General features: G+C 41.9%; 1 protein-coding gene across 1 annotated transcript; it reads left to right on the top strand.

The window, feature by feature from the left end:
* Positions 1-27,712: 27,712 nt before the first annotated feature.
* On the top strand, positions 27,713-41,296 carry LOC106566958 (protein RER1). The gene is made up of 7 exons (XM_014135656.3): positions 27,713-27,817; positions 30,711-30,796; positions 31,055-31,159; positions 31,877-31,973; positions 40,011-40,089; positions 40,833-40,968; positions 41,165-41,296. The coding sequence occupies exons 2-7, from the start codon at positions 30,716-30,718 to the stop codon at positions 41,252-41,254; spliced, it is 588 nt and encodes a 195-aa protein (XP_013991131.1). The 5' UTR covers positions 27,713-27,817; positions 30,711-30,715; the 3' UTR covers positions 41,255-41,296.
* The last annotated feature ends 30,793 nt before the right edge of the window (positions 41,297-72,089 follow it).

Genomic DNA, 72,089 nt, shown 5'->3' with positions numbered 1-72,089 from the left:
TTCACCTGTCATACAGCATCAGAACGCAAAAGGCTTTTTTTACTCCATTGTTCCTAAACAATAACTGTAAATCTACACTGTATAGCGAAGTGTCGTTCGAATGTCACGTGTTGAAAAATGCTGAACATAATGTTTGATTTGATTTAGATGTTTTAGGATCCCCATTAGCTGACACTAATGGCAACAACTAGTCTTACTGGGGTCCGACACATGACAAAACGTATAATATGGACAAAATACTTTACAATTGACATACATTTAAAAACATTAACATGAAGTGTGCGTGTGTGTTCATCTATCAGTTACAAATACTGTACATACACACAAGTAGGTCACATGGGGGACAGGGGTTGTGCCTTTGCTTTATTCGTTTTTTGTAAACAGGTTTGCAGTTCACTTGCGCCATGTGAGATGGAAGGGAGTTACATGCACTCATGGCTCTGTATAATACTGTACATTTCCTTGAATTTGTTCTGGACCTGGGGACTGTGAAAAGACCCCTGGTGGCATGTTTGGTGGGGTAAGTGTATGTCAGCGCTGTGTGTAAGTTGACTGTGAAAAGACCCCAGGTGGCATGTTTGGTGGGGTCAGTGTATGTCAGCGCTGTGTGTAAGTTGACTATGAAAAGACCCCAGGTGGCATGTTTGGTGGGGTAAGTGTATGTCAACGCTGTGTGTAAGTTGACTATGAAAAAGTTAGGAATTTCCAACACATTAAAGGAGCATTATGTAGATTTTTTTGCATTATAATGTAATAAAATGTCTATAATATATCTGCACTAATAGTGGAATGATAGTGTTTCACAAAACAAATATACAAAAACAATGCTATGGGCCCTTAAAAAATTCCATTCAGAATTTCAGTTTTCCTATTGGTCAACAAAAGGCGGCGCATCTCTTGTTTTCGAATTGGAGGACTGCACCCTTCCTCTTTGAGCAGCGTCACTCGGAGGCGTGGTCATCTTCTTCTGAGCGCAATCAACAATGGCGGAGTTCTTAGCCAAGTGTCCAGTCCCACTGGTTGCGGATACAGGGCCAAAAAAAGGAGAAGTTTAGCCAAGCGACTAAATGATAAGGCTCGGGGAAAAACCAGAGTAAATGTAGGTAACATTTTTTATCGTTGAAGAGAAGTTATGGCCCTAAAAGGGCTGAAGTCTGATGCAGAGATTACCTGTTTTCTGCTTGACAAGTAATGTTACCAAGACCTTGCGCCAGCTAAACAGTAGCTAGCTAGCTAGCTAGCTAGCTAATGTTAGCTGTGATGGCTGTAAATGGAGAATCTGGGTTAGCTTTATGCTATCTAAATTATATGGCTGTCTTGATAAATAACTAAGGTGTACATGGTATTTATGATCTAAAACCAGTCAAGATATTGACATAAACATGTGTATTTTTGAGAGTCATGATCATTTAGAATCTACTTACATTTACATTGCTGAATTTTTGTTGTTGTGTGTTGATGGCTAGCTAACGTTTCTTGTGCATTTCTCTGTTTGAGAGGGATAGAACTGTAATGGCGGTCGCCTGTAACGTAAGCAGCTGTAATGGTCCTCGGTAGTATAGTTGCCTCACATTTGTGAGACTTCCAAGTACCGTAATTTCCGGACTATTAAGCGCACCTGAATATAAGCCGCACCCACTGAATTTTTGTAATTTTTTTATTTTGAACATAAATAAGCCGCACATGTCTGTAAGCCGCAGGTGCCTACCGGTACATTGAAACAAATGAACTTTACACAGGCTTTAACGAAACACGGCTTGTAACAAAAATAAATAGGCTTTAACGAAACACGGCTTGTAACAAAAATAAATAGGCTTTAACGAAACACGGCTTGTAACAAAAAATAAAAAATTAGCAGTAAACAGTAGCCTACCAAGAAAGTCATTGCTCCAGACCAAGCTCCCGTGCAGCAGTTCTATTTCCTTTTCCAACAGCCAGATCAATCGCCTTCAACTTGAAAGCTGCATCATATGCATTTCTCCGTGTCTTTGCCATGATGAGGGTGACAAAATGACTACCATAATCAGAATGATGGGAAGTTTGAGCGCGCACGATTTAATCTAAACAGTAAACAAAAAAGTTGTTTGACCTTAACCCGTTCGGCAATTTCATTGGTCTAATGAAAGCTTCATGCCGCCAAAAAACTGAGCACGTCACAGAATGTGTTTTTTTTTTGTTTTTTTTGAAAGCGGGAAAAATCCATATATTAGCCACGTCATTGTTTAAGCCGCGAGGTTCAAAGTGTGGGAAAAAAGTAGTGGCTTATAGTCCGGAAATTACGGTAACTAACGTCATTACAGAACATTACTGAAACAATATTAGTTAAAAACATTATGTAGCTTGGTAGAGAGTTGACAAGAAACCTCACTAGCTAGGTTTTGTGACATACATTAGCAAGCTAGATATGTGATATAATAATGGGACATGGGTGAAATAAAAATGTAATTTCTCATCTTCTAGTTATGAAAAGGCCCCACCACAATCCACTCCAAGGGAAGTGTTACCTCTGCCTGCTTTATCAAGCATTGGAGTGGCATCCAGCACCACACTGTCAGATAGCTAAGAACACATGTTTAATTTCAATAGGAGAATAGCTAGATACCTTTTTCCTATTCCTTTCAATGATGGCTATTGGGTAGTGTGAACTTTGTGGGCATCATTTATGGTTGGTTTCTGTGTACCTCTCTTTGAGCCTGCCTTCTTTGTGTTTATCTCTCTGGTACTGTCATGTCTCCCTCTCTAGTATTCAACATGTTTGCCAGTAATGAAGATACTATATGCTTGGAGTATAACCGACTGTCTTTTCTAAAGGGGGGATGAGTTTCTGAAGGAGCCTGGAGTGGTTGAGCTAGATGGGAGCACCATGAGGCAACAGAAGGTGAAAACAAGCTACACTAAAGTTATTTTTCGTTAACTTTCCCAGACATTATCACCCTATTTGTGTATTGCAATGTACAGATCTTATTCAGTGACTTTTCTTTTTTTGTTATGTTCTATCACTTCTATTTAGCCTGATGAATATGAGCATCTCTGAAGAGACCATAGAAGTAAATGCAGATGAGGTCAATGACCTAATGAATAGTGTGTACACTGGTTCTTCCTGTAAAAGTTGAGTCATACGGCAGCACACCTTGCGGGCTGCCGCAGAATTCTATGGCATTATTTCAGTGTCAGCCATTGTTGCCATTAATGCTAGTTAGTGCTAGTTTGACCACCAGAGGGAATCTTTGAGAAGCATTTGACAGCCTTTAATATTGGCTGTACTAGAGAATTTAAAACCTTTTTTGTAAGAACATAGTATATGGGATTAATTTTAAGAAATGTAGCTTAATTAAGTTGATTAATATTATGGTGTTTCTATTCCAAGAAAAAGGAAAAACTAAACTCTCAGAAAATATGGCGCTGTACAATGTGACCGGTCGGGAGTAGGCTACAGTACCAACAGCAAAATAATCCTAACATTTCCACACTCTAATTGTAGTCTAACCAATACTCAAACGGAGATTCAGTGAAAATAACAATCTCATTGATTTATCAAGACCAGTCTCCATGTCTGTCTCAGAGCAGCGCGAAACGGTGGTGAAATAGTTGACCACACATGGGTAGGCTATTGCTTCATATCCTATTGCTTCTATCTTCAATATGCTTTAAATGCCACAATGTCACAAATAATTGAACACACTTCTTAAAACTCTGAGTAGGGTAATAGGAGGTGATCTGCACTGCATATTAAACTGACAATCTTATTGCTATATTCCATGCGTTACTGTATGTGTTTCAATCTTCTCTCTCTCTCTCTCTCTCTCTCTCTCTCTCTCTCTCACTCACTCACTCACTCACTCACTCACTCACTCACTCACTCACTCACTCTCACACACACACTTGCTGTCTTGACCGCTGAATGTTCGGCTTTGAATATCCAACTGACATTTATTCCTACACTCTTAAAAAGAAAGGTTCCTGGAATATCCTTTAGGTGATCTTCAAATTGAATCTGTAGGGGAACCCTTATAAGTTCTTCGAAGAACCCCTCATAATGATTCCTCAAAGAACCTTTTGGGGTTCATTTTTTTAACTGTCCACCTTCCCTCCATTATAAAAAAATATATTTTAATAGTAACAATATTGATTTAAATAATTCGTTTTTTTAGTGGCACCACAAATGTGAATTAATATTTACAAAACAATCTACCAAACAAAACACATTACAAAATTACAACATTTCTGCAGACATGTCAGACCATAATAAATAATACATTTACTTTGTATAGTGCTTTTCATTACAATTTCCAGCGAGACTATTCAAGCCACCGACTGATGGTTGAAGATGATGAGCGATCAGCAAATGCAGTCTGGAATCTGCTGGCATCACAGCACAACATCAACATCACTCTAATCACAGTCAGAAGACAGTTGAAGAAACTTGAGTGGATTTATGGAAAGGCTCTGTAAGACATGTTATATATATAATAATTTTTGTACCTTTATTTAACTAGGCAAGTCAGTTAAGAACAAATTCTTATTTACAATGACGGCCTACCCCGGCAAAACCCAGATGACGCTGGGCCAATTGTGCGCCGCCCTATGGGACTCCCAATCACAGCCGGATGTGATACAGCCTGGATTCAAACCAGGGACTGTAGTGATGCATCTTGCACTGAGATGCAGCACCTTAGACCGCTGTGCCACTTGGGAGCCATGACCAGTATATGTATATATGTTTTTCAGAACATTAACCATCTTGTTTTGTACTGTTGTGTAGTTTCGACCCAATGATTAATCTGACACACAAAGACCTTTGCATCCTGCAGGCCCAGGTATGGATCAAAGCTGGCGAGAGTATTTGTATCATTATTATGTTAATGAAAGCATAAAGATGTTGAAGAAGAAGCCACATTTGCCTCGGAATCCATCCCAGTTGGTATTCTGTGAAACCATGCGTTTTTTCGGTGCGGCCCATTGTCCAGCCTTTGATCACTGATCTCCACGGATGGTTGTCGGCATGGGTGTATGCTCTGCAAAAACACATTCACGTTTTTAGTACACAATTATCGATTTTATTACACTGTATGTCTACACATTGATAGGCTATATACACTATACTTTTTTGAAAGTAAAACGCACTGAAACCAAATACCTTTAGTTTTGGTGATCCTCTCAGCTCCGGCTCATTTTCAAGTCCTCTGGTGGTTACAGTCCTAACCCTCCAATGTACTGAATGAATGTCTTAATTACAGTCATTTACCATTCTCATTCTCGGACTGGAAATGTTGTTTCCAGAGTTCACAATCTCATTTTCTAGTCCTTGTTTAAAAAATAACAATATTTTGTTGATGATTTTGTTTTCAAATAACCGAACGTGAGTGGTTGTAATCTGAATAAAGGGAAAAAGGCCATTCTTGAACATGGGATGAGACAATAGGCCCTTCCTATTTTGTCTGGCTTGCCATTCCAAATAAAATTGAATATTTCTGCTCATATAATTTAAACAAGTCGCTCTCCGCCTGACTCTCCACCAATGCCGCCTGGCATTCAACCAAAAACACAGCATCTACCATGGTATTCCATTTCCAGCTAGACTATTCAAGCCATCAACTCACTGATGGTTGAAGATGATGAGCAATCGGCAAAGGCAATCTGGAATCTGCGTGCTGCAAAACCAGTTCCGATTTAAGTATAACTTTTGTGTGACTGACACCTTTAGTGAGAGGTCTAATATTTAATAATTTCTGCCCTCCGAATTCATATACATTATATAAATAGGCCCATCTGCACCTTCATCAGCTAAAGTGATTTAATTAATGAATGCATAAAATCAACCGATGTCAGCCTTTAATTGCTTTATTATCCAAATGTTTAAAGTGCGTGTGGGCGACGGAGAGAATGCATTTCACTGTTAGTGCTTTAAGGAAGAACGGAAAATTGCATGTAAATTCATAAACCATGTGCCAATCGAAAATCTCTTCCCAACTATTTTGCAATGAATATGGCTTTACGCCAGTAATTATATTTAGAGGATTGGAGGATTCTAAATTCATATCAAAGGGGCATTTTTAGTTTGGGAAAATCTGTAAAATGATATGAGCAAGAGACGGTGGTAATATCTTTCCTTTTAGAGACTGTAATACATGGCATCCAGGTCAGGATAAGCAAAACATTTCTTTATTAAAGACCATCAGAAAGAATGTTGGTACTTATTTATGTTGATCCAAAGCCATGAATGAGTGAGTCACTCAGCTTTATGTAGGTGCTGAGGCTATATGACTGAGTCACTCAGCTTTATGTAGATGCTGAGGCTATATGACTGAGTCACTCAGCTTTATGTAGATGCTGAGGCTATATGACTGAGTCCCTCAGCTTTATGTAGATGCTGAGGCTATATGACTGAGTCACTCAGCTTTATGTAGATGCTGAGGCTATATGACTGAGTCACTCAGCTTTATGTAGATGCTGAGGCTATATGACTGAGTCCCTCAGCTTTATGTAGATGCTGAGGCTATATGACTGAGTCCCTCAGCTTTATGTAGATGCTGAGGCTATATGACCGAGTCCCTCAGCTTTATGTAGATGCTGAGGCTATATGACTGAGTCCCTCAGCTTTATGTAGATGCTGAGGCTATATGACTGAGTCACTCAGCTTTATGTAGATGCTGAGGCTATATGACTGAGTCCCTCAGCTTTATGTAGATGCTGAGGCTATATGACTGAGTCCCTCAGCTTTATGTAGATGCTGAGGCTATATGACTGAGTCACTCAGCTTTATGTAGATGCTGAGGCTATATGACTGAGTCACTCAGCTTTATGTAGATGCTGAGGCTATATGACTACGCCATCAACTTGATTATATAGCAGACATCACTTGCATCAATTCAGTCAACACATATATCTGAAGAATATCATGGAATATAATTGAACATTTTAGTTTGTCTTAGAATAGTAACCTTAGTATCACAACAGTAGACCAAGTAGAAACAAAAAAAGAAATGTATTTTTCCGGGTGTGTGTGCAGGACAGAGGAATAGCAATTCTTACACTATTGTTCTAAATTCAATCCCTTTCTTCATCCTCATCATTCAGTTAATTGAAATTCAATTTTGAACTTGTGCATAATTATCGGTTTCTATTTGGTTTAAATCGGCCATTCATTGTCAGGTAGAGACACATTAGGCCTTGGGACCCAAAAGCATAATCAGTGTCCCATGTGGCTCAGTTGGTAGAGCATGGTGTTTGCAACGCCGGGGTTGTGGGTTCGATTCTGCTCCGGTGTCTGAGGCGTCCACCTCCACCGTGAAGGGACAAGTTGGATCAGGATGAACGAGGATGGGTCCAGAAGTAAAACGTCCCTTGAGCTCCGTAAATACCCTGTCAGCCTCGGGGATCCAGCAAAAACGGGTCTGGGACTTGCGGGTTAGGACTGTGAGAGGCGCTGCCACTGCACCAAAGTTGCGTATAAAACGCCTGTAAAAATTGGCACACCCGAGGAACCGCTGGACCTGCTTGAGTGAGGTGGGCCAAGGCCAGTCGGCGACCACCTCAATCTTCATGGGTCCATTTGGATGCCTGCGGTAGAGATAATGTGACCCAGGAAGAAAACCTGGCATAAGTGGAACTCACACTTCTCTATCTTGACATATATTTGACTCTGCAGGAGGCGTCTCAGGACTTGGCTGATGTATAATATGTGTTCCAGAAGGGTCTTGGAGAAGATCAGGATGTCGTCGAGGTAAACAAAGACGAACCGGTTCAACATATTCCTAAGAGTGTCATTGACCAATGCTTGAAAAACTGCCGGTGAGTTTGATATTCCGAAGGTCATGACTAAATACTCATAATGGCCACTAGGGGGTGTTAAAGGCAGTCTTCCACTCATCTCCTTCCCTGATTCTCACCAGATTGTAAAAGTTGCAGAGGTCCAGTTTGGTGAAGATTTGGGCCCCTTGGTCCAACTCCAATGCAGAGGACATCAGGGATATAGGGGTAACGATCCTTGATCGTAATCTGGTTCAGCCCTCTGTAGACGATGCAGGGACGCAGGCCTCCATCCTTCTTACCCATGAAGAAGAAGCCTGCACCAGCAGGGGATGTAGAGGGGCGAATGAAACCTGCCTCCAGCGACTCAAGGATGTAATTGTCCATGACTGCTGCTTCAGGGGTCGAGCCCTTACAAAGTTATGTCAAGAATGTGACCAGTTTTTTTGGGATACAATGTTCAGACATTCACAGAAGTAGCTACCGCATAACCCAATCATCCAAACCAGAAAATACTTTCTAACTCCCGACTGACAAAAACGACAATATTTGACTGACTCAAACATTACAACAAAATCTATGGACAAAGAAACCTGTGCTAGTTGATTTGGACATTTCTGACAAGTTATAAATAGCTCTATAAGGTATGCAATGACTGACATGATGCACTACCCAATATTGAAGTTGCACCTTGCGCATTGTACTTTTACAACTTTCAAGAGTAAGAGTTCCTAGATTTTCTTTACCTTGATTTTGACAGAAAATCCATGCTGAGACCAAGGTCTCTTTTCCAGATGCGACCTGTATAGCGCCACAATACATCAAAATACAATAAACACATTAAACTACACATTTATATACACAAAAAAATACACAAAAATACACAAAAAGCAAAACACAGTAATAAAAAAAACAGACACAGTAAAAAGGTCCCATAAAAACTGTCTGAAATCACCTAGTGGCTTCCTGCAGATTAGAGAGAGACATGATCTGTTTCTGTAAAAAGAAAAGCCCACTTTGAATCTTAGTTTCTTAACAAACTCAGTCGTATGTTTTGTTAACAATAAATCATTGCTTACCCAAATATCAAGGTATTTGTATGCAGGGTGTCATGACTTTACTTTCATTAATCTGATGACTGTTATTTATCTAATCAACTAACTATGTTCATTGTTACCTGTTCTGTGAAGGGAGTAGTACACAGAGTTATACAAGATCTTCAGTTTCTTGGCAATTTCTCACATGGAATAGCCTTAATTTTTCAGAACAAGAATAGACTGATGAGTTTCAGAAGAAAGTTCTTTGTTTCTGGTCGTTTTGAGCCTGTAATCGAACCCACAAATGCTGATGCTCCAGATACTCAACTAGTCTAAAGAAGGCCATTTTTTGTTGCTTCTTTAATCAGTACAACAGTTTTAAGCTGTGCTAACATAATTACCAAAGGGTTTTCTAATGATCAATTAGCCTTTTAAAATTATCAACTTGGATTAGTTAACACAACGTGCCATTGGAACACACGAGTGATGGTTGCTGATAATGGGCCTCTGTACGCCTTTGTAGATATTCCATAAAAAATCTGAAGTTTCCAGCTACAATAGTCATTTACAACAATATCTACACAGTATTTCTGATTAATGTTATTTTAATGGACAGAAATGTGCTTTAATTTCAAAAACAAGGTAATTTCGAAGGCGCCCCAAACTTTTGAACAGTAATGTATATGACTCCGGAAAAAAATAGAAAGTGTTTTGCTAAGTGGGATGCTTGGGAAACCCCAACTCTGACATCATCCCATAGAAGTTCGGGGGTCGCCCGCCAGCCGGGCGCAGCCAGGGTCGCCCTCCAGTCCTGTCTGGGCAACAGGAGATCGCGCTCTAGGGGCGCCACCTAAGTGGGCCCAGCCGAAGGTGGAGCGGGGTCCACGTCCCGCACCAGAGCCACTGCCGTAGGGAAGGCCCACCCGGACCCTCCCCTTTAGAGTCCGGTTTTGCGGCCGGAGTCCGCACCTTTGGGGGGGGTACTGTAATGCCCTGGCCATAGAAAGGGGTTTTTGTTCTCTATTTTTGGTTAGGCCAGGGTGTGACATGGGTGGGCGTTCTAGGTTTCTTTTTCTATGTTGGTGGTTTACTTTGTTTCGGCCGTGTATGGCTCTCAATCAGGAACAGCTGTAGTTCGTTGTTGCTGATTGGGAGTCATACATAGGCAGCCTGTTTTTCCTTTGGGGTTTGTGGGTGAATGTTTTCCGTTTAGAGTTTGTATCCTGACAGAACTGTTGCTGGTCGTTCTTTTTGGTTTCTTTTTGTATAGTGTTCTTTCAGTCATTAAAAACCTTACAAGATGAACACATCCTCCGCTGCACCTTGGTCTCATTTCAACGACGGCCGTTATAGAATCGGAAGGCATGATTGTTACCAGTACTTGAAAACTTGAGAATAAAATAGTAAATAAATAAATAATTACCACACAAAACATTTTCTGATAGTGATTTATTGATACAAGTGGCGTGTGCTGGCAGTCAATCACATAACCTCTCACTCCCACTCTGAGCTATTCAGTGTTGTTGTTTATGTATGTAGCTAGTGAGCTAAGCTGTAGCATTAGCAATGTCTTTCAAAAAGAGACAACTCACAAATGTGGAAATTCTGGAGATTTTTCTCAATTCTGCCATTAAGTCTGAGCATGAAAGTCAGGAATCAGATTCTGACAGTAACAGTGACAGTGAGGAGCTGCCCCCCAACCTTGTAGCCATTGAGAACCCTGAATCTGAGGACCCCTTGTCCACTGATGAAGTCCCAGGTCCCTTTGAAGATGCTGGTGGTGATGGAGGCAGACCGACAGTGGATGTAGTACAGGAGTTCTGTGGTAGCTGGAAGCCCCCAGCCATTTCACCCCTCCTGGCCCTGCTGTTTGCTTTGATGAGTCCCAGTCTGGAGGGAAAAGCCCCTTGCCATTTCCCTCTGAGGCAGAGTGCTTCAAGCTGTTTCTGACAGAGGAGCTGGTGGGAGACATATTAGAGGAGACCAATCGCTATGCCTTGGAGCTACAGGAGTTTAGAGGGCCAGGAGTGAGGGGTAAACTCGCTAAATGGGTGACAATCACAATTAGTGAAATGTATAGATTCCTGGTGACAGTCCTTCACATGGGAATAGTAAAAAAAGAACTCCCTAAAAGAGTACTGGAGCACAGATGCTATGTTTGCAATTGCCTTCTTTGCCACCCTCTTTTCCCAAGACCGCTTCCTAGTTCTGCTGCGATGGCAGCATTTCGTCAACAATGCTACTGCCAACCTTAATGACCCTTTACACAAAATAAAAAATGTTCTGATCAGCCTGACATCAGCATTTGGTAGGGTCTTTGTGCCATACAAGGCCCTATGCATTGATGAGTCCCTGATGTTATGGAAGGGTAGGCTGGCATTCTGTCAATATATTCCTTCCAAAAGGCACAGGTTCGGGGTCAAGTGTTTTGTCATGTGTGACGTGAAGACAGGATTTGTCCAGGATATTATTTTTTACACAGGGTCCACCACTGACATCCAACATTATGAGGGGCTTGGGGTGTCCGGGTCCACGGTGATGACCATGTTGGCTCCTCATCTCGGGCAAGGGACAGCCTGAATTCAAAATGAATCAAAAAGAAAATATTTTAACCCATCTTCACACAATACCTCATAATGACAACGTGAAAACATGTTTTCTGAATTTTTTGCTAATTCATTGAAAATGAAATACAGAAGTATCTCATTTATATAAGTATTCACACCCATGAGTCAATACATTGTAGAAGCACCTTTGGCACCGATTACAGGTGTGACTCTTTCTGGGTAATTCTCTAAGAGCTTTCCACACCTGGATTGGGCAACATTTGCCCATTATTATTTTCAAAATTCTTCAAACTTTGTCAAATTGGTTGTTGATCATTGTTAGACAACCAATTTTAGGTCTTGCCATAGATTTTCAACTAGATTTAAGTAAAAACTGTAACTCGGCCATTCACTGGCAACTCCAGTGTAGATTTGGCCTTGTGTTTTAGGTTATTGTCCTGCTGAAAAGTGTATTCATTTCTCAGTGTCTGGTGGGAAGCAGACTGATGCAGATTTACCTCTAGAATTTTGCCTGTGCCTAGCTCCATTCCATTTATTTTTTATCCTGAAAAACTCACCAGTCCTTAATGATTACAAGCATACCCATAACATGATGCAGCCACCTGTATGCTAGAAAATATGGATAGTGGTACTCAGTAATGTGTTGTATTGGATTTGCCCCAAACATAACACTTTGTATTCAGGACACATTTATTGCAGTACTACTTTAGTGCCTTGTTGCAAACAGGTTGCATGTTTTATTTTGTACAGGCTTCCTTCTTTTCACTCTGTCAATTAAATTTGTATTGTGGAGTAACTACAATGTTGTTGATCAATCCTCAGTTTTCTCCTATCACAGCCATTCAACTCTGTGACTGTTTTAAAGTCACCATTGGCCTAATGGTAAAATCCCTGAGCAGTTACATTCCTCTCCGGCAACTGAGTTAGGAAGAACACCTGTATCTTTGTAGTGACTGGGTGTATTGATAAACAGTACCATCCAAAGTGTAATTAATAACTTCACCATGCTCAAAGGGATATTCAATGTTGTTGTTTTTTACCCATCTACCAATAGTAGGCCTTCTTTGTGAGGCATCAGAAAACCTCTCTAGTCTTTGTGGTTGAATCAGTGTTTGAAATTCACTGCTCAACTGAGGGACCTCACAGATAATTGTATGTGTGTGGTACAGAGATGAGGTAGTCATTCAAAACTCACGTTAAACACTATTATTGCACACAGAGTGAGTCCATGCAAGTTATTACATGACTTGCTAAGCAAATCTTTACTCCTGAACTTATTAAGCCTTTCCATTAAAAAGGGGTTGAATACTTATTGACCCAAGACATTTCAGATTTTCGTTTTTAATTCATAAGTAAAAATATCGAAAATCATGATTCCACTGTGACGATCGTCGTAAGGAATAGACCAAGGTGCAGCGTGTTGAGTGCTCATGATAAATATTTATTATTATACTCAGAACACTATACAAAACAATAAACAAAGAAACACGAACGTCACGTTCTGCAGGCTTCACCGAGCAATACAAAAACAAGATCCCACAACCCAGGAGGAAAAAACCCCTACTTAAGTATGATCTCCAATTAGAGACACCGAGGACCAGCTGCCTCAATTGGAGATCATCCCAAACAAACCCAACATAGAAATACAAAACTAGAACCTGAACATAGCAATACAAAACATAGAAAAACACCCCCTGTCACACCCTGACCTACTCTACCATAGAAAATAACATCTTACTATGGTAAGGACGTGACATCCACATTTACATTATGGAGTGTTGTGTGTAGGCCAGTGACACAAAATCAAAATGTAATACATTTTAAATGCAGTTTGTAACACAACAAATTGTGCATAAAGTCAAGGGGTGTGAAAACCTTCTGAAGGCACTCTATGTACATGTATTTGATTTCATTTACAGTTGAAGTCGGAAGTTTACATACACCTTAGCCAAATACATTTAAACTCAGTTTTTCACAATTCCTGACATTTAATTAGAGTAAAAATTCCCTGTCTTAGGTCAGTTAGGATCACCACTTTATTTTAAGAATGTGAAATGTCAGAATAATAGCAGAGAGAACGATTTCAGCTTTTATTTCATCACATTCCCAGTGGGTCAGAAGCTTACATACACTCAATTAGTATTTGGTAGCATTGCCTTTAAATTGTTTAACTTGGGTCAAACGTTTCGGGTAGCCTTACACAAGCTTCCCACAATAAGTTGGGTGAATGTTGGCCATTCCTCCTGACAGAGCTGGTGTAACTGAGTCAGGTTTGTAGGCCTCCTTGCTCGCACACGCTTTTTCAGTTCTGCCCACACATTTTCAATAGGATTGATGTCAGGGCTTTGTAATGGCCACTCCAATACCTTGACTGTGTTGTCATTAAGCCATTTTACCACAACTTTGGAAGTATACTTTGCGACTAAGCTTTAACTTCCTGACTGATGTCTTGAGATGTTGTTTCAATATATACACATAATTTTCCTACCTCATGATGCCATCTATTTTGTGAAGTGCACCAGTCCCTCCTGCAGCAAAGCACCCCCACAACATGATGCTGCCACCCCATGCTTCACGGTTGGGATGGTGTTCTTTGGCTTGCAAGCCTCCCCTTTTTCCTCCAAACATAACGATGGTCATTATGGCCAAACAGTTCTATTTTTGTTTCATCAGACCAGAGGACATTTCTCCAAAAAGTACGATCTTTGTCCCCATGTGCAGTTGCAAACCGGTTTTGGAACAGTGGCTTCTATCTTGCTGCACGGCCTTTCAGGATATAGATACTTTGTAACTGTTTCCTCAAGCATCTTCACAAGGTCCTTTGCTGTTGTTCTGGGATTGATTTGCACTTTTTGCACCAAAGTAAGTTCATGTCTAGGAGACAGAACTCGTCTCCTTCCTGAGCGGTATGACGGCTGTGTGGTCCCATGGTGTTTATACTTGCGTACTATTGTTTGTACAGATGAACGTGGTACCTTCAGGCATTTGGAAAATGCTCCCAGGATGAACCAGACTTCTGGAGGTCTACAATTTTTTTCTCTGAGGTCTTGGCTGATTTCTTTAGATTTTTCCATGATGTCAATCAAAGAGGCACTCGGTTTGAAGGTAGGCCTTGAAATACATCCACAGGTACACCTCCAATTGACTCAAATGATGTCAATTAGCCTATCAGAAGCTTCTAAAGCCATGACATCCTTTTCTGGAATTTTCCAAGCTGTTTAAAGGCACACTCAACTTAGTGTACTTAGTGTACTTCTGACCCACTGGAATTGTGGTACAGTGAATTGTATGTGAAATAATATGTCTGTTAACAATTGTTGGAAAAATTACTTGTGTCATGCACAAAGTAGAGGTCCTAACCGACTTGCCAAAATTATAGTTTGATAGTGCAATCTCTATTGCACTCCACACTGCCCTTTCCCACCTGGACAATAGGAACACTTATGTGAGAATACTATTAATTGACTACAGCTCAGCGTTCAACACCATAGTACCCTCAAAGCTCATCACTAAGCTAAGGATCCTGGGACTAAACACCTCCCTCTGCAACTGGATCCTGGACTTCCTGATGGGCCGCCCCCAGGTGGTGAGGGTAGGTAGCAACATATCTGCCACGCTGATCCTCAACACTGGAGCTCCCCAGGGATGCGTGCTCAGTCCCCTCCTGTACTCCCTCTTCACCCACGACTGCATGGACAGGCATGACTCCAACACGATCATGAAGTTTGCAGACGACACAACAGTGGTAGGCCAGATCACCGACAACGGCGAGACAGTCTATAGGGAGGAAGTCAGAGACCTGGCCTGGTGGTGCCAAAATAACAACCTATCCCTCAACGTAACCAAGACTAAGGAGATTATTGTGGACTACAGGAAAAGGAGGACCGAGCACGACTCCATTCTCATCGACGGGGCTGTAGTGGAGCAGGTTGAGAGCTTCAAATTCCTTGGTGTCCACATCAACAACAAACTAGAATGGTCCAAACACACCAAGACAGTCGTGAAGAGGGCACGACAAAGCCTATTCCCCCTCAGGAAACTAAAAAGATTTGGCATGGGTCCTGAGATCCTCAAAAGGTTCTACAGCTGCAACATCGAGAACATCCTGACTGGTTGCATCACTGTCTGGTACGGCAATTGCTTGGCCTCTGACCGCAAGGCACTACAAAGGGTAATGCGTACGGCCCAGTACATCACTGGGGCTAAGCTGCCTGCCACCCAGGACCTCTACACCAGGCGGTGTCAGAGGAAGGCCCTAAAAATTGTCAAAGACCCCAGCCACCCCAGTCATAGACTGTTCTCTCTACTTCCGCATGGCAAGCGGTACCGGAATGCCAAGTCTAGGACAAAAAGGCTTCTCAAAGTTTTTACCCCCAAGCCATAAGACTCCTGAACAGGTAATCAAATGGTTACCCGGACTATTTGCATTGTGTGTGTGTCCCGTCCCCCCCCCCCCCCCCCCCCCAAACCCTCTTTTACCCTGCTGCTACTCTCTGTTTATCATATATGCATAGTCACTTTAACTATACATTCATGTACATACTACCTTAATTGGGCCGACCAACCAGTGCTCCCGTACATTGGCTCACCGGGCTATCTGCATTGTGTCCCATCCACCAACCCCTCTTTTACGCTACTGCTACTCTCTGTTCATCATATATGCATAGTCACTTTAACCATATCGACATGTACACACTACCTCAATCAGCCTGACTATCCGGTGTCTGTATGTAGCCTCGCTACTTTTATAGCCTCGCTACTGTATATAGCTTGTCTTTTTACTGTTGTTTTATTTCTTTACCTACCTATTGTTCACCTAATACCTTTTTTGCACTATTGGTTAGAGCCTGTAAGTAAGCATTTCACTGTAAGGTCTACACCTGTTGTATTCAGCGCACGTGACAAATAAACTTTGATTTGATTGATAACAAGAAATTTGTGGAGTGGTTGAAAAACGAGTTTTAATGACTCCAACCTAATGACTCCAACCTAAGTGTATGTAAACATCCAACTTCAATTGTATTAGGATCTCCATTAGCCGACTCCATTGGCAACAGCTAGTCTTACTGGGGTCCGACATATAACGAAAATGACATTACAGACAAAATACTTTACATATATTTGAAAACATTAACATATAGTGTGTGTGTGCGTTTATCAGTTACACATTTACATTATAGTAATTTAGCAGACACTCCTATCCAGAGCAACTTAGTAGTGAGTGCATACATTTTCATACTTTTTTTTCATATCAGTATTTGTATTTATTAGGGATCCCCATTAGCTGCTGTCAAGGGGTCCAAACACATTAAGGCACTTACATCACACATAAAATAAAAAATAAAACAGTACATCATATAACATTATTACACCACTACATATCTACAATACAAAATGTATAATACCACCATACAACAATATGACATCTCTACATATCTATAATACTAAATATATAATACCACCATACCACAATATTACACCACTACATATCTATAATACTAAATATATAATACCACCATACCACAATATTACAATGTACGTGTGTGTAGAGTGTGTGTTCTAGCGTGTGTGTGTATGTATGTATGTGTCTGTACCTGTGTGTGTGTTTGTGTGTCTCGTCACAGTCCCCGCTGTTCCATAAGGTGTATTTGTAACTGTTGTACAAGGTACAGCTAAACTACTGGTGGGGTAAGTGTATGTGTCAGTGCTGTGTGTAATTTGACTATGCAAACAATTTGGAAATTCCAACACATTAAGGTTTCTTATAAAAACAAGAATTGACACAGTCAGTCTTTCCACAACTCTCAGTCAAGAGAGACTGGTATGCAAATAAAATCACATTTTATTAGTCATGTGCCAAATACAACAGTAGACCTTACAGTGAAATGCTTACTTAGGAGCCCCTAACCGACAGTGCAGTTTAAAAAAATACAAATAAGAGATAAAAGTAACAAGTAATTAAAGAGCAGCAGTAAAAAAATAACAATATATACAGGGGGGTGAAGGTACAGAGTCAATGTGCTGCGGCACCGGTTAGTTGAGGTAGTTTGTACATGTAGGTAGAGTTAATTAAAGTGACTATGAATAGATGACAACAGAGAGTAGCAGTGGTGTGGAGAGGGGGGGAGGGGCAATACGAATAGTCTGGGTAGCCATTTGACTAGATGTTCAGGAGTCTTATGGCTTGGGGGTAGAAGCTGTTTAGAAGCCTCTTGGACCTAGACTTGGCGCTTCGGTACTGCTTGCCGTGTGGTAACAAGGAGAACAGTCTATGACTAGGGTGGCTGGAGTCCTTGACTATTTTTAGGGCCTTCCTCTGACACCGCCTGGTACAGAGGTCCTGGATGGCAGGAAGCTTGGCCCCAGTGATGTACTGATCAGTTCGCACTACCCTCTGAAGTGCCTTGCGGTCGAAGGCCGAACAGTTGCTATACCAGGCAGTGATGCAACCAGTCAGGATGCTGTCGATGGTGCAGCTGTAGAAACTTGAGGATCTGAGGACCAATGCCAAATCTTTTCAGTCTCCTGAGGGGTATAGGTTTTGTCGTGCCCGCCTCACAACTGTCATAGTGTGCTTGGACCATGTTAGTTTGTTGGTGATGTGGACACCAAGGAACTTGAAGCACTCAACCTGCTCCATTGCAGCCCCAGACAATGAGAATGGGGGCGTGCTCGGTCCTCTTTTTCCTGTAGTCCACAATCATCTCCTTTGTCTTGATCACGTTAAGGGAGAGGTTGTTGTCCTGGCACCACACGGCCAGGTCTCTGACCTCTTGGCTATAGGCTGTCTCGTTGATCTCTGTGATCAGGATCAGGATCAGACTGTTGTGTCGTTGGCAAATTTAATGATGGTGTTGGAGTCGTGCCTGGCCATGCAGTCGTGAGTGAATAGGGAGTACAGGAGGGGACTGAGCACGCACCCCTGAGGGGCCCCTGTGTTGAGGATCAGTGTGGCAGATGTGTTGTTACCTACTCTCACCACCTGGGGGCAGCCCATCAGGAAGTCCAGGATCCAGTGGCAGAGGGAGGTGTTTAGTCCCAGGGTCCTTAGCTTATTGATGAGCTTTGACGGCACTATGGTGTTGAATGCTGAGCTGTAGTCAATGAATAGCATTCTCAAATAGGTGTTCCTTTTGTCCAGGTGTGAAAGGGCAGTGTGGAGTGCAATAAAGACTGCATCATCCGTGGATCTGTTGGGGTGGTGTGCAAATTGGAGTGTGTCTAGGGTTTCTGGGATGATGGTGTTGATGTGAGCCATGACCAGCCTTTCAAAGCACTTCATGGCTACAGATGTGAGTGCTATGGGTCGGTAGTCATTTAGGCAGGTTACCTTAGTGTTCTTGGGCACAAGCACTATGGTGGTCTGCTTAAAACATGTTGGTATTACAGACTCAGAAAGGGAGAGGTTGAAAATGTCAGTGAAGACACTTGCTAGTTGGTTAGCGCATGCTCGCAGTACATGTCCTGGTAATCAGTTTGGCCCTGCGGCCTTGTGAATGTTGACCTGTCTAAAGGTCTTACTCACATCGGCTGCGGAGAGCGTGATCACACAGTCTTCCAGTACAGCTGGTGCTCTCATGCCTGTTTCAGTGTTATTTGCCTCGAAGCAAGCATAGAAGTAGTTTAGCTCGTCCGGTAGGCTCGTGTCACTGGGCAGCTCTCGGCTGTGCTTCTCTTTGTAGTCTGTAATGGTTTGCAGGCCCTGCCACATTCAACGAGCGTCAGAGCCAGTGTAGTACGACTCGATCTTAATCCTGTATTGACGCTTTGCCTGTTTGATGGTTTGTCGGAGGGCATAGCGGGATTTCTTATAAGCTTCCGGGTTAGAATCCCACTCCTTGAAAGTGGCAGCTCTAGCCTTTAGCTCAGTGCGGATGCTGTCTGAAATCCATGGCTTCTGGTTGGGGTATGTACCTACGGTCACTGTGGGGACGACGTCATCGATGCACTTATTGATGAAGCCAATGACAGATGTGGTGTACTCCTCAATGCCATTGGAGGAATCCCGGAACATATTCCAGTCTGTGCTAGCAAAACAGTCCTGTAGCTTAGCATCTGCTGCATCTGACCACTTTTTTATTGTTCTAGTCACTGGTGCTTCCTGCTTTCATTTTTGCTTGTAAGCAGGATTCAGGAGGATGGAATTATGGTCAGATTTGCCAAATGGAGGGTGAGGGAGAGCTTTGTATGCATCTCTGTGTGTGGAGTATAGGTGGTCCAGAGTTCTTTTCCCTCTGGTTGTGTAACCGATGTGAAATGGCTAGTTAGTTAGCGGTGGTGTGCGCTAATAGCGTTTCAATCAGTGACGTCACTCGCTCTGAGACCTGAAGTGGTTGTTCCCCTTGCGTTGCAAGGGCCGCGGCTTTTGTGGCGCGATGGGTAATGATGCTTCGTGGGGTGTCAGTTGTTGATGTGCGCAAGGGTCCCTGGTTTGAGCCCGGGTTGGGGCGAAGAGAGGGACGGAACCTACACTGTTACATTGATGCTGTTAACCCGGATCATTGGTTGCTGCGGAAAAGGAGGAGGTCAAAAGGGGGGTCAGTGTAACCGATGTGAAATGGCTAGTTAGTTAGCGGTGGTGCGCGCTAATAGCGTTTCAATCAGTGACGTCACTCGCTCTGAGACCTGAAGTGGTTGTTCCCCTTGCGTTTCAAGGGCCGCGGCTTTTGTGGCGCGATGGGTAACGATGCTTCGTGGGTGTCAGTTGTTGATGTGTGCAAGGGTCCCTGGTTCGAGCCCAGGTTGGGGTGAAGAGAGGGACGGAACCTACACTGTTACAGTTGCACATTTAACATGCTGATAGAAATTTGGTAAAACTGATTTAAGTTTCCCTGATTAAAGTCCCTGGCTACTAGGAGCACCACCTCTGGGTGAGTGTTTTCTTTTTTGCTTATGGCGGAATACAGCTCATTCAATGATATCTTAGTGCCAGCCTCTGACTGTGGTGGTATGTAAACATCTACAAATAATATAGATGAAAACTCTTTCGGTAGGTAATGTGGTCTGCAGCTTATCATGAGAAACTCTACCTCGGGCGAGCAAATAGCTCGGGACTTCCTTAGATATCGTGCACCAGCTGTTGTTTACAAAATTACATAGACCGCCGCTCATTGTCTTACCAGACGGCGCTGTTCTATCTGCCGCTACATGGTTTAATAACAAGCCAGCTGTATGTTGATATTGTCGTCGTTCAGCTACGACTCCGTGAAGCATAAGATGTTACAGTTTTTAATGTCCCGTTGGTAGTTTAATCTTCCCAATAGCTCGTCCATTTTATTGTCCAAAGATTGCATGTTTGCTAACAGAATTGAGGGGAGTGGGAGTTTATTCGTTCGCCTCCGACTCCTCAGAAGGCAGCCCGCCCTCCGGCCTCTCTTTCTCCACCTCCTCTTCACGCAGATCACTGGGGTCGGGGCCTGTTCCCGAGGGAGCCGTATATCCTCCGCCCCGGGCTCGTCAGAGTTGTGAAAGAAGAAAAAGGATTCTCCTAGTCCGTGGTGAGTAATCGCAGTCCTGATGTCTAGAAGTTATTTTCGGTCATAAGAGATGGTAGCGGCAACATTATGTACAAAAATAGTAAAAAAAGAAGTTACAAACAACGCAGATAAACGAACAAAAAAACAAAATCGGTTGGGGGCACGTAAAATGCCTGCCTTCTGCTCTGGCGCCATCTTACAGGTATTGTATTAATATTAGCCCTCTGATTACAAAGAAGAGCAAGACGTGTTGCTCTGTTCTGGGCAAGCTGCAGCTTAATTAGGTCTTTATTTGCAGCACTTGACTATATGACTGGACAATAATAAAGAGAAGATAAAACTAGAGCATGCAAGACTTGCTTTGTGGAGTGTGGTGTCAAAAAATCTGATCATCTCTTTATTACAGACAGACCTCTTCCCATCTTTACAACCATTGAATCTATATGTTTTGACCATGACAGTTTACAATCTAAGGTAACAATAACTAATTAAGTGTCGTCAACTTGTTCAACAGCCACACCATTCATTACCAGATTCAGCTGAGGTCTAGAACATAGAGAATGATTTGTACCAAATACAATGCTCTTAGTTTTAAAGATGTTCAGGACCAGTTTATTAATGGACTCCCATTCCAAAACAGACTGCAACTATTTGTTAAGGGTTTCAGTGACTTCATTAGCTGTGGTTGCTAATGAGTATATGGTTGAATCATCAGCATACATGGACACACATGCTTTGTTTAATGCCAGTGGCAGGTCATTGGTATAAATCGAAATGAGTAGAGGGTCTAGAGAGCTGCCCTGCAGTACACCACACTTTACATGTATTTATGCAACAACAACAAAATTGGGAGAACAATGGAAATAAATCCCCAACTTTATTGTGCAATCCCGGTCACTTTTAAAAACATTTGTACCCACTGACCACACACTGGTTGAATCTGGGGTTCCCAAACTTTTTCCCAAACCCTTCCACCATTTCACTCAGCCCCGCATGCACGTGACCACGCCTATTTCTATGGGCACAAGCATTGTTGCTGGAGACACATTTTGTTATTTTTATATTTAACTAGGCAAGTCAGTTAAGAACAAATTCTTATTTACAATGACGGCCTACTCCGGCCAAACCTGGACAACGCTGGGCCAATTGTGCTCCGCCCTATGGGACTCCGAATCACAGCTGGTTGTGATACAGCCTGGATTCAAACTGGGGTGTCTGTAGTGACGTCTCTAGCACTGAGATGCAGTGCCTTAGACCGCTGAACCAAGGTCAGTAGTGTCGTCTCTAGCACTGAGATGCAGTGCCTTAGACCACTGCTCCACTATAAAATATTTTGCTGTGTCTAATTTGTATTCATGTGATATTTGACTGACTCAAACATTACAACAAAATCTATGGACAAAGAAACCTGGGCTAGTTGATTTGGACATTTCTGACAAGTTATAAATAGCTCTATAAGGTATGCAATGACTGACATGATGCACTACCCAATATTGAAGTTGCACCTTGCGCATTGTACTTTTACAACTTTCAAGAGTAAGAGTTCCTAGATTTTCTTTACCTTGATTTTGACAGAAAATCCATGCTGAGACCAAGGTCTCTTTTCCAGATGCGACCTGTATAGCGCCACAATACATCAAAATACAATAAACACATTAAACTACACATTTATATACACAAAAAAATACACAAAAATACACAAAAAGCAAAACACAGTAATAAAAAAAACAGACACAGTAAAAAGGTCCCATAAAAACTGTCTGAAATCACCTAGTGGCTTCCTGCAGATTAGAGAGAGACATGATCTGTTTCTGTAAAAAGAAAAGCCCACTTTGAATCTTAGTTTCTTAACAAACTCAGTCGTATGTTTTGTTAACAATAAATCATTGCTTACCCAAATATCAAGGTATTTGTATGCAGGGTGTCATGACTTTACTTTCATTAATCTGATGACTGTTATTTATCTAATCAACTAACTATGTTCATTGTTACCTGTTCTGTGAAGGGAGTAGTACACAGAGTTATACAAGATCTTCAGTTTCTTGGCAATTTCTCACATGGAATAGCCTTAATTTTTCAGAACAAGAATAGACTGATGAGTTTCAGAAGAAAGTTCTTTGTTTCTGGTCGTTTTGAGCCTGTAATCGAACCCACAAATGCTGATGCTCCAGATACTCAACTAGTCTAAAGAAGGCCATTTTTTGTTGCTTCTTTAATCAATACAACAGTTTTAAGCTGTGCTAACATAATTGCCAAAGGGTTTTCTAATGATCAATTAGCCTTTTAAAATTATCAACTTGGATTAGTTAACACAACGTGCCATTGGAACACACGAGTGATGGTTGCTGATAATGGGCCTCTGTACGCCTTTGTAGATATTCCATAAAAAATCTGAAGTTTCCAGCTACAATAGTCATTTACAACAATGTCTACACAGTATTTCTGATTAATGTTATTTTAATGGACAGAAATGTGCTTTAATTTCAAAAACAAGGTAATTTCGAAGGCGCCCCAAACTTTTGAACAGTAATGTATATGACTCTGGAAAAAAATAGAAAGTGTTTTGCTAAGTGGGATGCTTGGGAAACCCCAACTCTGACATCATCCCATAGAAGTTGAAATGTAAAGCAACTAAGGTAAGGGTTAAGGCTAGGCTTAGGTAAGGACTTATGCTTAAAGTCAGGTTTAGGCTAAGGGTTAGGGTTTAGTTTAGGGTCGTCCCAAGTAACCCACTTAGCATCTGCCATATACAGTGCATTCGGAAAGTATTCAGACCCCTTGACTTTTTCCACATTTTGTTACGTTACAGCCTTATTCTGAAATGGATTAAGTTGTTTTTTCCCCACATCAATCTACACACAATACCCCATAATGAGTCCAAATTTGAGATTTTTGGTTCTAACCGCTGTGAATTTGTGAGATGCAGAGTAGGTGAATGGATGATCTCCGCAAGGAGCAAGGAGGAGGGGACGAAGGTGTGAGGTGCTTTGCTGGTGACACTATTGTGATTTATTTAGAATTCAAGGCACACTTAACCAGCATGGCTACCACAGCATTCTGCAGCGATATGCCATCCGATCTGGTTTGCGCTTAGTGGGACTACCATTTATTTTTCAACAGGACAATGACCCAAAACACACCTCCAGGCTGTGTAAGGGCTATTTAACCAAGAAGGAGAGTGATGTAGAGCTGCATCAGATGACCTAGACTCAATAACCCAACCTCAACCCAATTGAGATGGTTTGGGATGAGTCGGACCGCAGAGTGAAGGAAAAGCAGCCAACAAGTGTTCAGCATATGTGGGAACTCCTTCAAGACTGTTAGAAAAGCATTCTAGGGGAAGCTGGTTGAGAGAATGCCAAGAGTGAGCAAAGCTGTCATCAAGGCAAAGGGTGGCTACTTTGAAGAATCTAAAATATATTTGGATTTGTTTAACACTTTTTTGGTTACTACAGGATTCCATGTGTTATTTCAGAGTTTTGATGTCTTCAGTATTATTCTACAATATAGAAAATAGTCCAAATAAAGAAAAAAAACATTGAATGAGTAAGTGTGTCCAAACGTTTGGCTGGTACTGTAAGTATTCAGACCCTTTACTTAGTACTTTGTTGAAGCACCTTTGGCAGCCTTGAGTGTTCTTGGGAATGACACTACAAGATATACACATCTGTATTTAGGGAGTTTCTCCCATTCTTCTCTGTAGATCATCTCAAGCTCTGTCAGGTGGGATGGGGAGCGTCACTGCACAGCTATTTTCAGGTCTCTCCAGAGATGTTCGATCGGGTTCAAGTCTGGACTCTGGCTGGGCCATTCAAGTGCATTCAGAGACTTGTCAGGAAGCCACAACTGCGTTGTCTTAGAAGTGTGGTTAGGATCGCTGTCCTGTTGGAAGGTGACCCTTCACCTCAGCCTGAGGTCGAGAGCGCCCTGAAGCAGGTTTTCATCAAGGATCTCTCTGTACTTTGCTCCGTTCATCTTTTCGTAGATCCTGACTAGTCTGCCGCTGAAAAACATTTACATTTACATTTAAGTCATTTAGCAGACGCTCTTATCCAGAGCGACTTACAAATTGGTGCATTCACCTTATGATATCCAGTGGAACAACCACTTTACAATAGTGCATCTAAATATTTTAAGGGGGGGGGGGTAGAAGGATTATTTTATCCTATCCTAGGTATTCCTTAAAGAGGTGGGGTTTCAGGTGTCTCCGGAAGGTGGTGATTGACTCCGCTGTCCTGGCGTCGTGAGGGAGCTTGTTCCACCATTGGGGTGCCAGAGCAGCGAACAGTTTTGACTGGGCTGAGCGGGAACTGTGCTTCCTCAGAGGTAGGGGGGCCAGCAGGCCAGAGGTGGATGAACGCAGTGCCCTTGTTTGGGTGTAGGGCCTGATCAGAGCCTGAAGGTATGGAGGTGCCGTTCCCTTCACAGCTCCGTAGGCAATCACCATGGTCTTGTAGCGGATGCGAGCTTCAACTGGAAGCCAGTGGAGAGAGCGGAGGAGCGGGGTGACATGAGAGTACTTGGGAAGGTTGAACACCAGACGGGCTGCGGCGTTCTGGATGAGTTGTAGGGGTTTAATGGCACAGGCAGGGAGCCCAGCCAACAGTGAGTTGCAGTAATCCAGACGGGAGATGACAAGTGCCTGGATTAGGACCTGCGCCGCTTCCTGTGGGAGGCAGGGTCGTACTCTGCGAATGTTGTAGAGCATGAACCTACAGGATCGGGTCACCGCCTTGATGTTAGTGGAGAACGACAGGGTGTTGTCCAGGATCACGCCAAGGTTCTTAGCACTCTGGGAGGAGGACACAAGGGAGTTGTCAACCGTGATGGCGAGATCATGGAACGGGCAGTCCTTCCCCGGGAGGAAGAGCAGCTCCGTCTTGCCGAGGTTCAGCTTGAGGTGGTGATCCATCATCCACACTGATATGTCTGACAGACATGCAGAGATGCGATTCGCCGCCTGGTTATCAGAAGGGGGAAAGGAGAAGATTAATTGTGTGTCGTCTGCATAGCAATGATAGGAGAGACCATGTGAGGATATGACAGAGCCAAGTGACTTGGTGTATAGCGAGAATAGGAGAGGGCCTAGAACAGAGCCCTGGGGGACACCAGTGGTGAGAGCGCGTGGTGCGGAGACAGATTCTCGCCACGCCACCTGGTAGGAGCGACCTGTCAGGTAGGACGCAATCCAAGCGTGGGCCGCGCCGGAGATGCCCAACTCGGAGAGGGTGGAGAGGAGGATCTGATGGTTCACAGTATCAAAGGCAGCAGATAGGTCTATAAGGATGAGAGCAGAGGAGAGAGAGTTAGCTTTAGCAGTGCGGAGAGCCTCCGTGACACAGAGAAGAGCAGTCTCAGTTGAATGCCCAGTCTTGAAACCTGACTGATTAGGATCAAGAAGGTCATTCTGAGAGAGATAGCAGGAGAGCTGGCCAAGGACGGCACGTTCAAGAGTTTTGGAGAGAAAAGAAAGAAGGGATACTGGTCTGTAGTTGTTGACATCGGAGGGATCGAGTGTAGGTTTTTTCAGAAGGGGTGCAACTCTCGCTCTCTTGAAGACGGAAGGGACGTAGCCAGCGGTCAAGGATGAGTTGATGAGCGAGGTGACATCTCCACAGTGTGATGCTGCCACCACCATGCTTTATCATGGGGATGATGCCATATTTCCTTCAGACTTGATGCTTGGCATTCAGGCAAAAGAGTTAAATCTTGGTTACATCAGACCAGAGTATCTTGTTTCTCATGTTCTGAGAGTCTTTGGTTGCCTTTTGGCAAACTCCAAACTGGCTGTCATGTGCCTTTTATTGAGGAGTTGCTTCTGTCTGGCCACTCTACCATAAAGGCCTGATTGATGGAGTGCTGCAGAGATGGTTGTCCTTCTGGAAGGTTCTCCCATTTCCACAGGGAACTCCTGAGCTCTGTCAGAGTGACCATCGGGTTCTTGGTCACCTCCCTGATCAAGGACCTTCTCCCCCTATAGCTCAGTTTTGCCGGGTGGCCAGCTCTAGGAAGAGTCTTGGTGGTTCCAATCTTCTTCCATTTAAGAATGATGGAGGCCACTGTGTTCTTGGGGACCTTCAATGCTGCATAAATGATCTGTGCCTCGACACAATCTTGTCTCGGCCGCTCTACAGACAGATTCCTTCAACCTCATGGCTTGGTTTTTGCCCTGACATACACTGTTAACTGTGGGACCTTATATAGACAGGTGTGTGCCTTTCCAAATCATGTCCAATCAATTGAATTTACCACAGTTGGACTCCAATCAAGTTGCAGATGATCAATGGAAAGAGGATCCCCCTGAGCTCAATTTCGAGTCTTATAGCAAATGGTCTGAATACCTATGTAAATAAGATATTTCCGTTTTTTTTATATACATTTGAAAACATTTTAACTTTTTCATTATGGGTTATTGTGTGAAGATTAATGAGGATTTTTATTTATTTAATCAATTTTACAATAAGGCTGTAACGCAACAAAATGTGGAAAAAGTCAGGGGGTCTGAATACTTTCCGAATGCATTGTAAGTTCCTTCAAATAGTTAATGACCCTCGTCCTAATGAGTAAACATACAACTTGTCAAAAGGTGTGTGTACTCTGTCATATGCTGTATTATATTATTTTTAGAGAGAAAGAATAAGTAGGCTATTTAATTAGGAGCATTATTTTAGGCTATGTGAAAAGCAATTCAAAGTACAGGTTTGGCTGGATTATTTGTTGTTGTTGCAATAGTGTCATATATAATTGTAGTTCATATTTTCCCCTTGTCTTTTGAAAGAAGTAGGTATTTTCATTTCTCCAGTGGCCAGGCAAAGTGCCACAAACCCCCTGTGCATCTCCCACACGGTCCAGGGTTTTCTTGGCTCTTCTGATCTTGCCTGCCGTACTTTAAAGCGAGTCCTCGCGGAAGTACTGACGTGTACACATTAGCCGAACCAGCACGAGAGGTAGTTAGGTAGAGCCGAGAGTGACACAGCGGCAGAATCAGGTAAGAAAAACCTGTCTTGCAGCAGTATGTCTGTCAGTAGGTGTGTGAACACATGTTCTTTAGTTTTAGTTGAATTAAGGGAACCAATACCAAAGTCATATTTCAATTGAATTCCTCTCTCAATATGGTATCGAGATGCTATGCCTATGCTAGCTAGAAAGGGCTCGGTTTCTAACCGGAAGTGAGTTGTCAAATTCACGAAGTTACTGCTGGTGGGTGTAGTTCAATCTCCGCTGATTTGTAGCCATCAAAATGACAAGATTGAGATTAAAGACTACAATTTCCTTCTGTAAAGTAGCAGGGTTGAACTGTTTGATTCCCGCTACACATTATGGGAAGTAGAGTGAATCCATCAGTGTTTCACACACACTGTTAATGAAAGGTGGTTGTTTAAAAACTACACAAACCAGGAAGTTGTTTTTTGAGGCGGGCATCACTAATTAGCTTTTTCTAATGTTAGCTAACGTCACTCACCCTGCTTGCGAGACAGGAAAACATTTAATCAAAATTGTGCTATAAATCAAAAACACAAATGCTAAACATCTCAAACACTATAAATAATTGTTTTAGCTGGCTACAGTAGCTAGCAACTGCATTCGTTGGCTTGCTCGCTAGCTAACCAGTAAACGATTCAATGTTGGGGAGCTAACTAGCCATTATGAGAAGAGACCGTCTATGTGAGCGACTCAACTCCACGATTTACAATAGAGTTGCGCGCCGACTAGTGTGTGGGCGGCTTATGTTATGTTTTTAATACAAACTACCGATTTCAGGGCTATTCTTTGGGTGCTGAAATATGTCGTTTTTGATTAATTTAATTTTGTGACTTCGGAACTCCAGTCTGCCCACACTAGTCGCAGCTCGTAAATCGTGGGGTTTAGTTTAATTCGGCTATCAAGTCTGTCATTATCAGCTAACTTAAGTCTCACAATAATTGGACCGCTGTTTGATAAGCAACGTGACATTTGACATGAATGGTAATTAAAATGAAACTATTATCGTTTGAGCCGGTAGACCTTCCAAGGGGGCTAGCCTATTACAAGCCAAGGACTTTGGGTGGGCCGAGTTGGGATAACATTAAACCAGTACTTAGGCTTGAGGAGAAGATATCTCCTCTGATGCCCATTATCCTTAAATTTCAAAGTCCCATTAATCAGCTCTGCAAATGTGATGTCAAAATAAGTTCAGTACGCACCCAAAATATGGAGTTTCGCAGCGTCTTTACTGCCGTTGTGCGCAGTATGTACTTGCAAAAGATTTCTAAATAAAAATAGTTGAGTGCATGAGCCAAATCCACCTTCGGCACCTCCCAATATAATAACTGATTACTACCACGCACAGGAAGGCTGATCCAGCAGCAGTACAGTATTCCTTAAGATAATTTATTTTATTTAGACCTTTTTTGGCAGTACATACCATGCCAAACGGCAATAATGACAATACTTTCTCTGCAAAACTATTTTGGTGAGTACTATGACATAACGTTTGCAGAACTGGTTCAGGATAACATGTCAGTTATCCTATGTTGATGTAGCTGACTTAACTCAATTCCATGGAGTTGAGCAGGGACCAGGCTTTGTGGAATTCAGCTACTATTACATCGAATCGCTCCCAAGGTCAATACTTAAACATTTACATTATGTAACACTTACCATGATGTATCTATGTTTGCCCTCTAGTTGCATGTCTTTCCTTGTTTGCAGAAATCAGATTGTTTGCTTGTTGCTTTTAGATGGCATATGCATGTGCCAATTTTGAATCTCAACAACCAGTCGGTTGTACTTGATTCATGTTTTATAAAAAAATATGGATTTCAGCAAACAAAGGCACTCAACTACAGAGGATTAAACATAGGTACAAGGTAAGCGTTTCATGTTTTGTTGTTGAAGTATTGACGTTGGGCAAATCAATTTAGTCAGAGCTGAATTCCACAAAGCCTGGTCTCTGCTCAACTCTGTTCATGGAGTTCATCAGAAACTTCCTTAACGGACCTCCTGAAAGGCGCAACGGTCTAAGGCACTGCATTGCAGAGCTGGAGGCATCACTACAGACCTGGGTTTGACCCCGGGCTGTATCACAACCGGCCGTGATCAGGAGTCTCATAGGGCAGCGCATAATTGGCCCAGCATCATCCGGGTTAGGGGAGGGTTTGGCCAGAAAGGATTTACTTGGCACATCGCGCTCTAGCGACTCCTTGTGGTGGGCCAGACGCCTGCAGGTTGACCTCGGTCATCAGTTGAACGGTGTTTCCTCCGACACATTGGTGCGGCTGACTTCTGGGTTAAGTGGGCGGGTGTTAAGAAGCGCGGTTTGTTTCGGGGGATGCATGACTCAACCTTCGCCTCCTAAGCATGTTGGGGAGTTGCAGTGATGAGACAAGATCGAAATTGGGGTGAAAAAATATATAAATAAATAAATACCATGGAGTTTAGTCAGTTAGGTTGATGAAGCTTTGTTGTCGCTGTATGTGAGTGTTGTTGCCATGTTATTATATGTGGAAAAGGACTAACTGAATAAACTAGCTAGCTATATAGCTAGCCAAATAAAAAATTACTGTAGCCGACATGTTGGGTAAGGATGATCTGCCAGTGTTGGTACTGAATACCAATAGACAATTTGCCAAATTGCTCTGAGCTAAAGGCCAAATATCCTCAGGCTCATCTGTCCCCACATTATTTACATGCAGCAAATGTAGCCATGCTTTGTGAGTCACAGCCAAGCAAGACGTTCTTGTCTTGTCTTGATAGCACACCACATCAACACATTGTGTCTATAACACCTTACTATAAACACTTTGTCTACAGATCCACACTCACATTGCAAACAAAAAGCCTGTGGTGGTGAAATCTGTTCAAGTAATACCTGTTAACAACCCTTTTCTCTCCTTCCACAGACAGAATGTCAGAAGGGGACAGTGTTGGTGAATCAATCCATGGGAAACCATCCACAATCGGAAGCTTCTTCACACGGGTTGGACAGGTACTGCTGCCAGGGCCTTTAGTTGTTCTCTCATCAAATGTCAAGAGGAAAGAAAACTAGGCTAAACCAAGGGAAACTCTGCCAGCACTGTTTTGATGAAGACAACCATTCGACCCACTGTCACGGTGGTGCTGCATTGAAAAGCTAGAAATAGCACTTCAGATAAGACGATGTGAAAATGTGACACTATATCTAATGTTTACTGTTGCTCTCCTGGTAATGGTTGTGCACTGTCTTTCTGGTTGGTGTCTTTTCCAGATCTATCAGTCATGGCTAGACAGGTCGACGCCGTTCTCCATAGGGCGATGGGGAGTCACTCTTTCGCTAACGGCCATCTACATGATCAGAGTGTACATATTACAGGTAGAGAAACACACCACACTCAGGGCTTATGCTGGGTCGCGTTCAGGAGGTTGCAACGTACTGAACGCTACAGATAGAAATGCCATGAGTAGAGCTGACGTTTTTCCTTTCTCAGCATGACGAAGAGGTATGTCTGTTCTGCACAATATATTTCTATCTTAGCGTTCCACAACATTTTGCCCTACTGAATATGCACCTGACGTATTTTGAAGGTAGACTCTGTAATCTGGCATCACATACAGGGCGACAACTTCCTCCTTTGACAAACAACAACGAAAGTCAAATCTGCCAAGATTTGGGTATGCCTCAATGGAGGGAGCCTGTAACTGGCTTGTCAGATTTGAATTCTAGTGTTTATTATGACTGATCATGTTACATTTCTGAGTTTGAACGTTAATATCTTTTAGGGCTCTCCTAGGGTTCTGCAATGTGCCTTTAGGCGTAATATGCACTTGCACACATCCAAGGAGTAGAAGATCACTTTGGGAACGTCTGTGTAAAAATGTAGAGTACTGTTTTCCCTTTAGACTAGTATTGCCCCAGATATTGTCAAATCAGTCAATGTGATACATTTGTGAATTATGTGAGGGAATACACATGTTTACGCTTATTTAATTTCCAGTTTGGATAAGAGCGTCTGCTAAATGAGTAACATTTTAAAATGTAATGTATGAAATTCAAATGAACACTAATATAGGTTTTCTCTGCTCCCTCCAGGGTTGGTATATTGTAACATACGCTCTGGGAATCTACCATCTCAACCTGTTCATCGCTTTTCTATCACCAAAAGTGGATCCATCAATGCTTGACGAAGGCAAGTTGGAGTTCACTGTAACATACGACATTCCTTTGGGTTGCAGTCATGTTTAAGATGTTTACTTTCTCACATAAAACTATGTCTTCTAGCACTCACTCTTCATGAAGATACCCTCAAAGCACTCTCCATGTAGGACTGTGGCTAGAGACTATATTTAAAAAAAACTTTGACTAGGGGTGTGTGTCTTTGGCCGACTACGCATCTTGATACACTGGTGTGCATATGATTCAGGAAAGATACATTATAGTTTGGTACGATTCAATATTATGTTTCAGTCCAATGCAGATAAATATTTATTTTCAGTGAATCTGGATACGTTTTCATCCTTATGACTAAACAGACTATTAAATTACATTTTCTAATTGGGTGATTCTCAAGAAACTGGCACTTCACAAAAATTCCTCTTGGATCACTAAGATTAGATCTGTATTCATCTATTTCATAATTATGTTTATTAATGAGATTATGTAATTTACAACAATTTCCACATCTACCAATGCAAAAATTATCATTACTGCAACAGTTTTAGAAGTCCAAGGTAGTAATAACAAATACATTTCTAATATTTGTTTTAGCATTCCTGACTTAATGAAAAGGCCTGAGTTAAACATGACACGGAAAACAAATATTTAAAATGTAACTTCTCATTACCGCAACACAACCTTTTCTGAATCTTGTGTATATATGGTACACATTTAGATAAAAGCATAGTATCAGATTAAGCCCAAATAACTAAAGAGTACATTTTATTTGTTGTAATAGTTTTAAATGTTGGTGCATTACGGTAATGATGAGCAGGTTTGAGAGATGAGAATGCGTGTTTGATAGTTGGCGATTTAAAAATTATACTGAGCTCTATTAGAGATTAGATATACTTTTGTATATATAGTGTACAGTTGAAGTCGGAAGTTTACATGCACCTTAGCCAACTACATTTAAACTCAGTTTTTCACAATTCCTGACATTTAATCCTAGTAAAAATTCCCTGTCTTAGGTCAGTTAGGATCACCACTTTATTTTAAGAATGTGTAATGTCAGAATAATACCTTGACTTTGTTGTCCTTAAGCCATTTTGCCACAACTTTGGAAGTATTCTTGGGGTCATTGCCCATTTGGAAGACCCATTTGCGACCAAGCTTTAACTTCCTGACTGATGTCTTGAGATGTTGCTTCAAAATATCCACAATTTTCCGTCCTCATGATGCCATCTATTTTGTGAAGTGCACCAGACCCTCCTGCAGCAAAGCACCCCCACAACATGATGCTGCCACCCCCGTGCTTCACGGTTGGGATGGTGTTCTTCGGCTTGCAAGCCTCCCCCTTTTTCCTCCAAACATAACGATGGTCATTATAGCCAAACGGTTCTATTTTTGTTTTAATCAGATCAGAGGACATTTCTCCAAAAAGTACGATCTTTGTCCCCATGTGCAATTGCAAACTGTAGTCTGGCTTTTTTATGGCAGTGGCTTCTTCCTTGCTGTGTGGCCTTTCAGGTTATGTCGATATAGGATCATTTTGCTGTGGATATAGATACTTTTGTACCTGTTTCCTCCAGCATCTTCACAAGGTCCTTTGCTGTAGTTCTGGGATTGATTTGCACCAAAGTACGTTCATCTCTAGGAGACAGAATGTGTCTCCTTCCTGAGCGGTATGACGGCTGCGTGGTCCCATGTATACTTGCGTACTATTGTTTGTACAGATGAATGTGGTACCTTCAGGCGTTTGGAGGATGAACCAGACTTGTGGAAGTCTACAAAAAAAAAATTCTTAGGTCTTGGCTGATTTCTTTTGATTTTCCCATGATGTCAAGCAAAGAGGCACTGAGTTTGAAGGTAGGCCTTGAAATACATCCACAGGTACGCCTCCAATTGACTCAAATTAGGTCAATTAGCCTATCAGAAGCTTCTAAAGCCATGACATCATTTTCTGGAATTTTCCAAACTGTTTAAAGGCACAGTCAATTTAGTGTATGTGAACTTCTGACCCACTGGAATTGTGATACAGTGAAATAATCTGTCTGTAAACAATTGTTGGAAAAATTACTTGTCATACAGAAAGTAGATGTCCTAACCAAAGTGCCAAAACTATAGTTTGTTAACAAGAAATTTGTGGAGTGGTTGAAAAACGAGTTTTAATGACTCCAACCTAAGTGTATATAAACTTCCGACTTCAACTGTATGTGTACACCCCTTCAAATTAGTGGATTTAGCTATTTCAGCTACACCCGTTGCTGACAGGTGTATACAATTGAACTCACAGCCCTGCAATCACCATAGACAAACACTGGCAGAAGACTGGCCTTACTGAAGAACTCAGTGACTTTCAACGCGGCACAGTCATAGGATGCCACCTTTCCAACAAGTCAGTTCGTCAAAGTTCTGCACTGCTAGAGCTGCACCGGTCAACTTTAAGTGCTGTTATTGGGAGGTGGAAACATCTAGGAGCATCAACGGCTCAGCCACGAAGTGGTAGGCCATACAAGCTCACAGAATGGGACCGCCGAAGCGTGTAAAAATCGTCTGTCCTTGGTTGCAACACTCCTTACCGAGTTCCAAACTGGCTCTGGAAGCAACGTCCGCAGAATAACAGTTCGTTGGGAGCTTCATGAAATGGTTTCCATGGCTGAACAGCCACACGCAAGCCTAAGATCACCATGCGCAATGCCAAGCGTTGGCTGGAGTGGTGTAAGGCTCGCTGCCATTGGACTCTGGAGCAGTGGAAACGCGTTCTCTGGAGTGATGAATCACGCTTCACCATCTAGCAGTCCAACGGCCGAATCTGGGTTTGGCAGATGCCAGGAGAACATTACCTGCCCCATTGCATAGTGCCAACGGTAAAGTTTGGTGGAGGAATAAAGGTCTGGGGCTGTTTTTCAGGGTTCGGGCCATGCCCCTTAGTTCCAGTGAAGGGAAATCTTAACGCTACAGCATACAATGACATTCTAGACAATTCTATGCTTCAGTTTGGGGAAGAACCTTTCCTGTTTCAGCATGACAATGCCCCTGTGCACAAAGCAAGGTCCATACAGAAATGTTTGTCGAGATCGGTGTGGAAGAACTTCACTGGCCTACACAGAGCCCTGACCTAAACCCCATCAAACAGCTTTGGGATGAATTGGAATGCCGACTGTGAGCCAGGCCTAATTGCTCAACCTCAGTGCCCGACCTCACTAATGCTCTTGTGGCTGAATGGAAGCAAGTCCCAGCAGCAATGTTCCAACATCTAGTGGTAAGCCTTCCCAGAAGAGTGGAGGCTGTTATAGCAGCAAAGTGGGACCAACTCCATATTAATGCCCATGATTTTGGAATGGGATGTTTGACGAGCAGGTGTCCACGTACTTTTGGTCATGTACTGTATCATGGGTGAATAAAACTTTATTTAAAAAAAGTGTTTTTACAGAAACTTGAAAAAGTCTTAAGGTAATGACAAACATGTCCACAGACAGTGTTTTTACTTACTACATATTTTGTTTAATGTGAACTTCAAATGGTATACAATTTATGATAAATCAAATTTTATTCGTCACATACATGGTTAGCAGATGTTAATGCGAGTGTAGTTAAATGCTTGTGCTTCTAGTTCCGACCATGCAGTAATATCCAACTAAAGGCTTGTGCTTCTAGTTCCGACCATGCAGTAATATCCAAACTACAGCAACCGTGTTTTATTTGAATACATTAGGTTTTTCGAAAGTAAAATTGTATAAAAGGAACTGAATTTATGGATGCATTTTGTTAATGAGAATATGGGATGAAAATGTACGAAATTCAGGCTCATATTTATTTGAAATTAGACACTGCCTAAACTAGGCACCTTAGTCTTCAGAATGATTGCAGATGCAACATGGTTTTCTAAGTCCATTTGCAACTGTCAAACTGATATCATGAGAATTACTCATTTCTGAAAACATTGCCATTGAGCTATAGGCTAATGCCAAAATTAGATCACAAAATTCAGATATTTATTACAGTTCAGTTCACCTACATGCAATATTTTGGATAACGGTTGGTTTACCTTGCCCTCACCAAACTTACTCATTTAAAATTGGGGATGCGTTTGGTAAGTGGCGTCTATTGTGCAAGGTTATTTTATGGCTAGGATTGTGACCGACTCGGGGGTCGTCTCATACCAGTTCTCAAAGTATTGGTGAATAGTTAAACCCCTACTCTGTACACTAAAGCAGCCTTTCTTTAAGTATGGTTTGCAACCCACCTGTTAATGGTGGGTTGCGACGTGTCACAGTAAATGTATAATTATTTAATTCATTACCGGAATTGATTTGGCCAAGTGCAATTGCGCTCTATGGTCAGTGCTCTCTCTGCTTAGCAGGGGTGTCTCTGCTCATTTTGGTATCTGCGCGAGTGGGAGGGAGAGACACCTGTGTGCTTTGCAGTTTGATCTTGTTTCTGCAGTTTTATTGAAGATCATTCCGCGACAGCCACTGATTTGTTATTCTCACTCGCCATCACTCACCGCTGTCATCAAATGGACTCAAGCTAGCCACAAGTTCTGACTTAGCTCATACAGCGCAAATACAGCGATGAGTTTCTCTCTCATGCAAACTTTGAGAAATGGTGAGGAGCACCCACAGTATGTTTTATGCAGGAAGTGCTTAGTAATGAGTCTCTCAAAACAAACAAATTAAAACGACACATCCTGACCAAACATCCACAGCATGATGATAAACCCAGGGAGTTTTTTCAGAACAGGGCACAATGCTTCAGGAGACAGTGCTTCGACAGTGGAAAAGTAAGTCAGCTAGCAAGGCACTGTTGTCATTTTATAACAGGTATAATAAGCGGAAATAAGGAAGTACTAACTCTCATAGTAGTAAATGTGAATTTCTCTTTCAAACAATCCTCTTGTACACAACTAAGAGCTAGCTAATGTTAGCAAAAGCAAGTTAGCTACTGTACTTAAAAAAAAAAAAATAATAATAATCCGGAGACACCTGAAACCCCACCTCTTTAAGGAATACCTAGGATAGGATAAAGTAATCCTTCTAACCCCCCCCCCCCCCCTTAAAATATTTAGATGCACTATTGTAAAGTGGTTGTTCCACTGGATATCATAAGGTGAATGCACCATTTTGTAAGTCGCTCTGGATAAGAGCGTCTGCTAAATGACTTAAATGTAAATGTAATAATTAACTAGCGAAGTCAGTTTTTTTGCAATGATGGCCTACCAGAAGGCCTCCTGCGGGGACGGAGGCTGGGATTAAAAATAAATATTGGACAAAACACACATAACGATGAGACAGAACAACACTACATAAAGAGAGACCTAAGGCGACAACAGCATGACAGCAACACAGCATGGCAGCAACACAACATGATAGCAGCACAAAACATGGTACAAATATTATTGGGTACAGACAACCAGCACAAGGAGGAAGAGACACCAGTGCATCACGCGAAGCAGCCACAACTGTCAGTAAGAGTGTCCATGATTGAGTCTTTGAATGAAGAGCAGGAGATAAAACTGTCCAGTTTGAGTGTTTGTTGTAGCTCGTTCCAGTCGCTAGCTGCAGCGAACTGAAAAGAGGAGCGACCCAGGGATGTGTGTGATTTGGGGCCTTTTAACAGAATGCGACTGGCAGAATGGGTGTTGTATGTGAACGATGAGAGCTGCAGTAGATATCTCAGACAGGGGGGAGTGAGGCCTAAGAGGGTTTTATAAATAAGCATCAACCAATGTGTCTTGCGACGGTTATACAGAGATGACCAGTTTACAGAAGAGTATAGAGTGCAGTGATGAAATCTAATGGCTGAATGGTAAAGAACATCTAGCCGCTCGAGAGAACCCTTACCTGCCGATCTATAAATTATGTCTCCGTAATCTAGCATGGGTAGGATGGCCATCTGAATCAGGGTTAGTTTTGCAGCTGGGGTGAAAGGAGCGATTTACGATCGAGGAATCTAATTCTAGATTTAACTTTAGCCTGCAGCTTTGATATGTGCTGAGAGAAGGACAGTGTACTGTCTAGCCATACTCTCAAGTACTTGTATGAGGTGACTACCTCAAGCTCTAAACCCTCCAAGGTAGTAATCACACCTGTGGGGAGAGGGGCATTCTTCTTACCAAACCACATTACCTTTGTGTTGGAGGTGTTCAGAACTAGGCTAATGGCAGAGAAAGCTTGTTGGACACTTAGAAAGCTTTGTTGTAGAGGGTTTAACACAATCCGGATAAGGGCCAGCTGACTATGACTATCATCTGCATATAAATGGATGAGAGAGAGCTTCCTACTGCCTGAGCTATGTTGATGTAAATTGAGAAGATCGTGGGGCCTAGGATCGACCCTTGGGGTACTCCCTTGGTGATGTGCAGTGGCTGAGACTGCAGATGTTCTGACTTTATACAAATAGCAGCACAACATTGCTTAGAATCACGGGCAATAGTGACATCATTGAGGACCTTTAAGGTTGCAGTGACACATCCATAACCTGAGCGGAAACCAGAATGCATACCAGAGAGAATACTACAGACATCAAGAAAGCCAGTTAGTTGATTGACAAGTTTTCCCAACACTTTTGATAAACAGGGCAAAATAGAAATTGGCCTATAACAGTTAGGATCAGCTTTATCTCCCCCTTTAAATAAAGGATGCACCGTGGCTGCCTTCCAAGCAATGGGAACCTTCCCAAAGAGGAGAGACAGGCTTGGCGACGATAAGGGCTGCAACCTTAAAGAAAGAATCTGACCCAGATGTTTTTTGGGGGTCAAGTTTAAAACTTCTTCAGGATTGGTGGGTCCCCTGCGGGACGGTTGAGCTAACATAGGCTAATGCGATTAACATGAGGTTGTAAGTAACAAGAACATTTCCCAGGACATAGACACATCTGATATTGGCAGAAAGCTTACGTTGTTTTTAATCTAACTGCACTGTCCAATTTACAGTAGCTATTACAGTGAAATACCATGCTATTGTTTGAGGAGAGTGCACAGTTTTGAACATGAAAAGATATAAATAAACAAATTAGGCACATTTGGGCAGTCTTGATACACCATTTTGAACAGAAATGCAATGGTCCATTGGATCAGTCTTAAACTTGTACATACACTGCTGTCATCTAGTGGCCAAAATCTAAATTGCACCTGAGCTGGAATAATACATTATGGCCTTTCTCTTGCATTTCAAAGATGATGGTACAAAATTATATATATATTTTTTGTATTATCTTTTACCAGATCTAATGTGTTATAGTCTCCTACATTCATTTCATGTTTCCACACACTTCAAAGTGTTTCCTTTCAAATGTTACCAAAAATATGCATATCCTTGCTTCAGGGCCTGAGCTACAGGCAGTTTTTCATCTGTATTGTTACTTAGGGTTGTATTATCAAACTGAGCCTGTTTCCAATAGGACACTGCACTAGGATTGCTCTATGGACTTTTACAATGTAGCCTAGCTTTCCAGCTGTGTGTTCTGTTGTACATCTGTGTGATGTGATCAATCTGTTTTATTCCAGTTCAGAATGAAAATTATTTATTGTATTTTAACAGCAACAGTTCCAATCTAGACATATGTAAGAGGTTTTTAATGGGGAAAATAAACATGAATTTATATTGGTATTTAATTTCATTGTTATTTGTTTTGTCTATATTGCATTTCTTTTAGACATGTGGGAAATTAAATGTACCGATAATTACGTATAGTTGCATGTTTTCATAAGCTTGGGTCCCAGGAAAACAGAATTTCTAATTTGGTTCCCAGGCTGAAAAAGTTTAAGAACCCCTGCACTAGAGAAACAAGATATTGGAGAGCTCCTTTCCTTTCGATGTGATGAGAGTAACTTAGAAAGGTATTTCTTTGGAAGCTCTTGGGTTACTATGTAAATACTATTTAAAATGCCTTCCGTGACATTTTGGTATTTAAAACAGAATGCAAAGTGTCTACACCAGTGCTCTTGTCGGGATGCTATTTACATCAGTTTTGAAACTTTGTAGTCACTGTTCTTGTTTTGAGTCCATTTGATTGGCTATCAACGTGATCCTCGCTGTAACTTTGCTCCCCCTCCATTCACCTGTAGATGAGGGCCCGGCGCTCCCCACCAAGCAGAACGAGGAGTTCCGTCCGTTCATCAGGAGGTTGCCTGAGTTCAAATTCTGGTGAGAGCCCCCACCCCACCCCACACCCACACCATCTCTAGTTGTCATCTACCCAGCTTGGCCTTTCACTGAACTGGACTGAGTTACAGGCTTGTGCATCATTTGTGCCCACTATTTCAGTGTCCTGTCAGAATATTCCACGAATCTTTGAGTGAATGATTCAATGTCATACAGAAAATACAATCCATGGAAAGTGAGAACACGCATATTAACATAGTACAATACTGTCCAGCCATGTAATGGTTGTTGTGTTCTATGTCCCACTATTCAATAGCCTGGTTCACAGAAAATACCTCCTGCACACTGTCCCTTGCAAATTCTTTCATTTTATTCTGTTTACTCACCAAGTAGCCAGCTCACCCACCAATGTCAAGATATTCTTGGCCTGTGAAAGTATATTTCCAATAGGACACTGCACTAGGATTGCTCTATGGACTTTTACAATGTAGCCTAGCTTTCCAGTGCAAAGCTGTGTTGTTGTACATGCTTTCCTGAAGCCTATCAATGCCATTTCATTCTCAACCTGAACCTATAACAACAATGCTAATATGTACTGGAGGTGGCACTGACAAGTATGTTGTTGCCCATACTTATTTTGATGGTAGGAAACAGAAATCTCTCGTGCTTACCTTTTGTAGTTTACTTGTGCTTTTTTTTACCACTGTCTACAGGAAAGGAACTTGCTATCATTAACGCTGACTTTTTGTTGTTGTTGTGCATTTCTTTTTCTTTTATGTCTTCAGGCATTCGGCAACAAAAGGCATCGTCATCGCCATGATTTGCACGTTCTTTGAAGCCTTCAATGTGCCAGTGTTCTGGCCCATACTTGTAATGTACTTCATCATGCTTTTCTGTATCACCATGAAGAGGCAGATCAAGGTATGGGAAACCCAGTGACACTGCTGCAGCTGACTCTGCATGATATATATAGTCATATCAGACCATTCAATCCTAATGAATTCCTCTGCTTTTGATATGTATCTGGAATTAATCATGCACGTCAATCTTCACTTAGAATTCAGTGAATAAGAACATCATGTAAATGTGGCTAATTTTATTTTTCTTCTACTTTCAGCATATGGTCAAGTACAGATACCTCCCCTTCACACATGGGAAGAGGACTTACAGAGGCAAGGAAGAAACCGGGAAACCTTTTGCTAGTTAAAATCAAACCCTCCCCCTTAACCCCCCCCCCCCCCCCCCCCCATTGAGAATTAAAAGTTATGGAAAAATAGTATATGTGGGTAAAAGGGGTCAGTGATTGTCTGAGGGGGGGAAAAAAGATACAATAAATAGTTTTGATCCAAAATGTTGACAGTATTGGATGGTAGTAGTGCTGAGGATTGACATAATCACAAGAGAACACGCTGCCTTTGGTTATTATGGGGAGTCATCTCTCAGCCGCGGGATGAAACGCAGTGCCGCCCTTTGCCTTGTAACCCCATGGGGTAAGTATGAACTCTGCTAGAGGGGGCGCCACTGGACGGATTGCAGGAAAAATTCAGTTGTGGATTCTTAATGACGCTCCATTTCTAACTGCTCTGTCTTCAAGTGAAATACAACTACTTTTGATTAAAGACATGGTACCTACTCGTTTATAACGTGTAATTGTGGGAAGTCCTTAGGTTTAGAATGAAATAACCTGATTAGATGTACTTTTTTATTTTATTGACGTAAATATGAAAGATTTAAATTGATGTGGGTCTATGATCAAGTGTACTTCTGCACTGTCTTGAGACTCACACCAGAAATGTTCCTTTATGTAAAGCAGTTCATTTTTAGTGACTGGTTACCCTTCAGTTGAACACGAATTCACTACATACAATACCTATTCAGAACCATAATCCAACCATCTATTGATGGCACAAGCAGTGATTTAGGTATAGGAGATTGGTTCGATAACAAGTTAGCGAAGAGTGAAAATCACTGCATGGCTAGGACAGAGTTGGTGTACTTTCCAGAGAATATCATCATGGAGAAATATGAAATGTCATGTTTTGTACAACATTATGTACAGAGAGGTTTAAGAAAGCCCAGTTCAAGTTGTGTGGCTGCTAAAAAGAAAAAAGTATTATTAATTTGTTACTGTTTTTCCCTCCGTAGCCATAGAATCCTTTTTGTGTTTATTCCCTCTGCTTTCCCGTCATGTCAAAAATACGATTTGTTGTACAGTTGAAGAGGACAGTAACTCATTCAGCACTACTTCAGATTTATGCTTTGCGCCCCCTGTGAATATATTTTTTGGGGGTTCAGATTTCTTAAAATGTACATCAGTATCATACCCGTATTCAAATTATTCTTTCCTTACAAAAACGTTATTCCCTGAAAGACCATATCCTTTGAACAAGCAGTTTAGGCAACTGTTTACAAACTGGGGTATATTCCATTCAAATCTAGTAGCTTGATACTCACATTCTGTATTTTTCTTTTGACAAATGTGGTAATGGTCTATAATCATTCCAAACAAAAATATTTTATCTTGTTTTGCAGAGGACACATAAGAAAAGTGAGATTGAGAGCTTTTAATGTAACAAATGAATGAAGGGGGTATGCCGGGGATCTTATGAAAAGTGGCGGTAGTATTTTTGGTAACCAGAGACATTTTGGAAAACCTTTGATCAGCAATAGGGAAGGAAAAAAATTATAAAAATAAAAAATCCTGTCAAAGTACATAGTGTTTCTAAGGGTTTATATCTATTTTAAAGATTACATTTGTTTTGAGATTTATTTAACTTTTTTTTTTTTTTTCAAACAACTGTTAAACAAGTGTTCCAAGTCATCGTATGTCATTTAAAAAAAAAAAAAAATAAACGAGTAAAATTGATTTCTAGATTTATAAACTTTCTCATGAAAGAGATTGCATGTTCTTGGTTGCTCTTGTGCTGCAATTATAAACAAAAAAAAGATTTTAATAACTTTTAAGTGTCATTTTTTTCACTCCAAATGCTATTAAAGAGACTGTGTCCCTTCAATTTAGGTGTGGCTGTTTCTGCTTCATGTTTTTGGATCTCACTGACATTTGTCTGTTAACTTGAATCCGTTCCTGCTTTTAGAAGTAACCATTAGGGCGGTAGGTAGACCAGCGGAGATGGACAGTTCGATTCCCGGGCCAGGCACTGGAAAAATAGGGGGAATTGATCTGGCAACTGGAGGGCTGCTGGGTTCACATCTTAAAGACCTTCCCCTACTGTTGGGCCCTTGAACAAGGCCATTAACCCCACAACTTGCTCTCCATCCAGGGGAGCTGCTCGTCTCAACTGTATGTGATGTCTATGGGGGAACGATCATCAGCAGCACCTGAACAGTTGGTGTGGACACAGGCACTCTGCCTTCACATTTATTATCTGAAGAAAACAATGATGTAGCATCTCCTAGCCCTGCAGGTAATGCACTACCTGAATAATTTTCTTGCCCAGCCTCTGAGTTTAAACTGGATGGAGAATATATACTGGGAGGACTTTGACATTCATCATGCCAGCAGCTCAGTTCTTTACATCAGACCGGAGACTGGATTGCTCTCTGAGTACTGTAGCACAACCTTTCCACATTCAGGGAACTCCCAACTCTAGACCTGGAGAGACACTGGGTGTGCAGGGTTGGTTTTTTACAGCCCAATTTAATTAAGCAATGCTTGTACTGAATACCAAGGTGATTATTGTAAACTGTTCTGTTAGTGTTAGTTTGGAATAAAAGCCTGCATACTCAGTTGGAGTTGGAGACCCCTGAGTTAAACAAGAACACTTACATTTAAGTAAAGTGAAATGAAATGTCTTTCATAGTACTGTAAATGTATTATACCGGGGCTATTCAACTATGTTCTTACAGGGGCCAGATTTGAAAAAACTTATTTACAGGGGTGGCAGACATTTTTTACATGGGATTACTCTTCCTAAAACTGGTATAAAGAACAATGCAGAAACATAATTATAATCTTATCAAGCCCTTTTATTAATATTAAATATGGCTAAAAGTTCATTTTAAGTGCTTTAATATTAGCCTAATTCAGTGCATTAAATTGTTGAAATAATGGAACACATTTGTATTTACAGTGCATTCGGAAAGTATTCAGACCCCTTAACTTTTTTCACATTTTGTTACATTACAGCCTTATTCTAAAATGGATCAATTAAAACAAATCTTTATCTACATGCAATACCCCATAATGACAAAGTGAAAACAGGTAGAAATTTTTGCACATTTATTATGAAGAAAAAACATAAATTCCTTATTTACATAAGTATTCAGACCCTTTACTATGAGACCCGAAATTGAGCGCAGGTGCATCCTGTTTCCATTGATCATCCTTGAGATGTTTCTACAACTTGGAGTCCACCTGTGGTAAATTCAATTGATTGGACATGATTTGGAAGGCACAAGCCTGTCTATATAAGGTCCCACAGTTGATAGTGCATGTCAGAGCAAAAACCAAGCCATGAGGTCGAAGGAACTGTCCGTAGCGCACCTAGACAGGATTGTGTCGAGGCACAGATCTGGGGAAGGGTGTCAAAAAATGTCTGCAGCATTAAAGGTCCCCAAGAACACAGTGGCCTCCATCATTCTTAAATGGAAGAAGTGTTGAACCACCAAGACTCTTCCTAGAGCTGGCCGCCTGAGCAATCGGGGGAGAAGGGCCTTGGTCAGGGAGGTGACCAAGAAATCAATTGTAACTGACAGAGCTCCAGCGATTTTTTTAAAAAAATTTTATATATATATATATACTGCTCAAAAAAATAAAGGGAACACTAAAATAACACTTCCTAGATCTGAATGAATGAAATAATAATCTTATTAAATACTTTTTTCTTTACATAGTTGAATGTGCAGACAACAAAATCACACAAAAATAATCAATGGAAATCCAATTGATCAACCCATGGAGGTCTGGATTTGGAGTCACACTCAAAATTAAAGTGGAAAACCACACTACAGGCTGATCCAACTTTGATGTAATGTCCTTAAAACAAGGCAAAATGAGGCTCAGTAGTGTGTGTGGCCTCCACGTGCCTGTATGACCTCCCTACAACGCCTGGGCATGCTCCTGATGAGGTGGCGGATGGTCTCCTGAGGGATCTCCTCCCAGACCTGGACTAAAGCATCCGCCAACTCCTGGACAGTCTGTGGTGCAACGTGGCGTTGGTGGATGGAGCGAGACATGATGTCCCAGATGTGCTCAATTGGATTCAGGTCTGGGGAACGGGCGGGCCAGTCCATAGCATCAATGCCTTCCTCTTGCAGGAACTGTTGACACACTCCAGCCACATGAGATCTAGCATTGTCTTGCATTAGGAGGAACCCAGGGCCAACCGCACCAGCATATGGTCTCACAAGGGGTCTGAGGATCTCATCTCGGTACCTAATGGCAGTCAGGCTACTTCTGGTGAGCACATGGAGGGCTGTGTGGCTCCCCAAAGAAATGCCACCCCACACCATGACTGACCCACCGCCAAACCGGTCATGCTGGAGGATGTTGCAGGCAACAGAACGTTCTCCACGGCGTCTCCAGACTCTGTCACGTCTGTCACATGTGCTCAGTGTGAACCTGCTTTCATCTTGGTGTTCTCTGGCAAATGGCAAACGTCCTGCACGGTGTTGGGCTGTAAGCACAACCCCCACCTGTGGACGTCGGGCCCTCATACCACCCTCATGGAGTCTGTTTCTGACACATGCACATTTGTGGCCTGCTGGAGGTCATTTTGCAGGGCTCTGGCAGTGCTTCTCCTGCTCCTCCTTGCACAAAGGCGGAGGTAGCGGTCCTGCTGCTGGATTGTTGCCCTCCTACGGCCTCCTCCACGTCTCCTGATGTACTGGCCTGTCTCCTGATAGCGCCTCCATGCTCTTGACACTACGCTGACCGACACAGCAAACCTTCTTGTCACAGCTCGCATTGATGTGCCATCCTGGATGAGCTGCACTACCTGAGCCACTTGTGTGGGTTGTAGACTCCGTCTCATGCTACCACTAGAGTGAAAGCACCGCCAGCATTCAAAAGTGACCAAAACATCAGCCAGGAAGCATAGGAACTGAGAAGTGGTCTGTGGTCACCACCTGCTGAACCACTCCTTTATTGGGGGTGTCTCGCTAATTGCCTATAATTTCCACCTGTTGTCTATTCCATTTGCACAACAGCATGTGAAATTTATTGTCAATCAGTGTTGCTTCCTAAGTGGTCAGTTTGATTTCACAGAAGTGTGATTGACTTGGAGTTACATTGTGTTGTTTAAGTGTTCCCTTTATTTTTTGAACAGTGTATATATATATATATTTTATGGAGATGGGAGAACCTTCTCTGCAGCACCCCAACAATCAGGCCTTTATGGTAGAGTTGCCAGACAGAAGCGACTCCTCAGTAAAAGGCAAACGACAGCCCGCTTGAGGTTTGCCAAAGGGCACCTAAAGACTCTCAGACCATGAGAAACAAGATTCTCTTGTCTGATGTAACCAAGATTGAACTTCTTGGCCTGAATGTCAAGTCTAGAGGAAACCTGGCACCATCCCTATGGTGAAGCATGGTGGTGGCAGCATCATGCTGTTTTTCAGTGACAGGGACTGGGAGACTAGTCAGGATCGAGGCAAAGATGTAAACCTGCTCCAGAGTGCTCAGGACCTCAGACTGGGGCAAAGGTTCAACTTCCAACAGGACAACAACCCTAAGCACACAGCCAAGATAACCCAGGAATGGCTTCGGGACAAGTCTCTGAATGTCCTTGAGTGGCCCAGCCAAAGCCCGGACTTGAAGCCGATCAAACATCTCTGGAGAGACCTGAAAATAGCTGTGCAGCAACGCTCCCCATCCAACCTGACAGCTTGAGGATCTGTATAGAAGAATGGGGGGAAAAACTCCCCAAATACAGGTGTGCCAAGCTTGTAACGTCATACCCAAGAAGACTGTCATCGCTGCCAAAGGTGCTTCAACAAAGTACTGAATAAAGGGTTAACTAATCCACATTACTTATGTAAATGTGATATTTCAGATTTATTTTTATTTATTAGCAAAAATGTCTAAACCTGTGTTTGCTTTGTCATTATTGAGTATTGTGTGTAGATTAATGGAAAAAAACTATTTAATACATTTTAGAATACGGCTGTAACCTAACAAAATGTGTAAAAAGTGAAGGGGTCTGAATACTTTCCGAAGGCACTGTACATCTTAGTAGGTATAACATACCTCCTTACATGTTACCAAACCGCCCATGTTGCGTGTGCGAGCTCTGCAAAATAAATGTACACATACATGTTATTCAATCATTTCATCCAAACTGCTCGATCGCGACTGCTCAGACGCGCTGCAAGTCTGGCCTCTCCCATCTACCCATTGGTGGGGGATAGACAAAATGAACATGCACACGCGATGAGCCAGCATGTTAGAAACTCATGTAAATTTGCACAATCATTACTTTTTTTCAGCAGGTGTTTTAAAACGCTTGACTCTGCAGATTCAATTACGTCTAGCCCCTCACCATTGTTTCTGCGAAGAACGTCTGCACTTTGTTCACCAGTTACCCACAGCCAGTGAGCCTCAACACAGCTCTTTATCCAGCTCTAAGGGGAAATCCTGAGTATTGTGGGTCTGTTTGAGTAGGCTATTTTTATTATTATTTTTTATTTTTTTATTTCACCTTTATTTAACCAGGTAGGCTAGTTGAGAACAAGTTCTCATTTACAACTGCGACCTGGCCAAGATAAAGCAAAGCAGTTCGACACATACAACAACACAGAGTTACACGTGGAATAAACAAACATACAGTCAATAATACAATAGAAAAAAATAAAGTCTATATACAGTGTGTGCAAATGGCGTGAGGAGATAGGCAATAAATAGGCCATAGTAGCGAAGTTATGACAATTTAGCAATTAAACATTGGAGTGATAGATGAGCAGATGATGATGTGCAAGTAGTGATACTGGTGTGCGAAAGAGCAGAAAAGTAAATAAAAACAATATGGGGATGAGGTAGGTAGATTGGGTGGGCTATTTACAGATGGACTATGTACAGCTGTGTAGGCTACATCGAATCATCTTTATATCATCTTTATAGATACAGGTCTACCCAAACTCACTAAATGAAAGTTCATGACAATTCTTCTATGACCTTCCAAAACCACTGCCTGGTCCACAATTAATCCTAAACCTCCATATTGAATGTATGCGTATGCAGAATAGCCCTACGCCTATGTGGATTCCCAACCGTTTAAGATAACATGGGGCCTCTGATACAGAGAGTACTGAGAGCCTGCATGTAAATAATTAGTAGCAGAAAAGTGCTGTGCTGTTCAAAAAGAACCTAATTTGCGAGCCGCTGTTTCGGTAGTTATGTGTAAAACTGGACAAGAATGTGATGAATGGGCGTCATGGCATGTGCCCAAGACAACCCCCCTGACTGTTGGTTCCTCACTGGTTATGTCTTAACATTGTTAATGTAGGAAGGAACTGATCATAAGCTATAGGGAGCTTTGATGCATGGATCGATCACTGTGAACAAGTGTCACATGGTGCACACACAGGGAACCAAATGCCAAGCTTACTTGATGCCCATCGTTTCAATAACAGCCAACAGCCACCTCTACCTACCTGCAGTCAAAATAAAGAAGAACAAAGAAAAGAGTATGGAGGAATGTCCATAGAGCTATTCAAAGAAACAGTAGTGAAGTAACCTAATCCCCTGGACTGGCCTTATTGACAACGCAGATTTCTCACTAAAACAAATAGGCTGGTGAGGTGTCGTAAAGTATACTCTCTAAACCTGTAGGCTATTCCCATGTAAAGAGGAATGAAGAATGGGGGCAAGCACCTGTGTGGCACAGCTTCCCGTTCCACCTCCTATACGCGTTGCGGTGTGATTGAGATGCCTTTGGATAGCACTGGAGGCCCCTTCGGTCTCCACAGAGTTGGGTAAAGCTGCTTTTAGTTTTTTTATGCCCTTTATGTGAAACAACTTACAGAGCTCTCTGAAATGAGATGTCCTTGGCATTGATGTTATTTACTTTATACCCCTAATGAAGCCAGCTACCTGCAAGACAACGGCTGCTTAAGAGGTTAAAGCTGGACATGGTGAGGTAGGCCTAAGCCTATAAGGCTATAGATTATATCTCAACTACTATGACAAACCAAACTGTTCCTATTTCATTTTATTCTGTATTATAGAAGTTGGTTAATGAATCATTACATTGATAAAGATCATTTCACTTTCTCCAGCTTGCGTCCCCACGTAACATGTATTTGTGTGTGAATATCCCTTCCATTCCCTCTCCCAGCCCGCTAATGCCTAATACAATGAGAAGAGGATTCTTCAGTTCGTTCATATAGTATTTATAAAATACAAATCTACACTGTGGAAATACTACACCACAAAGCATTTAATAGTTCATTAAAAGAGCCTATAAAAAATGAGAGGGACATTTGGCACCATGCGTAAATACCATGCATATTGATCATTTCACTTGACAGTAGACCAAAAAATTGTTGTAGAAGCATAACTAATAGTGGTATGTCAGCCTACCATAAACCAGGTTTAAAATGAGATAACAAATAGTGAATCACTCTGGATCTTCTGAAGATTTATCAGATGTTTTAGTTGGTTCCAAGATGTCTGCTTTCTCCAGCTTGTGTTTTTGAATCTGAATAGAATCTTAATTGAGCCACTATCATGTCAATTGGACTAATAGATTCATAGCATAACTTACTTACTAATAGCATAACTTACATTGTTTTGTGTAATAATTCTCCAGCATGTCCAAGCATTTATTTATGTATGCTCCTCTTTACTTCTCCATCAATGGTTTGGATACCTGACAAAAAAAAGAGAAAAGGCATTAACAAACAATCCATTTGTCATTTAAAAAATCTTTGTTGTTGACATTCATTTGTTTGCAAGTTATTACTTGCCAATTATTATGCATGCACGTAAGTAACAGGCTACACACCGTTTTACCATTTATGAATGTGGTCTGTGGTCTTGACTACACAATCGATTGCCGACACCATTCTGTAGGTAGTTCTGGTCTGTTTACAGTTGTTGCCTGAACACTCCCTGGCGCACGAGTGAAGGCATTCTGCTTCACTAGCCAATTAATAGCGTCCCCACGTAACATGTCAATGCAACAAGTGCCCTGTGTTTCGTGCACCTCAATGCGACAAGAGCCCTGTGGATCGCGCATGCCAAGATGAACAGCGCTGCTTTGACAGCCCCCAACAACCAATCAGCTAAGAGCTCTCATCGAATAATCTAATGAACACTCATCATCTCCAAAAGTGGCATATCTTGGACCTATATCCCCAAATATTGCTGTCTGAAGCTTAAGATATTATTATAAGGTTAGGCTATTTATGGAAAGAAACACAGGCATTGCAAAAAGTACATGAATGTCTCCAAAAAACAACTACTATCCTATAGGCTTTAACTATATCAACAAATAAAGCTATATTATAGCCTTCCATATCTGGAAATTGGAATACAGATTTTTTTAAACATGCCTATTACATTTTTGGGAAAGTAGGCTAACAACCCACTCAATACAGCCTTACCATCTTAGCCTTCAATTAGTGCGTGGTGAGCTCAAGTCAATGTTCTGTCAATTAAATAATTGAAAATGACTACGTTTTCATTCAATTTTGATTACATTTCCATAGACTAAATGTCAATCTATACCTATACGCCTATAGACATATCATTAGGCATCAATATTAGAGGAAACATACAATGTGTGAGATTTTAGAGAAAGAAAATCCCAGCATAATGTGTTGATGTTAATAGGTTTTTGCTCGGTTTGAGCACTTATTTTATATCGGAGTTTCACAACAACGAGGTCGAAGGCAACGTGGAAATTCTCTCCATGTCTCCACAACATTTAGATTTTCTGGTGATACAAGAATCCGAGAAACCTGTTGCAAAAGCCTGTCCACACACCCAATCGTCCTGCAACCATAAAGCATATTTAAAATTGTACCTTTATTTAACTAGGCAAGTCAGCTAAGAACAAATTCTTATTTACAATGACGGCCTACCCCAGCCAAACCCGGACGACGCTGGGCCAATTATGCGCCGCCCTATGGGACTCTCAATCACGGGCGGATGTGATACAGCCTGGATTCGAACAAGGGACTGTAGTGGCGCCTCATACACTGAGATGTAGTGCCTTAGACCGGGAGCCCATATATCGAGACCTATCTCAAAGACATCTACCATCACGTGTTCCCAATGTTTTTGTTTTCTTCAGAAACATTTGTTTTCACAGGCAGCGAGGAGAATCAGTTGGCCACCCCTGTCTTGAGGCCCTTGCCTCCTGATTCTCCACACTGTACCCTCAAAAGGCACAACCTTTGGGAAAGTCATAGCTGCTGAACCGCCTGAACTAGCCCAACTGCCCTACTTTGTGCATAACAGACATTGACATATAGGGAGACCTTCTGGAGAATCAGAGACTTTTCCTTGAAGTACAGCCAACTCTTAAGAAATATATAGGCTATAGCCACAACATTTCAATCTTTAGCTTTTTTTCTTCTAAAAATCAAAAGGTTTTTACTTCTAGTGATCTAAACAAAGTGGCAGTGGCATTATTGCAGGAGTAGGCTGTATATCCTGTAGCCTATAAATGGTGGTGTAATTTCTTGATAAGAGCAAAAGTGAAAAAGGTCAAGTGAAACGGACACGCAACAGGCTGAATGGAGATTCTAGACAACTTTCAAAGTTGCTCAAGTCCTATAAAGTTTGATTCCAGACACAATGGAGGTGTTCAGCTGACAATTGAGCACGCGGGAACAAATGGAGGGGAAAGGGAGAGGGTTTGTGCATTAACATCTCACTGTATCCAGTTCAGGTGCAAGGCGCCCCTCAAAAGAACCGAGTATATACTGGGGGGCCATTGATCTTTTCTTCTGTCTGTTTTGTGTCCACAAAAAGTGGGCCCTATCAAAGATGTCCCTCACTTTTAAACACTAAACCACATTTGTATTTGTGTTTATTATGTATCCACATCAGCTGTGGTAGCAGCTACTCTTCCTGGGTCCAGCAAAATGAAGGAAGATATACACATTTAAAAACAATACATTTCATTTTACAACACATTAAGTGTGTGCCCTCAGGCCACTACTCTACAACTGCATACTGTATCTACAACACAACATCCATGTGTACGTGTTTGTATAGTGCATATGTTATCATGTGTATGCATGTGTCTGTGCCTGTGTGTTTGTGTTGCTCGACAGTGCCCGCTGTTCCATAAGGTGTATTTTTACCTGCTTTTAAAATCTGATTCTACTGCTGCATCAGTTACCTGATGTGGAATAGAGTTCCATGTAGTCATGGCTCTATTTAGTACTGTGAGCCTCCCATAGTCTGTTCTGGACTTGGGGACTGTGAAGAGACCTCTGGTGGCATGTCTTGTGGGGTATGTATGGGTGTCTGAGCTGTGTGCTAATAGTTGAAACAGACAGCTCGGTGCATTCAACACGTCAATACTTCTCACAAATACACGTAGTGATGAAGTCAAACTCTCCTCTACTTTGAGCCAGGAGAGATTGACATGCATATTATTAATGTTAGCCGTGCTGCCATGTTCTGGGCCAATTGCAATTTTCCTAAGTCCCTGTTTGTGGCACGACCACACGACTGGACAGTAGTCTTGTGGATAGTGTTGTTAAGAAGTTTTATTATGGACAGACCCCACATGTTTTTTCAGCAGCAGATTATGATCAATAATGTCAAAAGCAGCACTGAAGTCTAACAAAACAGCTCCCACAATCATTTATTTATCAATTTCTCTGAGCTAATCATCAGTAATTTGTGTACAGTACAAGAAGTCCATGTTGAATGCCCTTCCCTATAAGCATGCTAAAAATGTGTTGTTAATTTGTTTAATTTGAAATAGCATTGTATCTGGTCAAAAATAACTTTTCCCAAAAAGTTTACTAAGGGTTGGTAACAGTTTGATTGGTAGGCTGTTTGAGCCAGCAAAGGGTGCTTTGCTATTCTTGTGTAGTGGAATTACGTTTGCTTCCCTCCAGGCCTGAGGGCACACACTTTCCTGTTGGCTTAGATTGAAGAGATGGCCAATAGGAATGGCAATATCGCATTTCTGGTATCATCCCATGTCTGGAAGGTGGCCCATATATCCCCCTTCAAAAGGTGGTGACCCGTGTGACCTAAATAATTATTGCCCCATTTCTCTCTTGCCTAGCAAAAATGACAGAATCCTTGGTAAATACTCAACTTAGATCCTTTTAATCTACAAAATGTATTCTAAATGTACACCAGTCAGGTTCCAGACCAGGTCATAGCACCATCTCTGATACTTCTTTGGTTTTAAGGATGTTCTTAATTGTTTGGATAAGAAGCAACACTGTGCAGACCTTTTTATTGACTGTCTAAAGCCTTTGACACTGTTCCTTTCACTATTTACATAAAACATACTGGTTTATCTGTAAGGAAATACTTTCACCTGTATGAGGATGACACTGTGGTGTATGCTGTTGCCGCCACAGCTGAACAGGCTCTGTCAGAGATTCAATCTGCCTTTATTGCCCAGCAGAAAGCCTTTGTTGAACTGAAATTAGTACTCTGTGCAGGTGAAACCAAGTACATGTTGATTTCCCAATCACGTAAACATTTATGCATATGTACTTTGAATGGTGCCCTCATTGACCGTGACCCCGCTTCTAAATATCTGGTCTTCTGTATTGGCAAAAAGCTATCTTTCAAAAAGCATGTTGATGAGCTAGTTAAGAAATTAAGAATTAAAATCGGCTTCTTCTATAGGAACTAGTCCTGTCTTCATTAAACAGCAGAAAACAAACCATTCAGTCAACATTTATTCTGGTTATTGACTATGGCGATAGCGTCTATATGAATGCAGCTGCCACTGTACTGAAGCCATTGGACGCAGTTTATCATAGCGCATTGTGATTTGTCACGGGTTCAGTACACATTTTTGCATTTTGTATCAGAAAGTAGGCTGGTAGATTGATGCATTGCTCTCTTTTTGTCTCTAAAGCCCTCTTGTATAAACTTCCGCCATACTTTACCTCATTGTTAACCTTCAGACGTATAAGTTGTGTATATATACAGTGCCTTGCAAAAGTATTCATCCCCCTTGGCGTTTTTTTCATATTTTGTTGCATTACAACCTGTAATTTAAATGGATTTGTATTTGGATTTCATGAAATGGACATACACGAAATAGTCCAAATTGGTGAAGTGAAATGAAAAAAATTACTTAAAATTCTAAAAGAATGTAAACGGAAAAGTGGTGTCTGCAAATGTATTCACCCCCTTTACAATGAAGCCCCTAAACAAGATCTGGAGCAACCAATTACCTTCAGAGGTCACATAATTTGTTACATAAAGTCCACCTGTGTGCAATCTAAGTGCCATATGATCTGTCACATGATCTCAGTATACAGTTGAAGTCAGAAGTTTACATACACTAAGTTGAATGTGCCTTTAAACAGCTTGGAAAATTCCAGAAAATTATGTCATGGCTTTAGAAGCTTCTGATAGGCTAATTGACATCATTTGAGTCAATTGGAGGTGTGTATGCTGTGGATGTACTTCAAGGCCTACCTTCAAACTCAGTGCCTCTTCGCTTGACATCATGGGAAAATCAAAAGAAATCAGCCAAGACCTCAGAAAAAAATTGTAGACCTCCACAAGTCTGGTTCATCCTTGGGAGCAATTTCCGAACACCTGAAGGTACCACGTTCATCTGTACAAACAATAGTACGCAAGTATAAACACCATGGGACCACGCAGCCGTCATAACGTTCAGGAAGGAGACGCGTTCTGTCTCCTAGAGATGAACGTACTTTGGTGCAAAAAGTGCAAATCAATCCCAGAAAACAGCAAAGGATCTTGTGAAGATGCTGGAGGAAACAGGTACAAAAGTATATATATCCATATCAAAACGAGTCCTATATCGACATAACCTGAAAGGCCGCTCAGCAAGGAAGAAGCCACTGCTCCAAAACCGCCATAAAAAAGCCAGACTACGGTTTCAAATCAAATCAAAGTTTATTTGTCACGTGTGCCGAATACAACAGGTGTAGACCTTACAGTGAAATGCTTACTTACAGGCTCTAACCAATAGTGCGAAAAAAAAGGTGTGTGTGTGTGTGTGTGTGTGTGTGTGTGTGTGTGTGTGTGTGTGTGTGTGTGTGTGTGTGTGTGTGTGTGTGAGTGGGGGGGGGGTAAAGAAATAAAACAACAGTAAAAAGACATTTGAAAATAACAGTAGCAAGGCTATCTACAGACACGGGTTAGTCAGGCTTATTGAGGTAGTATGTACATGAAGGTATGGTTAAAGTGACTATGCATATATGATGAACAGAGAGTAGCAGTAGCGTAAAAGAGGGGTTGGCGGGTGGTGGGTGGGACACAATCCAGATAGCCCGGTTAGCCAATGTGCGGGTGCACTGGTTGGTCGGCCCAATTGAGGTAGTATGTACATGAATGTGTAGTTAAAGTGTCTATGCATATAAGATAAACAGAGAGTAGCAGCAGCGTAAAAGAGGGGTTGGGGGGGCACACAATGCAAATAGTCTGGGTAACCATTTGGTTACCTGTTCAGGAGTCTTATGGCATGGGCCTAAAAACTGTTGAGAAGCCTTTTTGTCCTAGACTTGGCACTCCAGTACCACTTGCCATGCAGTAGTAGAGAGAACAGTCTATGGCTGGGGTCTTTGACATTTTTTAGGGCCTTCCTCTGACACCGCCTGGTGTAGAGGTCCTGGATGGCAGGCAGCTTTGCCCCAGTGATGTACTGGGCCGTACGCACTACCCTCTGAAGTGCCTCGCGGTCGGAGGCAAGGCAATTGCCGAACCAGGCAGTGATGTAACTGGTCAGGATGCTCTCGATGTTGCAGCTGTAGAACCTTTTGAGGATCTCAGGACCCCGTTTCCTGAGGGGGAATAGGCTTTGTTGTGCCCTCTTCACGACTGTCTTGGTGTGTTTGGACCATTCTAGTTTGTTGTTGATATGGACACCAAGGAACTTGAAGCTCTCAACCTGCTCCACTATAGCCCCGTCGATGAGAATGGGGGCGTGCTCGGTGCTCCTTTTCCTGTAGTGCACAATCATCTCCTTAGTCTTGGTTACGTTGAGGGAGAGGTTGTTATTCTGGCACCACCCGGCCAGGTCTCTGACCTCCTCCCTATAGGCTGTCGGTGATCAGGCCTACCACTGTTGTGTCATCTGCAAACTTAATGATGGTGTTGGAGTCGTGCCTGGCCATGCAGTCGTGGGTGAACAGGGAGTACAGGAGGGGACTGAGCACGCACCCCTGGGGAGCTCCAGTGTTGAGGATCAGCGTGGCAGATGTGTTGCTACCTACCCTCACCACCTGGGGGCGGCCCGTCAGGAAGTCCAGGATCCAGTTGCAGAGGGAGGTGTTTAGTCCCAGGTTCCTTAGCTTAGTGATGAGCTTTAAGGGTACTATGGTGTTGAACGCTGAGCTGTAGTCAATGAATAGCATTCTCACCTAGGTGTTCCTTTTGTCCAGCTGGGAAAGGGCAGTGTGGAGTGCAATAGAGATTGCATCATCTGTGGATCTGTTTGGGCAGTATGCACATTGGAGTGGGTCTAGGGTGTCTGGGATGATGGTGTTGATGTGAGCCATTACCAGCCTTTCAAAGCACTTCATGGCTACGGACGTGAGTGCTACGGATATGTAGCTATTTAGGCAGGTTGCCTTTGTGTTCTTGGGCACAGGGACTATGGTGGTCTGCTTGAAACATGTTGGTATTACAGACTCAATCAGGAACATGTTGAAAATGTCAGTGAAGACACCTGCCAGTTGGTCAGCACATGCCCGGAGCACACGTCCTGGTAATCCATCTGTCCCCGCAGCCTTGTGTATGTTGACCTGTTTAAAGGTCTTACTCACGTCGGCTACAGAGAGCGTGATCACACAGTTGTCCGGAACAGCTGATGCTCTCATGCATGCCTCAGTGTTGCTTGCCTCGAAGCGAGCATTGAAGTGATTTAGTTCGTCTGGTAGACTCGTGTCACTCGTGTCATTTAGCTCGCAGCTGTGCTTCGCTTTGTAGTCTGTAATAGTTTGCAAGCCCTGCCTCATCCGATGAGCATTGGAGCCAGTGTAGTATGATTCAATCTTACCCCTGTATTGACGCTTTGCATGTTTGATGGTTCGTCGCAGGGCATAGCGGGATTTCTTGTAAGCTTCCGGGTTAGAGTCCCACACCTTGAAAGCGGCAGCTCTACCCTTTAGCTCAGTGCGAATGTTGCCTGTAATCCATGGCTTCTGGTTGGGGTATGTACGTACAGTCACTGTGGGGACGACATCCTTGATGCACTTATTGATAAAGCCAGTGACTGTGGTGTATTCCTCAATATCATCGGAAGAATCCCGGAACATGTTCCAGTCTGTGATAGCAAAGCAGTCCTGTAGTTTATCATCTGCTTCATCTGACCACTTTTTTATAGACCGAGTCACTGGTGCTTCCTGCTTTAATTTTTGCTTGTAAGCAGGAATCAGGAGGATAGAGTTGTGGTCGGATTTACCAAATGGAGGGCGAGGGAGAGCTTTGTACACGTCTCTGTGTGTGGAGTACAGGTGATCTAGAATTTCTTTCCCTCTGGTTGCACATTTAACATGTTGATAGAGATTTGGTAGAACTGATTTAAGTTTCCCTGCATTAAAGTCTCCGGCCACTAGGAGTGCCGCCTCTTGGTGAGTGGTTTCCTGTTTGCTTATTTCCATATACAGCTGACTGAGTGCGGTCTTAGTGCCAGCATCTGTTTGTGGTGGTAAATAAACAGCCACGAAAAGTATAGCTGAGAACTCTCTAGGCAAGTAGTGTGGCGTGCAATTTATCACAATTGTGGAAGGACCACCAGAGGGCAGGCTGGGCTCACGGATAGTAGCCCAACAAGGCATGTGAGACAAGGTAACCAGAGTCAATTAAGCACAGCTGACGGTACTAATGAGATATTCTCTTTCCCCTACAAGAGAGAGGATAGAACCAGCAAGAAGGGAGGAAGATAAACTATCTCTGGAGAATGGCTACGGAGAGAGAGAGAGATGCTATCCAAGAAGATCCATTAAGACGGTGACGAATATGGGATTGTTGTTATAGTTTGAAGATAATGGTAACGTGATCCTGTGTCATCTAAAGAAGATGTATGTTGTTCCGTTGGAGATTCCCATTGACAGTGTTGGAGTGTTTGTATTGTCAGAAATCCCTCAATAGAGAACTGTGTTGATTCAAGAAAACCTACTCTGGACTCGTTTATTCCACCTTTCCACTTTAGAGTGACACCAAATGACTTGGTCCGCTCACACAATATACTCTAATTCAGGCGAGCAAAATCTAGAGATTTCCTTAGATTTCGTGCACCAGCTGTTGTTTACAAATTTGCACAGACCCCCCCCCTCATCTTACCGGAGTGTGCTGTTCTATCCTGCTGGTGCAGCGTATATCCCGCTAGCTGAATATCCATGTCGTCATTCAGCCACGATTCCATGAAACATAGGATATTACAGTTTTTGATGTCCCGTTGGTAGAATATTCGTGATTGTACCTCGTCTAATTTATTGTCCAATGATTGCACATTGGCGAGTAATATTGACGGTAACGGCAGCTTTCCTACTCGCCTTCTGTGGGTCCTGACAAGGCCTCCGGCTTTTCGTTCTCTGTACCTGCGTCTTTTCCTCTTGCTAATAACCGTGATATTGGCCCTGCCGGGTGTTTGGAGAATATCATGTGAGTCTTGCTTCTTGTTTAAAAAATCTTTGTCTAATCCGAGGTGAGTGATCGCTGTCCTGATATCCAGAAGCTCTTTTCTGCCGTAAGATACGGTTGCAGAAACATTATGTACAAAATAAGTTACAAATAACGCAAAACAAAACACATAATAGCACAATTGGTTGGACGCACGTAAAACTGCTGCCATTTCCTCCGGCGCCATTTTACATTTGCACATGGGGACAAAGATCGTACTTTTTGGAGAAATGTCCTCTGGTCTGATTAAAACAAAAATAGAACTGTTTCGCTATAAAGATCATTGTTATGTTTGGAGGAAAAGGGGGGAGACTTGCAAGCCGAAGAACACCATCCCAACCATGAAGCACGGGGGTGGCAGCATCATGTTGTGGGGGTGCTTTGCTGCAGGAGGGACTGGTGCACTTCACAAAATAGATGGCATCATGAGGCAGGACAATTATGTGGATATATTGAAGCAACATCTCAGGACATCAGTCAGGAAGTTAAAGCTTGGTCGCAAATGGGTCTTCCAAATGGACAATGACCCCAAGCATACTTCCAAAGTTGTGGCAAAATGGCTTAAGGACAACAAAGTCAAGGTATTGGAGTGGCCATCCACAAAGCCCTGACCTCAATCCTATAGAAAATTAGTGGGCAGAACTGAAAAAGTGTGTGCGAGCAAGGAGGCCTACAAACCTGACTCAGTTACACCAGCTCTGTCAGGAGAAATGGGCCAACATTCACCCAACTTATTGTGGGAAGCTTGTGGAAGGCTGCCCAAAATGTTTGACCCAAGTTAAGCAATTTGAAGGCAATGCTACCAAATACTAATTGAGTGTATGTAAACTTTGGAATGATGTCCCACTCCACTTCAATGGCTGTGTGATGTTGCTAGATATTAGCGGGATCTGGAGCATGCTGTCATACACAGGTCGAACCAGAGCATCCCAAACATGCTCAACTTGTGACATGTCTGGTGAGTATGCAGGCCATGGAAGAACTGGGACATTTTCAGTTTCCTGGAATAGTGTACAGATTCTTGCAACATGGGGCCGTGCATTATAATGCTGAAACATGAGATGATGGTGGCAGATGAATGGCAGGAGAATGGAACTCAGGAGCTCGTCACAGTATCTCTGCATTCACATTGCCATCAATAAAATGCCATTGTGTTCGTTGTCCGTAGCTGATGCCTGCTGTGGTATCCCAGGAGGTCTACCCCGGGAGATGGTAATAGTGGGGAGGTACGTGAGGCGACGTTGGCTCCCTCTGCTGGGAATAAGTGAGCTGGGCACCCCGACACAGACAGCTCTAAGTGGAGGTAATTAGAGGAAAGTGCCAACCAGCCATGGAGGCCAAATAAAAGGAACACGGTGGCACACCGCGGGAGAGAACCGGGAGAGGCCAAGCGAAAGGAGAGAAGGACCGAGCCAAACCTCAGTGATTTTCTTTGTTATGTTTATTTTCTGTCTTAGTAAAGTTGTTTTTGCAGACTAAAACCTCCCTGTCTCTGTGTCAATCTCTGCACGCTCAACCCAACACCCCACGGTTTACCACACTGCCCATACCATAGCCTCACCGCCATCATGGGGCACTCTGTTAACAATGTTGGCATCAGCAAACTGCTCGCCCACACGACGTCATACATGTTGTCTGCCATCTGCCCAGTACAGTTGAAACCGGGATTCATCTGTGAAGAGTACACTTCTCCAGAATGTAAGTGGCAATTGAAGGTGAGCATTTGCCCACTGAAGTCGGTTACTACGCCGATCTGCAGTCAGGTAAAGACCCTGGTGAGAATGATGAGCATGCAGATGAGCTTTCTTGAGACTGTTTCTGACTCTTATTCAGTTGTGCAAAGCCACAGCTTTATCAGCTGTCCAGGAGGCTGGTCTCAGACCATCCCGCAGGTGAAGAAACCGGATGTGGAGGTCATGGGCTGGCGTGGTTACACAATCAGTACACAGGTGCACCTTGTGCTGGAGAAAATAAAAGGCCACTAAAATATGCTCAGATGTGTCAAGTTTTGAGGGAGCATGCAATTGGTATACTGACTGCAGGAATGTCTACCAGAGCTGTTGACAGATCATTTAATGCTAATTTCTCTACCATAAGCCGCCTCCAACGTCCTTTTAGTGAATATGGCAGTACCTCCAACTGGCCTCAAAACCACAGACCACATGTAGGGCATTGTGTGAGTGAGCGGTTTGCTGATGTCAACGTGAACAGAGTGCCCCATGGTGGCGGTGGGGTTATGGTATGGGGAGGAATATACTACAGACAACCAACTTAGAAATTTAGAAGGAAGGGAAGCGCTGCTAATGTACACCATAGTAGGTTTTTGTAGACAGAAGGTGCTCTTTGGTAAAAGCAGTAAGTTGGTCATCAAAAAGAAAGGAGGACCAAGGCACTCTTCATATAATGAATTAAAATGCCTTCATGACATGTTCAATGGAAACAAATTGTTAAAAACTCACGTGTTTCGGCTGCAGAACCTTCATCAGAGAGTAGAAAGATATGGTAATAAAATGTCCTCTTCTGAACAGCATTTTCCAATCAACCCTGATTTGAAGAGGAAGTGGTTACAGAATTCATTGGACAACACCTAGTACGCCATACTATACACATTAAAAAGTTAAATAGATATGTTATCAAAATGCAAATCAAGCCTAGAAGCATCAGACCCCCTAGAAAAGTAGTTCCAATCTTGAATATGACTGGGAAAAGTGATAAGAATAGGAGAGCCATCTAGTTTATACTACACTAGATCACAGAAAACATGGACTACAGCGGTCTAAATATAGCTGAGGGCAATAAAGTGAGCAATATGTCCACTAGATGACAGCAAAGGGACCTCTCACGACCCTACAGGAATGGTGAGAAATCCATATTTTCATTTAAACCAGGGTACTTACTGGCCTGTATTTTGTAAATCCCAAGACTTTCCATTTGATTTAGCTGTTTAAGACGGTCCACTTTTCTAACTAAGGACAACGAAGACAGCTTAATTTTATCGATGGCAATTGAATGCATTGTGACGAGATCCTGAGGCACATTGTCATGCCATTCATCCGCTGCCATCACTTCATGTTTCAGCACGGCCTCATGTCGCAAGGATCTGTACACCCTAGCCACTGTTTTGCATCAAATGCCTGCACACCCACTAGCTCTACAGGAGGAGGGTTGGCCACACCAGCCCTAATACCCTAAAAAGTGATCAAAATGCCCTAATGTAAGGTATTACCGTGGGAATGAGATTCATCGTGAACAAGGGAGCAACAGTCACGGATTCCATGCTTCCAAACGGAGCGGCCACAGCTATTACTTTGGACAGATACTCGTTGATGCCCCTCGAAATTGAATAGATCAATTTCAAGATTGCCTGAAAGTTGAAGACGTCTGAGCTGTGGTTGACTATCTCGTAACCAAGCGATACATTTGGCAGGAGGAGGCTTGAGTTATTGATCGCATGAACAGCAAACCTCATCACCTGAAATATCCGATAACTTGACAGGGTAAATGACTGTCTGTGGAAAGAGGTATACAGCAATTTAGTAGATGTTCCCTGGTGTGACTACTGGCATATGCAATTTGAAATGTTTCATCACTTAACACTGCAGTTTGTTTCAACTTATTTGTCCACTTACTTTGTTAAAGGGGAAGTTCAGTATTTTATATGCTATGAGGTGGTTCGTCACTCTGGTAGTAGTCTATGGGGCAGGAGTAACTGTAATCCAATGTTCTGTTCTTTAAAACAGCCACTACAACTTCAGCAAACTTTAACCACTGCTAAAAATCAGTGTCAGGGATAGGGACCAAATGCAATCAACCCAAGTATTTGTTTAATGTTACTAAAGGGCTTGATTCAATCTGTAGCGCTGAAGATCCTCCGCATAGCGCAATTGAAATTTAAAGGTCATTTCCGATTAAGCCAACATATGCAGCTTTTAACATGAATGCAGTCTCCGAGAACGCGGGAACATTGCCTTTAAATTTCAATCGTGCAATAGCGCGGATCTTCAACGCTACGGATTGAACTCGAGCCCTTAACCCTGTGAGAACCAATGTTGCAAAAATACGTTTCCTAAATTGCATCCTGTACAGGTACTGAACAAAAAAAAGAGAACAGCCTATGTGAGCTTACAGAGGAGATAGTTGCTTTTCTCTGCCACAAGAAAGCCAACACATATCTAGCAAAAATGCCTGATGAGGAGTTCGTATTAGATGTTCGTTTTTTCAAATCAATTGAATGGAGATAATTTGGGACTACAGAGGAGGGATAAAGGCCAAACATAATGCTCAATTTCCTTATACTGCTCAACTACAGTGGCAAAAAAAAGTATGTGAACCCTTTGGAATTACCTGGATTTCTGCATAATTTTGACATACAATTTGATCTGATCTTCATCTAAGTCAAAACAATAGACAGTGTGCTTAAACTAATAACACACAAATGATTGTATTTTTCTTGTCTATATTGAATACATAATTTAAACATTCACAGTTTAGGTTGGGAAAAGTATGTGAACTCCTAGGCTAATGACTTCTCCAAAACCTAATTGGAGTCAGGAGTCAACTAACCTGGAGTCGAATCAATGAGACGAGATTGGAGATTTTGGTTAGAGCTGCCCTGCCCCATTAAAAAAAACTCACAAAATTTGAGTTTGCTATTCACAAGAAGCATTGCCTGATGTGAATCATGCCTCGAACAAAAGAGATCTCAGAAGACCTAAGATTAAGAATTGTTGCCTTGCATAAAGCTGGAAAGGGTTACAAAAGTATCTCTAAAAGTCAGTCCATGGGTAAGACAAATTGTCTATAAATGGAGATATTTCAGCACTGTTGCTACTTTCCCTAGGAGTGGCCATCCTGCAAAGATGATTGCAAAAGCACAGCGCAGAAGGCTCAATGAGGTTAAGAAGAATCCCAGAGTGTCAGCTAAAGACTTACAGAAATCTCTGGAAGATGCTAACATCTCTGTTGACGAGTCTACAATACATAAAACACTGTCCATAAAAAACATTGCTGCACGTCTGAAGTTCGCAAAAGAGCACCTACTGGCAAAATATTCACAGCACACCAACATCAAAACTTCATCCAAACTATAAACTATGGTGGTTTGGGGCTGCTTTGCTGCCTCAGGGCCTGGACAGCTTGCTATCATCAACGGAAAAATGAATTCCCAAGTTTATCAAGACATTTTGTAAGGCTATCTGTCAATTGAAGGTCAACAGAAGTTAGGTGATGCAACAGGACAACAACCCAAAAGATAGAAGTAAATCAACCAGAGAATGGCTTGAACAGAAGAAAATACGCCTTCTGGAGTGGCCCAGTCAGTCCTGACCTCAACCCGATTTTAGAAGCTGTGGCATGACCTCAAGAGAGCCGTTCACACCAGACATCCCAAGAATATTGTGGAACTGAAACAGTTTTGTAAAGAGGAATGGTCCACAATTCCTCCTGACCGTTGTACAGGTTTCATCCACAACTACAGAACACGTTTGGTTGAGGTTATTGCTGCCAAAGGAGGGTCAACCTGTTATTATATCCAAGGGTTCACATACTTTTTCCAACCTGCACTGTGAATGTTTACACGGTGTGTTCAATAAAGACATGAAAAATTATAATTGTTTGTGTCTTATTAGTTTAAGCAGACTGTGTTTGTCTATTGTTGTGACTTAGATGAAGATCAGATAAAATGTAATGACCAAGTTATGCAGAAATCCAGGTAATTCTAAAGGGTTCACATACCTTTTCTTGCCACTGTATATTCAGTCATCAGCAAAGTTCACTCCCATGATGTCTGAGTTTTTAGATAAACTGAAACCTAACTTTGCAATGAGATACGCCATGCATAAAATGTTTGTTTCCTGATGTAGGTCAGCTGTGCAATACAGTGGATTCGGAAATTATTCAGACCACTTGGCTTATTCCTCATTTTGTTATGTTACAGCCGTGCTATAAAATGGATTTTTTTTAAATCTCCCTCAATCTACACATAATATCCCATAATGACAAAGCAAATACAGGTTTTTAGAAATGTAGGCAAATTTATGAAAAATAAACTGAATTACATTTACATAAGTATTCAGACCTTTTACTCAGTATTTTGTTGAATCACCTTTGGCAGCAATTACAGCCTCGAGTCTTCTTGGGTATGACGCTACAAGCTTGGTACACCTGTATTTGGGGAGTTTCTCCCATCCCTCTCAACTCTGTCAGGTTGGATGGGGAGCATCGCTGCACAGCTATTTTCAGGTGTCTCCAGAGATGTTTGATCGGCTTCAAGCCCGGGCTTTGGCTGGGCCACTCAAAGACATTCAGAGACTCGAAGCCAGTCCTGCGTTTTCTTGGCTGTGTGCTTAGGGTTGTTGTCCTGTTGGAAGGTAAAACTTTGTCCCAGTCTGAGGTCCTGAGCGCCCTGATCCACTTTCCCTTAATTCTAAGTAGTCTCCCAGTCCCTGCCGCTGAAAAACATCCCCACAGCATGATGCTGCCACCACCTTGCTTCACCGTAGGGATGGTGCCAGGTTTCCTCCAGACGTGCCGCTTGGCATTCAGGCCAAAGAGTTCAATCTTCTTTCTCATGGTCTGAGAGTCCTTTAGGTGCCTTTTGGCAAACTCCAAGCTGGCTGTGGAGTGGCATTCGTCTGGCCACTGTACCATAAAGGTAGTGCTGCGGTCCATCTCCACAGAAGAACTCTGGAGCTCTGTCAGAGTGACCATCGGGCCTTTGGTCACCTCCTTGACCAAGGACCTTCTCCCTCGATTGCTCTGTTTGGCCAAGTGGACAGCTCTTGGAAGAGTCTTGGTGGTTCTAAACTTCTTCATTTAAGAATGATGGAGGCCACTGACTTATTGGGGACCTTCAATGCTGCAGACACTTTTTGGTACCCTTCCCCAGATCTGTGCCTCGACACAATCCTGTGTCGGAGCTCTACGGACAATTCCTTCGACCTCATGTCTTGGTTTTCGCTCTGACATGCACTGTCAACTGTGGGAACTTATATAGACAGGTGTGTGCCTTTCCAAATCATGTCCAATCAATTGAATTTACCACAGGTGGACTCTAATCAAGTTGTAGAAACATCTCAAGGATGATCAATGGAAACAGGATGCACCTGGGCTCAATTTCGAGTCTAAAAGAGAGAGGTCTGAATACTGTTATTTATTTTATATACATTTCAAAAAACCTTTTAATTTTGTCATTATGGGGTATTGTGTGTAGATTGAGGATTTGTATTTATTTAATACATTTTAGAATAAGGCTGTAATGTAACAAAATGTGGAAAAAGGGAAAGGGTCTGAATACTTTCCGAATGCTCTGTACCTGTAACTTTCATTATGTACACGTCACATTCACTCCATGCCGAGTTAGCTTTTCCAAAGTGTCTAAGGGACGTCATGGTAGAAATTCGTCTTACACGTAGAAAATTTGTGAGGCAATCTCTTTGTTTGTCAGTATAGGATATTTAATGGTAGGCAGGCCACAATACAATGTCGGAGTGTTTCCTTAATGAATAACATCTTGTATATTTCCTGAAAACATTCCCTCTCTTTGTTAATTGTAACCAAAAATCTAGCAAATGATCATCCATCAAAGAGACTTGTCATAACCATAACCAAAATGAACATGGGCAGTTTAGGCCTTTACTTCTCATCTCTTTTCAAATGTCTCCGAAAAGTGAAAAAAAAGACATGCACCCACGAGATAACATCTTATACAATATCTGAAATGTTGAGAAGTGCAAAAAAGTTACAGAATACCAATTTCAATAGAAAAGGACATAATTGAATGTAAATGTAAAACAAAAGAGTGGAATATGAAGGAGATGTTAGTACGGGTGTAGTAAAAACCAATGTGTCTCCCAGGAATTGCACAGCCTCTTTCAAAGTTGCTATGTTGTCTAGCCTACCAGGTTCTAAAGCAAAGGTAGGCAAGTCATGACGTGTACAAAGCCAATAATATCAAAGTCCTAGCTTTGGGATTATAGGGTGGTTGAATAAAAACAACAATTATTTAGGATATACCAGTATGAAATCTTTCAACCACCCCAATGCCATGGTTGTGTAATAATAATAATAATAATAATAATAATAATAATAATAATAATATTAACTTTCTCCACTCCTATTTGAGTGAAATGTGAAATATCCAGAGGGCGATGCAGAAGGTGAGTTTATAAAACTATTTGTGTTTCCTTTATTCTCTCCCATAGTCAGGTGTTTGTGGTCCCCCCCAGCCGAGTGCTCCCCAGTCCGTAGGGGGGACCAGTTTGCCTTGGCGCTTCCTTTCCTGCCGGTGTTCACGGAGAGAACCTTTACCTGAACGGCACATCCCGGAGCTTTCCCCACCACCGCTGCCCATCCTGTGGGAGCCGTCCAGCGACCCTGCCCGGCTACAGCTCCTGCCATGCTCCGAGAGGCGCCGCAGGGCCTGGGGCTCATGGTCAAAGTCGGTGAGCTGGAAATGCGGGTACAAGATGATGTGCTGCTCATAGACGTCCGGGATTAGGGAGATGGTGGAGGTGCAGCGAGGGCTCTTCATGGGCTGGGCAGCGGGGTCTCGTCAATAAAGTTGATGACCTCGACGCGGCCACTCCCACGCGGCAGCTGCTTGAGCATGTGCCCGGTAACCTCGGAGCACCAGCGCTTGCGGTGTGGGTGGCTCTCCTCATGGTAGGACACCGGGCTGCTCCTGTGCCGCTCGTGGCGCGGCAAGCTGGAGCTGTAGTGGGCAATCCCCATCACGTCCTCGGTGGAGCCCCAGCGGTGCAGGCAGGAGGGGATCTGGCCGCTGGTCCACATGTAGGTTTCGCCGTGGGAGAATCTTCTTGTAGGGGGCACCTGGCATGTATAATGTGCATATGATAATGGCTGTACATTCATACATCCTCCATGAAAAAATAACAGAACTATATTTTGTTTCTCTTACTACTAAAACAAAGCATGTGTGTACCGGCACCCCTGTATATAGCCCCGCTACTGTTATTTTACTGCTGCTCTTTAATTATTTGTTATTCTTATCTCTTAATTTTTTTGGTATTATATATTATCTCTTTTTTTTGTATTTTCATAACTGCATTGTTGGTAAGTAAGCATTTCACTCTAAGGTTGTTGTATTCGGCGCATGTGACAAATACAATTTGATTTGAATATTAGGCTATTTTCTTATCTACAGGCTACTAATCAAATGTTGTCATTAATGCAACTCCTTTGAGATATAGGCAGTCACTTAACTCATTTGTTTTTTAAACTATTATGGCACTAATACAACACTATTGTAACAAACAACTTGTTGGGTTAAATGGCATTCTCCCCAAATTGATACTCACGTTCCACATTGTTCTGAGAACTAAGTAGGAGAGACGTAACGTCAGCTTTTAGTATGGGTTTGTCAATGAGAAGATACACAGCACAAAACTAGTATCAGAATGCCACTATATGGTGTCTTTTGGTAAATACGGAAATGAGACAGCAGACTATACAGTAGCATTGAGTGAGAGGTTTGGACAGTAGTTGAAAATGTTGAATGGCAGGGGGAGGATGAGGAATGTATTCCCAACAAGATGCAACATGGCAAATGAAAAATTCTGATTCTGTAAATATAAGCCACTTGAGAATAGCATCCTCAATTATGAACTTTTTTTGTAATTGATTTCTTGAATTGTATTGACAAATTGTATACAGTATGTAATGACCGCTAAAACACAGACTTTATCTTAACCAATTGAAGAGTAGTATGCTTTTCCAATGTGAATAGCTATATAAGATACACAATTTAAACAAAACAGCAACAATGGATTCATGAGTGAATGTGGTGAAATAACAGCTACTGTATACATCTCTGTTTCAATAACTGTACAAAATTAGAATAGACTCCATCCTACTAGATCCTACAAGAGAACAGAAGTAGTGTAACTATCAATAAGAGACAAAATCAGGAGATGGAATTTGAGTCTATATATTATATCATAGGCCTATAGATTTTATTGCTAGGCCTACTGACTTATTGTCCAAGTTGCCTGATACTCCGCCAATGGACAGCTTGATATAATGCAGCCAGCCATCATAAACCATTTCTAAAAGAGCATTCATATTTTTGTGGATAACTCTTAAGAGCTTCAGTACACCTGTGCTCTACATTCTTGTTAGCATTACACTGTGCTGTGTTACATGTGTTCTTTCTAGCAGCTATTTGTGCTACACGAGGTAGTCGAGAGCCCAATTGGGTAATTGTTTAGCAAAAGAATGGGACAAAGATGACACAATGGTAGATGTCTTGCAGGGTTGACCGTAAGTGTGGGTTGTGTCAGGTAAAAGGGGCATGGCCATTCTTAGGTTAAGTCTCCAAATCCAGCCTTCAAGAGCCTTCATTTTCTCCACAATACTATAATTATGCTCTTTTAGTTTATTTTCATTTGGGCCACATGCCTGCAAGCACTCTCACTCACACACACACACACAGAGAGTTGTCGTTTGGTTGTTTGTGAGCTCTTGAAGACTGCATGTTGGGAGAGCAGCATTGGGGTTAATAATAATATGTCAAAGAGGAGCATTTCACAGCTCTATAACTGACTTGCTTTGAGTCTGGAGTCAATAGGGCTCAATAGGAGTCAAAAGGGAGTCAATAGGAGTCAAAAGGACTCAATAGGAGTCAAAAAGGACTCAATAGGAGTCAAAAAGGACTCAATAGGAGTCAAAAAGGACTCAATAGTCAAACGGTCTAAGTAACATGAGCAACTATTTGCATTGTTTTAGCAGAGATGTTCAGTCAAGGATATTGGAAATCAGCATCATACTACCGTAAAACTTCAATTAATCGCTGAGGCTCAAATAGTCGCTTTTAATAGCCAGGCAACGGAACACATTTCAGCAAATAAACGCCTGTTTCAAATAAACGCCAGGTCTAAATTAACTTTTTACGAGGTTACCATGAATTGTTTACAAGGTTTAATTTGTTACATTAAATAATTCACGAAAAATTATGGAAATCATTGGGTTTTTTTAGGCAGTAAGAAACTGCTAGCCATTGGCTGCTAAAAACAGAGAACTGCTAGCTATAACTGGCAAGCACAAAAACAGTCAACAACTTCGGGAGTACAGACCCCCAGAAATCGGCCGTTCGTCCTCTAGTGGCAAAAGTAAGAACTGCCAAAAATGCACTGTCACTGGAGAATAATGATTCTGTCAAGGAAGTCTTTTTTTCCCGAAATAGAGGCATACTAAGACAAAATAAATGTAAATGAGCAAAATCTAAGTACATTATTCCTCAGAAGCCTGTCTCTAATAAGCACCTGTTGTGTTCAGTGATTTAAGCCTGGGCTATTAATTGAAGTTTTACTGTATTCTGGTATATATATATAATAATAATATATATATATAATATATATATAATATATATATATATATATATATATATATATATATATATATATATATATATATATATATATATATATATATATATATTTAACTTGTTACACTATGATTAAGAGGTTGCAGGTCTGAGGAAGACCCACCTATAAATATTTGAGAGACTTATCTACAATGAAGGTGAAAACTACTGAGGGTCATATTTACCAAACAGTCAGCCAGATGTATGCTTTTTTACTTTTAAAATGTCATGTCTGGATAGAAGATATCATCTTGCAAAATGTAAATGGTTCCAGCAAGATCAAACAAGACAGATAGATATTATTGGCCTAAGGGCCTCTGTCACCATGCACATTGTTATCTGTATTTGAAGTTAAAATAAATTGATGAAATAATAAAAATCTATGGAAATATACTTGCAAATAGTGCATTTTATCTTCCTGTAGTTGCAATGGATACCCTTGTAGGACCCCCCTTTCTAAGGTTGAGAATTGGAACTTGACAATACGGTCTACCGTCATGATATCAGCCGTGGAGCTATAGTCATATGGTCTGTCATATATTAAGTCTGCATGAATTCCTCCATCTTGGCTGTTTTCTGCAAAACGCAGAAAAGCATAAGCGTCAGCATTAAAGAACGTACTCAAAATACAGACAGACAGGACGAATAAATAAGAGAATTTATCTTTCGCTAGTTTTTTCCCCGATTTTTGGGGGGGTCCACAGGGAAATGTGGAGTTCCCATTCAAAAAGGAGTCGCTGTAGCCCTCAAGCCCTCGAGACTTTCTTGCACTTGGAGCCTTAAAGCTATTTGTACGTTATTTATTTATTTATTTTTATAAAATAATAATTCCAGTATGAACCATTAAGTGTTATATATTTTTTTTATTCAGATCGCTTCAGACTATATCACAGAATATGTACAAAATATATTATAGGTTTATTATTGCCACAAACTGCACAACTCTCCTGGTTAACTTTATTTGTCTTTGTGGCAATCATGAATCTCTACTTTTGTTCAAGTTTGTCAGATATTGTTCTGAACTTGTAATAGTCTGAAGTGTTGTGAATAACAGGGAACTTAACATTCAGTGGTTCATTATGGTCTAGATTGTGACTAAATTATCTCTGCAGCTGTAATGGCTGTAGTAGAGAGGGGACCAAAGCACAGCGTGTTGATTGCTCATGATGAATATTTATTTTAACTCAGAACACTAAAGAAAAAATAACAACACGAACGTGCACAGTTCTGTCAGGTACATAAACTAAACAGAAGACAACTACCCACAAACACAGGTGGGAAAAAAAAACCCTACTTAAGTATGATCTCCAATTAGAGACAACGAGGACCAACTGCCTCTAATTGGAGACCATCCCAAAAAACAACAACATAGAAATAGAAAACTAGAACCTAAACATAGATATACAAAACATAGAAAAACACAAAACACCCCCTGTCACGCCCTGACCTACTCTACCATAGAAAATAACATCTTACTATGGTCAGGACGTGACAGCAGCAAGATGGCAAAAATTCCCTAATGCTGAACAGTGCATTTGAAAATAATCACAGACTGAAAATCATGACTGTGGGCCTTTCTCAATTAGAAAAACATAAAACAACTGCTTCCAAATTCAGAGACCCTGTCTAGAAAGTGCTATTAATCATTTAAGCACTGGGGCTTATCGTGAGAACCATAACACAACAAATCAAAGGAGTGTTTTTGAGTAATCATTTGACATAATGTATAACTTGTCAAGCAGATTCAGGATGAAAACAAGAATTTGAATTAGATTCAATTGGAGATCGGTGTAAAATGCTGATCTTGAGGCAAATGTTGGCTGGTAGGATGGAGGCTATTTGCACAGGCAGCATAGCATGCAAATCAGTAGCTTGAGAAACAAGAAACGA

The sequence above is a fragment of the Salmo salar genome, chromosome 13, assembly GCF_965601325.2.
Source record: "Salmo salar chromosome 13, fSalSal1, whole genome shotgun sequence".
Taxonomy (NCBI): Eukaryota; Metazoa; Chordata; class Actinopteri; order Salmoniformes; family Salmonidae; genus Salmo; species Salmo salar.
Note: the sequence above shows the minus strand (reverse complement) of the source record. Positions and strands in the feature narration are given on the sequence as shown.

What these genes read in the sequence shown, in the direction of transcription:
- LOC106566958 (XM_014135656.3), top strand. Translation starts at nt 30,716, where the DNA reads ATGTCAGAAGGGGACAGTGTTGGTGAATCAATCCATGGGAAACCATCC. An exon ending in TCCATCAATGCTTGACGAAG is followed by an intron (nt 31,974 to 40,010) that starts GCAAGTTGGAGT and finishes ATTCACCTGTAG; the next exon opens with ATGAGGGCCCGGCGCTCCCC. An exon ending in CCATGAAGAGGCAGATCAAG is followed by an intron (nt 40,969 to 41,164) that starts GTATGGGAAACC and finishes TTCTACTTTCAG; the next exon opens with CATATGGTCAAGTACAGATA.